The sequence below is a fragment of the Papio anubis genome, chromosome 3, assembly GCF_008728515.1.
Source record: "Papio anubis isolate 15944 chromosome 3, Panubis1.0, whole genome shotgun sequence".
Lineage (NCBI taxonomy): Eukaryota > Metazoa > Chordata > Mammalia > Primates > Cercopithecidae > Papio > Papio anubis.
Window position 1 is genome coordinate 60,115,153 of NC_044978.1, and position 72,089 is coordinate 60,187,241.

Consider the following 72,089-nt stretch of genomic DNA (forward strand, 5'->3'; position numbering starts at 1 on the left):
ATTGTCTACATTTTTCACCTTACTAATCATCCTGGAAAAAAAGAAATTCTGCTTTAAAGATTTTAAGCTATATTTTTCTAGTCAAATGCAACATGAAAATAAATGTCATTAAAGAAATTAAGTATCACTATTCCAAATATACAATAGGCTACATATTTTGGAAGCTTCTCCTACTACAATAAAATTAAATCCTGGGTAAAATAACATGTTTTATGCATTGATGGTTTATGATAAAACAAGGTGAATCTAAAACAAAGAACAAAAAGCTGAATGAGAATGATGATGAGCTAGTAGCAATCTGAAAACTAAGTTGCCCAAGAGTGTAGATTCCTATTACTGACACCAGAAAACAGTTTTGGGGTCCTTGCATAAGAGGAGAACTGAACTTGATATTCCTACATTGAGCCAGTAAACCTAGAAGGGGATTAAAGAAGTCCCAGGAGACTGAGCCAGAGGACCACTGGCATTACAGGCAAGATGAACCTGAACCCCATAGTAAATTAAGAACTTTGAAATGAATTAAAGTAGTCTCTGACAGGGCCAGAACTAGGGTGAGGCAAGAGAGGCAGTTAAGGTGCAAATTTAAGAAGACACACTTGCATGACCTTAGGAGTGAGTGCCTCCTTAAATTCTGCACCTAGACATCCTCTCCTGATTAACTCTTGTCCCAGTCCTGGTCTCACGTTGATTTGACAGCCTGGTTCTGCTAAAAGCAAATACAAACCTTCTAAGGATAAAAGAATTCCCAAATAGACCTTCAGGATTGCCACAGATAAAGTTCAACCAAATATGAGCTCAAAAATATCACTAAACAGGCAAGCAAACAAGCACCAAGACTGGGAATCAGCAGAAACAACAAACGTTTTTATTGGACACATAAGGACTTCAGATATTGTAATAGCAGATAACTAATATAAACTATTTAAAGAATAAAAGGTATAATATTTAAATATATAAGACACAGAATAAAAAATAAGTTATCAAAACAGTGTAGGATTGCCATCGGTATAAACACGCAGATCAGTAGAACAGAAGAGAGAGCCCGTAAAAAAGTCTCATGTGTATGCTGAATTAATTTTCAACAAAGATGTCAAGTGGTTTAAAGGATAATCTCTTCAACAAATGGCACTGGAACAGTTTGATATTCACATGCAAAAAAAATAAATTAATAAGTTTAGACTCTAACCTCACACCACACAAATTAACTCAAAGTGGATTATATAGCTACATGTAAGAGCTAAAATATTAAACTTCTAGAAGTTTCCAGAAGAATTTTTTCCCTTGGGTTAGGCAAAGATTTCTCAGATATGATACCAAAAGCATACATAGACATGAAAAAAACGATAAATTGAGCTTCCTCAGACCTAAAAGTTTTAGTGTTCAAAAGAAACTCTTAAGAAAAAACTTGCCACAGACTATGTGAAAATGTGTGCAAATAATATATATAATAAAAGAAAAACATATCTATAACATAAAACTATAACATACTACTCAATAATAAAAAGAAAACAACTCAACTTCTAAGGTGAAAAAAAGATTTAAACAGACACATCATTAAAGAAGATATATATTAATGATGAATAAACACATGAAAATATGTTTATAATTATTTATTAGGGAAATTCTAATTTAAACCACAATGGGATACCACTGCACAACCACTAGAATAGCTTAAATTAAAAGACTGACAATGCTAAGTGTTGACAAAAATGTAAAAGCATGAAACCCTTATATATTACCATTATATATTGCCAATAGGAAGTTAAATTAATGCAACCACTTTGGAAAATTGTTTGGCAGTTTCTTTAAAAAGTTCAACATAAACTCACCATATAACCCAGCAATATCACACCTAGCTGTGATATTGCCTAAGAGAAACAAAAACATATACCCACACAAAGACATGTACATGAATGTTCATAGGAACATTATTAATAATGATCAAAAACTAGGAACAACTGAAATGTCCACAAACGGTGAATGGATGAGCGAAGTGTAGTGTATGCAAACAATGGACTATTATTCAGCTATAAAAGGTAACAGAAAGTGGAGCAAGATGGTAGAATAAAAGCCTACACCCTTCATCCCCCCACAACAGGAATACTATCTACACATAGAAAAGCACTGTCACAAGAATAAAAAATCAGATGAGCAATCACAATACCTGGTTTTAACTTTGTGTTGCCTCCAAAAGAGGCATTGAGAAGGGCAAGAGACACAGTCCTGAATCACTGACACTACCCCTGTCCTATACCCCTGGCAGCAGCCTTGTGGTGTGAAGAGAGAATCTGTGCATTCTGGGGAGGGAGAGCACAGTGACTGGGGACTTTACATTGAACTCAACACTGCCCTGTCTCAGCAGAGAATAAAGCCATGGTGGGCTCAGCCAGTGCCCCTGCAACGAGGGAGCATTTGCATCAGCTAGAGGGGAATCACCCATCTCAGGGATCAGAACTTGAGTTTCTCCACAAGCCTTTGCTACCACGGGCTGAAGTGCTCTGGAGTCCTAGGTAAGCCTTGCCACCATGGGCTAATGTGCTCTGGAGTCCTAGGTAAACTGGGAAGAGAGTCTAGGAGACAAGGACTGTAATTCCTAGGCAATGCCCAGTGCTAAGCTGGGTTTAGAGCCAGTGAACTAGGGTGGCACATGACCTAGGGAAATGCCAGCTGGTGCATCTAAGGGAATGCTTGCACCACCCCTCCCCTAACCCCAGGCAGTGCAGCTCAACAATGAAAGTGACTCCTTCCTTACACTTAAGGAGAAAAAAGTGAAGAGCAAAGACTCTGTTTGCATCTTGAATAACAGAACAGCCACAACAGAATGGGGCACCAGGCAGAGTCACAAGGCCCCCATTCCAGGTCCTAATTCCTGGATAACATTTCTAGACACACTGTGGGCCACAGTGGAACCTGCTGACTTAAAGGGAAGGACACAGTCCTGGTAGTATTCATCACCTGCTGACTAAAGAGATCTTGGTCCCTTGAATACTCAGCAGTGATACCCTGACAGCATGCTGTTGGTTTTGGGTTCTGAGACCTGCTGGCTTCACGGGTGACCCAGCACATTCCCAGCTGTGGTGGCTACAGTGAAAGACTCCTTCTGTTTGAGAAAAGCAGAGAGAAAGGTAAAAGGGACTTTGTCTTGCACCCTAGGCACCAGCTTGGCCACAGTGGTGTAGAGCAACAAGCAGGCTCATGAGGTCCCTGAGTGCAGGCCTGGGCCCTTGGACAGCATTTCTGTACTTGCCGTGGGCCAGAGGGGTGCCCACTCCCTTGAAAGATGAGTCCTGGTCCTGGCAACACTTACCACAAGCTGAGAGAAGAGCTCTTGGGCACTAAGTGAGCATCAGCAGTGGCCTGGCAGAACCCTTGTAGACCAGTGGTGGTGGTGGCCACAAGGAGAAGCTCCTCTGCCTGTGGAAAGGGGAGAGAAAAGTGGGAAAGATTTTGTATTGTGGTTTGATTGCCAACTTAGCTGCAGTAGAATATAACATCAGATAAATTGTTAAGGTTTTGACTACAATCCCTGGCTCCCAGATAGCATCTCTGGACACACCCAGAAACTGAGGGAACTGAAGGGAAGAGCCTTGGGTAAGGCCTAGTGCTGCACTGGCTTCAGGTCTGACCCAGAGCAGTCCCAGTGGTGGTGACCACAGGGGTGTTTGCATCAACCCACCTCCAATTCCAGGTGGCACAGCACAGAGATAAAGACTGTTTGGAAGAAAATAAGGGAAAAGAACTAGAGTCTCTGCCTGGTGATACAGATAATTCTTCCAGATCCTATTCAAGACCACTGAGGTGGTACCTCTATGAGTCAAAAAACCATACCATTATGGGGTTTGGGGCCCAAGTACCTTTGAATACCTGGAAAGCCTTCCCAAGAAGGACAGACACAAACAAGCCCAGACTGTGAAGGCTACAATACCTAATTCTTCAATGCCCAGACACCAATGAACATTTACAAGTATCAACACCATCCGCGGAAACATGACTTCACTAAATGAACTGAATACATTACCAGGGACCAATCCTGGAGAAAGAGAGATATATGACCTTTCAGACAGTGAATTCAAAGTAGCTGTTTTGAGGAAACTCAAAGACATTGAAGATAACACAGAGAAGGAATTCAGAATTCTATTAGATAAATGTAATAAGGAGATTGAAGTAGTTAAAAGGAATCAAACAGAAATTCTAGAATTTAAAAATGCAATTGAAATGCTGAGGAATACATCAGAGTATCTTAATAGCAGAATTGATCAAGCAGAAAAAAAGAATTTGCAAGCTTAAAGACAGGTTATTTGAAAATACACAACAGACGTGACAAAAGAAAAAAGAATTTTAAAAAATAACACACATCTACAAGATCTGGAAAATAGTCTCAAAAGGGCAAATCTAAGAATTATTGGCCTTAAAGAAGAGATACAGAAAGAGATAGGGTAGCAAGTTTATTCAAAGGGATAATATCAGAGAACTTTCCACACCTACAGAAAGATATCAACATAGTACCATATAACCCAGCCATCCCATTACTGGGTATATACCCAAAGGATTATAAATCATGCTGCTATAAAGACACATGCACACGTATGTTTATTGCAGCACTATTCACAATAGCAAAGACTTGGAATCAACCCAAATGTCCATCAGTGACAGACTGGATTAAGAAAATGTGGCACATATACACCATGGAATACTATGCAGCCATAAAAAAGGATGAGTTTGTGTCCTTTGTAGGGACATGGATGCAGCTGGAAACCATCATTCTCAGCAAACTATCGCAAGAACAGAAAACCAAACACCGCATGTTCTCACTCATAGCTGGGAACTGAACAATGAGATCACTTGGACTTGGGAAGGGGAACATCACACACAGGGGCCTATCATGGGGAGGGGGGAGGAGGGAGGGATTGCACTGGGAGTTATACCTGATGTAAAGAAGAGTTGATGGGTGCCGACGAGTTGATGGGTGCAGCACACCAACATGGCACGAGTATACATATGTAACAAACCTGCACATTATGCACATGTACCCTAGAACTTAAAGTATAATAATAATAATAATAATAATAAACCATTCAAGTACAAGAAGGTTATAGAACACTAAGCAGACTTAACTGAAAAAAGACTACCTCCAGGAACTTAATAATCCAACTCCCAAAGGTCAAGGATAAAGAAAAGTCCTAAAAGCAGCAAAAAAGAAGAAATTAATAATAATATACAATGGAGCTTCAACCTGTCTGGCAGCAGGGTTTTCAGTGGAATCTTTACAGGCTAGGAGAGAATGGTATGACATATTAAAAGTGCTGAAGAAGAAAAAAAAAAAACTTTTACCCTAGAATGTTTTATCCCATGAAAAATATCTATTAAGCATGAAGGAGAACTATAGACTGTCCCAGACAAACAAAACCTGGGCAATTTCATCAACACCAGATCAGATTTCTGTCCTACAAGAAATGCTAAAGAAGAGTTCTTCAATCTGAAAGAAAATAATGTTAATGGACACGAAGAAATTATCGGAAGGTACGAAAATCAGTGGTAATAGCACATAGAAAAACACAGAATACTATAACACTGTAATAGTGGTGTGTAAACCACTCTTTACTTAAGTAGAAAGAATAAATTATAACTACAATAACTTTTTAAGAGATAGTACAATAAGACATAAAGAGAAAGAATAAAAAGTTAAAATGTTGGGGGACAAAGTTAAAGTGTACAGTTCTTATTAATTTTCTTTTTGCATTTTTTTAATGCATTCAGTGTTAAGCTTTCATCAGTTTAAAATGAGTTATAAGATAGTACTTGCAAGCTTCATGGTAATCTCAAATAAAAAAAACAAACAATAAATATACAAAAAATAAAAAGCAAGAAAGTAAAGCATACTACCAGAGAAAATCAACTTTACTAAAAGGAAGACATGAAGGAAGAGAAGACCACAAAATAACCAGAAAACAAATAACAAAATAGCAGGAGTAAGTCCCCACTTATCAATAATAACATTGAATGTAAATGGACTAAGATCTCCAATCAAAAGATATAGAGTGGCTGAATGAATGAAAAAACAAGACTCAGTGATCTGTTGCCTACAAGAAACAAACTTCACCTATAAAGGTACACATAGACTAAAAATAAAGGGATAGAAAAAGATATTCCATGTCAGTGGAAACCCAAAAAGAGCAGGATTAGCTATACTTGTATTAGACAAAATATACTCCAAGACAAAAACTGTAAGAAAAGAAAAAGAAGGTCGTTATATAATATAAAGGGTTCAATTCAACAAGAGGATATAATGATTATAAATATATATGCACCCAACACTGGAGCACCCAGATATATAAAGCAAACATTATGAGAGCTAAAGACAGAGATAGACCCCAATACAATAATAACTGGAAACTTTAAGACCTCACTTTCAGCATTGGACAGATCTCCCAGACAGAAAATAAGCAAAGAAACATCAGATTTAATCTGCACTGGAGAACAAATAAACCTAATAGATATTTACAGAACATTTTATCCATTGGCCATAGAATACAGACTTTTCTCCTCAGCACATGGATGATTCTTATGGACAGACCATATGTAAGGTCACAAAACATGTCTTAACTCTTTAACTATTTAGGGAAAAAAAGTGCAGCTGTCTGCCAGTGCTCATTTAATTTTACATAAGCATGCTCTTTGATGCTGAAGCAAATTTCAATCTGAAAATAAAATATAAAAAAAAAAGTTATTGGAGTTATTTCTGAACAGAACTAACATCAGAATCCTCTGGATCATCAGAATAATCTATTTTGGAAAAAATGGATTCCTCAAATGAATCTTTGGCCAACAATTGTTCAAGAATGATGTTAACATCACACATAGGAATGCTAAGTTTTCTAGAATCTGACATTTTCAGTGATTAATAATTACTATATTTTTTAATGGAAATACCACTACTAAAGACAGAGTGTTATAAATAGAATGATGTATTTTGTTTCCTGAGTCATTATACTATAGTGATACAAAAATAATAATAAAAGTGAGATTTTTTTGGCTAAGTTATCTTGGGGTAAACACTGAGGCTGTAAGTGCCACCAGCATATATTCTTGGGACAAATAGGAAAAGGGCTAAAACATTCAAAAAAAAAAAATTGAAACCATATCAAGCATATTCTCTGACCACAAGGGAAAAAACTCAAAACCAGTAAGAAGAGGAATTTTGGAAACTATACAAACATATGGAAATTAAACAATATGCTGCTGAATGACCAGTGGATCAACAAAGAAATTAAGAAGGAAATTCAAATATTTTTTGAAACAAATAAAAATTTAAACATAACATACCAAAACCTCCAGGATATAGTAAAAGCAAGTACTATGAGAGAAATTTATAGCTATAAGTGCCAACATCAGAAAAGAAGAAAATTTTCAAATAAATAACCTAATGATGTATCTTAACTAGAAAAGCAAGAGCAAAATGAACCCAAAATCGGTAGAAGAAAAGATAATAAAGATCAGAGCAGAAATAAATTAATTTGAAATGAAGAAAATAATACTAAAGATCAATGAAACAAAAAGTTGTTTTCTTGAAAAGATAACCAAAATTGACAAACTTTTAGTCAGACTAAGAAAAAAAAGAGAAAAGACACAAATAAATAAAATCAGAGATAAAAAAGGACACATTACAAAGGATAATGTAGAAATTCAAAGGATCATTAGTGGCTGCTATGAGCAATTATATGCCAATAAATTAGAAAATCTGGAAGAAAAGGATAAATTCCTAGACACAACCTACCAAGAGTGAATCATGAAGACATCCAAAACCTGAATAGATCAATAATAAGTAACGAGATTGAAACCATAATAAAAAGTCTTCCAGTAGAGAAAAGCCTAGGACCCAATGGTTTCACTGTTGAATTCTACCAAACATTTAAAGAACTAATAGCAATCCTACTCACACTGGTCAAAAGTTTATTGAGTAACACCCTGCAAGCAGAAGAATGAAACTTGACTGCTATCTCTTCCTTTATAAAAAATAATCAAATCAAAATATATTAAAGACTGAAATCCAAGACCTCAAACTATGAGATTACTATAGGAAAATATTGAGGAAATTCTCCAATATGTTGGTCTGGGCAAAATTTTCTTGAATAATACCCCACAAACACAGGCAACCAAAGCAAAACTGGACAAATGGGATCACATCAAGTTGAAAAGCTTCTGAACAGCAAAAGAAACAATCAACAAAGTGAAAAGAGCACCCACAGAATGGGAGAACATATTTGCAAACTACCCCTCTGACAAGGGATTAATAACCAGAACACAAAAGGAGCTCAAACAACTCTTTAGGAAAAAATCTAATAATCTCATTTTTTTAAATGGGCAAAATATTTGAATAGACATTTCTCAAAGGAGTCATACATATGGCAGACAGGCATATGAAAAGATGCTCAGCATAATTGATCATTAGAGAACTGCAAATCAAAACCACAGTGAGATATCATCTCACCCCAGTTAAAATGGCTAAAATGGCTTATATCCATAGACACACAATACCAAATGCTGGTGAGGATGTGGAGAAAAGGGAAAACTGTTAGTGAGAATGTCAATTAGTAAAACTACTATGGAGAACAGTTTGGAAGTTCCTCAAGAAACTAAGAATAGTGCTACCATAAAATCCAGAAATCCTACTGCTGAGTAGACACACAAAAGAAAGGAAATCAGTATGTGAAAGAGATATCTGCACTCCAATGTTTGTTACAGCACTGTTCACAATAGCCAAGATTTGGACTCAACCCAAGTGTCCAGCAACAGATGATTGGATAAAGAAAATGTGGTATTATACACAATGGAGTACTATTCAGCCATAAAAAAGAATGAAATTCTGTCATTTGCAACAACATGAATGGAACAGGAGGTCATTATGTTAAGTGAAATAAATCAGGCACAGAAAGACAAACATCACGTGTTCTCACTTGTTTGTGGGAATCTTAAAACCAAAACAATTAAACTCATGGATACAGAAAATAGAAGAATGGTTACCAGAGGCTGGGAAGGGTAATGGGGTAGGGGGGTGGGCATAGTTAATGGGTACAAATATATATATATATCATATATATTATATATGTATCATATATTATGTATATAAAATATATATCATATATAATATATCATATATAATATGTATATCATATAATATATATCATATATGTAAATATATATTATATATGTACAGTTAGAATTGAACAAAACCTAGTATTTTACAGCACAACAGGGGGACTATAAGTCAATAATAATTTAATTGTACATTTTAAAATACCTAAAAGATATAATCAGATTGTTTGTAACACAAAGGACAAATGCTTGAGGGAATGGATAGCCAATTTTCCATGACGTGATTATTATGGATTGCATCCCTGTCCCAAAATATCCCATGTACTCCATAAATATATGTATCTATTATGTACCCCCAAAAATTAAAAATAAAATTTTTAAAGGAAGAAACTCCTGATGCATGCAACAACACAGATGAACCTCACAAACCTTATACTACAATAAAGAAGCCAGATACAAAAATTTGCACGTTATGTGATTCTGTGATATGGTTTGGCTGTGTCCCCACCCAAATCTCACCTTGAATTTTAATGATCCCCATGTGTCAAGGGCAGGACAAGGTAGAGATAATTGAATCGTGGGAGCAGTTGCCTCAAACTGTTCTTATGGTAGTCAATAAGTCTCACAAGATCTGATGATTTTACAAACGGAGTTCTACACAAGCTCTCTTGCCTCACACCACATAAGACATAACTTTGCGCCTCATTCACCTTCCTCCATGATTGTGAGGCCTCCCCAGCCATGTGGAACTGTGAGTAAATTAAACCCCTTTCCTTTATAAATTACCCAGTCTTAGGTATGTCCTTATTAGTAGCATGAGAACAGACTAATACATTCTGCTTTTAAGAAATTTCCAGAAAAGAAAAAACTATAGTGACAAGTTAGAATAGTGGTTGTCACTGTGGGCGCTAGGAGTGAAAGTGGAGATTGACTCTAGGTGAGCATGAGGGAACTTTGAACTGATGGAAATATACCAAAACTGGATTGTGGTGACGGTTGCATAACAGTATCCATTTCCCCAAAATCATCAAACTTCACCCTCTCGTTGCGTTAATTTTATAGTATATAAATTATACATCTATAAAGCCATTTTAAAAAGTGAAAACTCAACAATCACCAAACTGTTTTGAGAAAGTACAGAATAACAAATAAAAATTAATAGTCAAATATAAAAGTTCTACAAATAGAATGTGACTATAGATGTAAATCAAAGTATTATATTTGATCTCTTGAGTTGAATAACTAACTGCCCTTTGGTCATATAAGGATACCCTTGTTCCGAGGAAAGTCACACTGATGTGTTAAGAATTAAAGGGGTATTTTATATGCCACCTTTCTTCACATGGCTCAGAAAAAATGAATCATGTGTGTCTATGTAGTGCATGGTGAGGGAAGGAAGCAAAAATAACAAAGCAAATATTCCCTGTGTTATTATTGCAACATTTTTGAATGTCTTTGTTTATTTCAACACAGAAAGTATTTCAAAAATTGATCATTTGAAAAGACTATTAAATTAGACAAATTTCAATGAGATGATTGATAAAAATAGAAAAACAACATTAGAAATGAAAAGGGGATTTACCACACAGACAACAGTAGAAATTTAAAAGATAATAAGAATACGATAAAAAAAAAAGTGTGTCTCAATAAATTTGAAACTAAGATAAAATGACTAAATTCCAAGAATTGACTATACAGAGTTAACAGTGCAATTTTGGGGCAATGCAATTCTACTAAAAATTCCTACACTGCTTTTTAATGAACTTAACAAACTGATTCTAAAATTCTTATGAAAATACAGAGACCCAAGAATAGTCAAGAAGAATACAGGAAAATTTCACCTGCTATCTATTATAAAAAGTGATAATTAAGACCGTGTGCTTACGGCACAATAACACATAAATGGACCAAAAGAACAGATCAAAAAGAGACCCACAGGTAAATGAACAACAGAGGTGGCACTGTAGTTTATTGTGGAAAAGATAAACTATTTCTTTAAATTTTCCCAAGAAAATTGGCTATTTATTAGAATAAAATAATATTGGATCTCAATCTCATACCATACACACACAAAAATCAATTTCAGATAGCTTGAAGACTCAAATGTCAACAATAAAACTTTAAAATTTTTGAGAGAAATTATGAGACTGTATTCATGACCAAGTCTTGCTCCTTCTAAATGCCTGTCTGCAAACTTCTCTTCATGTGGACACATTCCTTTCCCTAACAGAAAATTGCCCATCATCAAGAGTCCTGTAACAACGCGTGTTGTCAGCTTTCAGGGCTGGTTATTCATGGGATTCTACAGGACCCTAGGGTCCTAAACTAAATCATTATCCATGTAAATGAGGTAATTTATCTGAAAACACTGTACAAACATGAGCGCATGGGCAATTGTAAGGACCTGAACCAAGACAAAGTGAAGTTCGAATCTCAACTTTAACTTGTTTAACTTCTTTGAATAACAGGCTCTTCATCTATAAAATGAAGAAAATAATACCTCCTTAAAGAATATGCCAACCTGTAGTGATAAACTAACCACAGTGTTATAGGTTAAGACACAAGGACCATAAACCTTATTCTTACATAATTCCCCATGTAAATCACCATCATCCTCAACAAATGTTAATTATAGCTACTATATTTCATTTCTTTATTAGAACCAGGGATATTCTAATAACCTTCATAAATAATTGAATTAATCAGTAATAGTGCTTCTCCTATAGCCCATTGGGGAGGTCCTTGAGAAGACAAAAGATCACTTTTACAATCAGCATAAATGCTTTAGAATTATAATAAAGTTCTATAAAAACATGAATGTAGCTGATCATGAGGGATTTTCATAAATACATAGAATCCTTTCCTAGCCTTCACACCAGTCATCTCTGTCAGCAGAAATCCCAAGAAAGCCTCTGAGACCCATCTGATCATACCAGGTATGAAACTCACCCTCCATCAAAACTCTAAGGAAAAGTCTCAGAACTCTACAGGGGCCTTGAAAGAACCTTCCGCCTTCCTCATTCTCCAACAGAGCCTCAAAAATTGCCTCGCCTCCCTTATCTTGAAATCATCGGAACTGACCATTTAATATCCTTTGTGCACGTTAGGTAGCTCTGCATGCCAATCCCTATATGGTCCATTATAGACCTTTTTCTGACCCCATCTTCCTGAGTCCTTAACTCTTACATTGTGTCCTTGAGAATTCAGTCAGCCATTGTCACATTCCTCTATGTGCTTTTCTTTCAAAAATCCCCTGACTTTCTTGATCTAAAGGAAACATGAATCTCCCTTGACAATACTACTTCTTCTACAGCTCTCTCAAGTAGTGGCTGTATTTTTCTCCTTCATAGTGCTGGACATGGCATAAATGTCTTTCATGATCCTCATTCTGTTCTCAGACCATTCATCTTCTTCACTTTAGAAATTGCCAGCTATGGATTCCATAAGCAGAATACACCTGAATCTCCAGTCACTTTCCTCCTTACCTGGAGATATTTGTTCCTGGCTGGTTGTCACATGCAACTACATTAAGCCTGTAATTCTCATGATTTTAACATCTGTGTAAATGATGGTTTCAATGCCTCAGCCTCTCACTTCCTTAGTTCTGTCCTCTACCTGATCCAAATACTCACTTCCGTGGTCATATCCTATACCTGTGGTCATTAGTAATAATTACAATCCCTCGCAGATCTCAACTGCAAGCCTCCCACTCTCCAACAACTACCTCTTCCCTTTCCAGCTCGCTGTGATCCTTATACAACAGTCCTTATACAAAGCCTACACCTACCATCAATTCCATCCCTTTTCCATGGTTCCTTCCTTCTCTTGTGTCCTTTCTTCCCTCTTTAACCAGTTTAAATTTTCTTCGTCCATCATTACAACTCCTTTGTATCACCCTCAACTTTCTTGCTTCTCTTTCATTTCAATGTATTCATGCTAGTAAACCATAACCTTGGTTAAATCTAAATCTCTACCTTTGCCACTCAGCACCACTGCAGCAGAACCGGCTGCAGAAACACAAACTTTGCTTGCTGGTCTCACTTTATATGCTCTACCTTTGACCTGAAATGAGCTCTAATGCTTCCCAGCAATCATACTGCCTTTTCCTGTTATATTCACACCCCCTCTCCACTAAATAGCTATTCACCCTTCCTGCACATACTCACTAATGATCTTGCTTTCTGTTTCATGAAAAACAAAATTAAAAATAAAACAGGCTGGGTGCAGTGGCTCACGCCTGTAATCCCAGCACTTTGGGAGGCCGAGGTGGGTGGATCACGAGGTCAGGAGTTCAAGACCAGCACGGCCAAGATGGTGAAACCTCGTCTCTACTAAAAATACAAAAATTAGCCAGGCGCGGTGGCAGGCGCCTGTAGTTCCAGCTACTTGGAAGACTGAAGCAAGAGAATCGCTTGAACTTGGGAGGCGAAGTTCCAGTGAGCTGAGATAGGGCCACTGCACTCTAGCCTGGGCAACACAGCAAGACTCTTTCTCAAAAAGAATAAAACGACCTCAGACAAGACTTTTCTCAAGTTGTCATCACCAAAATAACCACCCCCAAACTGTCCACCTCCAGAGTATGGCTGCCTTTGTTGCTTCATTAGTACACGAGGCACATTGCAGCCTCAAGGACTTCAAATACTGCTGTTTTACTCACTAGAATGCTCTTTCTCTGCTAGCCACATGCCTACTAATTACCTCCTTCAAACATTTGCTTAAATAGTATCTTCTTAAGGAGAAATGGCCACCCTATTTAAATCCAGCACTTACTTCATATCCTTCCACGCTCCATATAATTATTTCCGGTTCCTTTTAGTACTTGTCACCATTTATCTTAACATACTTTTATTTATTTAATTTGTTTATTGTTTTTCTCTCTCACTGTAATATAAGCTCTATGAAGGCAGAAATTTTTTTTTTTTTTTTTTTTGAGACAGGTGTTTCACTCTGTTGCCCAGACTGGAGTGTAGTGTTATGATCTCAGCTCACTGCAGCCTCTGCCTCTCATGCTCAAGTGGGAGCACCCTGAATAGCTGGGCTTATAGGCGTGTGCCACCACACCTGGCTAAATTTTGTGGGGTTTTTTTTGTAGAGACTGGCCTTCAACACGTTGCCCAGGCTGGTCTTGCTCAAGTGATACTTGATCCTTGCTTGAATGAGGCCTTCCTTGGCCTCCCACGGTGCTGGGATTACAGGCATGAGCCACTGTGCCCAGCCAGAAATTCTTATTTGTTTTGTTCATTGCTATTAATATAGCCTCAGAACCCGAATAGTACCTAATATACAGAAGAGATCAATAAAGATTTATTGGGAAAATGAATGAATGTACATATCTCAAATTGTTTAATAAATACAAGAAATTATAGTAAGATTGTAGACACTTATGACATTATTTCAAAAATAAAATTCTTAATTATATTTAATTATATGTACATAATATCACAATTGCAGAAGTGAAAAGTGTTTACTTTAAACCTCTAGTGAGAAGTATATTCTACTGAGTAGGGTATAAGATGAATTGGAATCCCTTGTGAGAAAGAAACTATAGTCCTGAGATATATGTACTATAGTTCACCACCAGCATCCTTCTTGTCCAGCAGTAGCAAGTTCCAAAACAGTGGGTATTTAATTTTCTTAAAACCACACACATGTGCAAGAAAAAATTAGCATAATTATTTAACAGTAATCATAAAGTGATTTTGAAAATGCTAAACATGTGAAATTGCAACAAGCTTCTAAGTCTCTATTAGCTTAACTTTTCTTCTAATGATTTAGGCAAAAGTTATTAGGAATAGATAACTTAGTTAATGGCTCTGATTTTTTAAATAAAGTTTTAAGTTGAGGATAAAGCATACATATTCACTGCAGAAATTTTAGAGAAATATAGAAAACAGGGGAAAAGTCACCCATAATCTTATTACCAACTTTGGTCTTTTTTAAAACATATCTTGGTTTTATTTTTAATAAATGTCAAAATTTAGATGACAATGAATGATTTTCTTCTAAGTAGTTGTCTTGGAGTACAATGTACAATTGCATCACTCCTGATGCAATTTCAGAAAAATGTAAAACATGGAACTCTCTTTTTCAGAATCATTTTCCAAGTATACATTACATTTTAAAAATAATTTCGTTCTTTGTGCTGGACATCTCTGAAAGAAAGGCAGCAGCCCCAGTAAAGGGCTTATAGATAAAACTCCCAACTCCCTGAGACAAAGCACCTATGGGAAGGGGCGGCTGTGGGCGCAGCTTCAGCAGACTTAAACCTTCCTGCCTGCCAGCTCTAAAGAGCGGCAGATCTCCCAGCACAGTGCTCAAGCTCTGCTAAGGGGCAGACTGCCTCCTCAAGTGAGTCCCTGACCCTGGTGCCTCCTGACTGGGAGGCCCCAGCAGCAGTCCACAGAAACCTCATACAGGAGAGATCCTGCTAGCATCTGGTAGGTGCCCCTCTGGGACAAAGCTCCCAGAGGAAGGAACAGGCAGCAATCTTTGTTGTTCTGCAGCCTCAGCTGGTGATGCACAGGCAAACAGGGTCTGGAGTGGACCTCCAGCAAACTCCAGCAGACCTGTAGCAGAGGGACCTGACTGTTAGAAGGAAAACTAACAAACAGAAAGGAATAGTATCAACATCAGCAAAAAGTACATCCACACCAAAACCCCATCTGAAGGTCCCCAACATCAAAGACCAAAGGTAGGTAAATCCATGAAGATGGAGAGAAGAAACCAGCGCAAAAAGGCTGAAAATTCCCAAAACCAGAATGCCTCTTATCCTCAAAAGGATCACGACTCCTTGCCAGCAAGTGAACAAAACTGGATGGAGAATGAGTTTGATAAATTTACAGAAGTAGGCTTCAGAAAGTGGGTAATAACAAACTCCTCTGAGCTGAAGGAGCATGTTCTAACCCAATGCAAGGAAGCTAAGAACCTTGAAAAAAGGTTAGACAAATTGCTAAGTAGAATAACCAGTTTAGAGAAGAACAAAACTAACCTGATGGAGCTGAAAAACACAGCACGAGAACTTCGTAAAGTATACACAAGAATCAATAGCCAAATTGATCAAGCAGAAGGAAGGATATCAGAGATTGAAGATCAACTTCATGAAATAAAGTGTGAAGACAAGATTAGAGAAAAAATAATGAAAAGAAATGAAAAAACGCCCTAAGAAATATGGGACTATGTGAAAAGGCCAAACCTACATTTGATTGTTGTACCTGAGAGTGATGGGTAGAATGGAACCAAGTAGGAAAACATTTCAGGATATTATCCAGGAGAACTTTCCCAACCTAGCAACATTCAAATTCAGGAAATACAGAGAACACTACAAAGACACTCCTCAAGAAGAACAGTCCCAAACACATAATCATCAGGTTCACCAAGGTTGAAATGAAGGAAAAAATGTTAAGGGCAACCAGAGAGAAAGGTAAGGTTACCCACAAAGGAAAGCCTACCAGACTAACAGCAAATCTCTTGGCAGAAACCCTAGAAGTCAGAAGAGAGTGGGGGCCAATATTCAAAATTCTTAAAGAGAAGAATCTTCAATCCAGAATATCGTATTCAGCCAAACTAAGCTTCATAAGTGAAGGAGAAATAAAATCCTTTACAGATAAGCAAATGCTGAGAGATTCTGTCACCACCCTGCCTGCCTTACAAGATTTCCTGAAGGAAGCACTAAACATGGAAAGGAACAACCGATACTAGCTACTGCAAAAACATACCAAATTGTAAAGACCATCGACACTATGAAGAAACTGTATCACCTAACAGGCAAAATAACCAGCTAGCATCATTATGACCAGATCAAATTCACACATAACAATATTAACCTTAAATATAAAGGGGCCAAATGGCCCAATTAAAAGACACAGGCTGGCAAATTGGATAAACAGTCAAGACCCATCGGTGTGCTGTATTCAGGAGACCCATCTCATGTCCAAAGACACACATAGGCTAAAAATAAAGGGATGAAGGAATAGTTACCAGGCAAATGGAAAGCAAAAAAAGCAGTGGCTGCAATACTAGTCTCTGATGAAACAGACTTTAAACCAACAAAGATCAAAAGAGACAAAGAAGGGCATTATGGAATGGTAAAGGGATCAATGCGATAAGAAGAACTAACTATCCTAAATATATACGCACCCGATGCAGGACCATCCAGATTCATAAAGCAAGTTCTTAGACACCTACAAGAGGTTTAGACTCCTACACAATAATAGTGAGAGACTTTAACACCCCACTGCCAATATTAGACAGATCAGTGAGATAGAAAATTAACAAGGATATTCAGGACTTAAACTCAGCTCTGAACCAAGTGGACCTAATAGACATCTACAGAACTCTCCACCCCAAATCAACAGAATATATGTCCTTCTTAGCACCACATTGCACCTATTCTAAAATTAACCACATAATTGGAAGTAAAACACTCCTCAGCAAATGCAAAAGAACAGGAATCATAACAAACAGTTCTCAGACCACAGTGCCATCAAATTAGAACTCAGGATTGAGAAACTCACTCAAAACTACACAACTACATGGAAACTGAACAACCTGCTCCTGAATGACTACTGGGTATATAACGAAATGAAAGCAGAAATAAAGATGTTCTTTGAAACCAATGAGAATGATGACACAACATACCAGGATCTCCGGGACACATTTAAAGCAGTGTTTAGAGGGAAATTTATAGCACTAAATGCCCACAAGAGAAAGCAGAAAAAAATCTAAAATCAACACCCAAACATCACAATTAAAAGAACTAGAGAAGCAAGAACAAACAAATTCAAAGGCTAGCAGAAGATGAGAAATAACTCAGATCAGAGCAGAAGTGAAGAAGATTGAGACACAAAAAACCTTTCAAAAAAATCAATAAATCCAGGAGTTGGTTTTTTGAAAAGATCAACAAAATAGATAGACCACTAGTCACACTAATAAAGAAGAAAAGAGAAGAATCAAATAGATGAAATAAAAAATGATAAAGGGGATATCACCACTGATCCAACAGAAATAAAACTGCCATCAGAGAATACTATAAACACCTCTACACAAATAAACTAATAAATCTAGAAAAATGGATAAATTCCTGGACATGTACACCCTCCCAAGTCTAAACTAGGAAGAAGTTGAATCCCTGAACAGACCAAAACAAGTTCTGAAATTGAGGCAGTAATTAATAGCCTACCAACCAAAAAAAGTCCAGTACCAGATAGATATGCAGCCAAATTCTACCAGAGGTACAAAGAGAAGCTGGTACCATTCCTTCTGAAAGTATTCTAAACAATAGAAAAAGAGGAAATTCTCCCTAACTCATTTTATGAGGCCAGCATCATCCAAAATCTGGCAGAGACACCACAAAAAACAAAATTTCAGGCCAATGTTCCTGATGAACATCGATGCGAATATCCTCAATAAAATACTGCAAACCGAATCCAGTGGCACATCAAAAAGCTCATCCACCATGATCAAGTCGGCTTCATCCCTGGGATGCAAGGCTGGTTCAACATATGCAAATCAATAAATGTAATCCATCACATAAACAGAACCAATGACAAAAATCACATGATTATCTCAATTGATGCAGAAAAAGCCTTCAACAAAATTCAACAGCCTTTCATGCTAAAAATTGTCAATAAATTAGGTATTGATGGAATATATCTCAAAATATTGAGAACTATTTATGACAAACCCACAGACAATATCATACTGAATGGGGAAACACTGGAAGCATTCCCTTTGAAAACCAGCACAAGACAAGGATGCCCTCTCTCACTACTCCTATTCAACATAATATTAGAAGTTCTGGCCAGGGTAATCAGGCAAGAGAAAGAAATAAAGGGTATCCAATTAGTAAAAGAGGAAGTCAAATTGTCTCTGTTTGCAGATGACATGATTGTATGTTTAGAAAACCCCATCATAACACCCCAAAATCTCCGTAAGCTAATAAGCAACTTCAGCAAAGTCTCAGGATACAAAATCAATGTGCAAATATCACAAGCATTCCTACACACCAATAATAGAGAGCTAAATCATGAGTGAACTCCCATTCACAATTGCTACAAAGAGAATAAATTACTTAGGCATACAACTTACGAGGGATGTGAAGGACGTCTTCAAGGAGAACTGCAAATGACTGCTCAAGGAAATAAGAGAGGACACAAACAAATGGAAAGACATTCCATGCTAAAAGATAGAATCAATATCATGAAAATAGCCATACTGCCCCAAGTAATTTATAGATTCAATGCTATCCGCATCAAGCTACCACTGACTTTCTTCACAGAATTAAAAAAAAAAAAAAACTACTTTAAATTTCATATGGAATGAAAAAAGAGCCCACATAGCCAAGACAATCCTAAGCAAAAAAAGAACAAAGCTGGAGACATCATGCTACCTGACTTCAAGCTATACCACAAGGCCACAGTAACCAAAACAGCATGGTACTGGTACCAAAACAGAGATATAGATCAATGGAACAGAACAGAGGCCTCAGAAATAACACCACACATCTACATGCATCTGATCTTTGACAAACCTGACAAAAACAAGCAATGGGGAAAGGATTCCCTATTTAATAAATGATGTTGGGAAAACTGGTTAGCCATATGCAGAAAACTAAAACTGGACTCTTCCTTACAACTTATACAAAAATTACCTCAAGATGGATTAAAGACATAATGGATGGATTAAGACCTAAAATCATAAAAACCCTAGAAGAAAACCCAGGCAATACCATTCAGGACACAGGCATGGGCAAAGACTTCATGACTAAAACACCAAAAGCAATGGCAACGAAAGCCAAAATGGGATCTAATTAAACTAAAGAGCTTCTGCACAGCCAAAGAAACTATCATCAAAGTGAACAGGCAACCTACAGAATGGGAGAAAATTTTTGCAATCTATCCCTCTGACAAAGGGCTAATATCCAGAATCTACAAAGAACTTAAACAAATTTACAAGAAAAAAAACCAACCCCATCAAAAGGTAGGGGAAGGATATGAACAGACACTTCTCAAAAGAAGATATCTTTGCATCCAACAAACATATGAAAAAATGCTCATCATGACTGACCATTAGAGAAATGCAAATCAAAACCACAATGAGATACCATCTCACACCTGTTAGAATGGCAATCATTAAAAAGTCAGGAAACAGATGCTGGAGAGGATATGGAGAAATAGGAATGCTGTTACACTGTTAGTGGGAGTGTAAATTAGTTCAACCATTGTGGAAGATAGTGTGGCAATTTCTCAGGGATTTAGAACCAGAAATACCATTTGACCCAGCAATCCCATTTCTTGGTATATACCCAAAGGATTATAAATCATTCTATTATAAAGACACATGTGGCCAAGTGCGGTGGCTCATGCCTGTAATCCGAGCACTTTGGGAGGCTGAGATGGGTAGATCACGGGGTCAGGAGATCGAGACCATCCTAGCTAACATGGTGAAACCCTGTCTCTACTAAAAATACATCTACATGCATCTAAAAAAAAAAATTAGCCAGGCCTGGTGGCAGGCACCTGTAGTCCCAACTACTTGGGAAGCTGAGGCAGGAGAATGGTGTGAAGCCAGGAGGCAGAGCTTGCAGTGAGCCGAGATCGCCCCACTGCACTCCAGCCTGGGCAACAGAGCAAGACTCTGTCTCAAAAAAAAAAAAAAAAAAAAAAAAAAAGACACATGCACATGTTTGTTTATTGTGGCACTGTTCACAATACCAAAGACTTGAAACCAACCCAAATGCCCATCAATGATAGACTGGATAAAGAAAATATGGCACATATATACCATGGAATACTATGCAGCCATAAAAAAGGATGAGTTCATGTCCTTTGCAGGGACATGGATGAAGCTGGAAACCATCATTCTCAGCAAACTAACACAAGAGCAGAAAAACAAACACCACATGTTCTCACTCATAAGTGAGAGCTGAACAATGAGAACACATGGACACAGGGAAGGGAACATCACACACCAGGGCCTGTTGGAGGGTGGTGTGCTGGGGGAGGGATAGCATTAGAAGAAATACCTAAGATAGGTGACGAGTTGATGGGTGCAGCAAACCACCATGACACGTGTATACCTATGTAACAAACATGCACATTCTGCACATGTATCCCAGAACTTAAAGTATAACAAAAAAAATATTCTAATAAAATAAAATCATTTCATTGTTTCAAACTTCTTTTTATGAGGAAGAATTTGATATTTAGAAAAGCCAAATACCATTTGTAGGTACGATGAAGATATCCAAGTTAAGTCAGGCTTGAAGCTTTTCCTCAATTAGCTTAAAATCTAGCATAAAAATATGACATGTATATTGTATAAATATAAGTATAGCTAACAACAGTATTATTTTTATCTGTTACTTTTAACCTGTATTATCTCATTTAGTTTTCCTTATGACAATTCTAAGAATAAAATAAAATTATAAGATCCATTTTTTTGTATATAAAGGAATAAAGATCTGAAATGCTAAAGATTTACTTGCATGATTTCAAACAAGAAAACAGACAAGATTAATCCCATTCTCTCTGTATCTTGTCCTATTTCTACCATATGATGTGACCCCCCCCCCCCAACAATGTCAAGAAATAAATCTCAACAGAGAAACTAAGAATAATCATAGATTAGAAACAAAGGAATTACAATCAGGTGAAAGGAGCGGTGGACTCACGGAACAGATTGCTTTAAGCTTGGTCTTGAAGATAGGGTAAGATTATGTTTAAATCTTAAACACAATAGAGAATGGAGGATTCTAGGTATTAAAGAAAAAGGTATTGAGATTTTGAAGAAGGATATGTAAATTTAAACCTGTATTTAAGCAAAATTGATATGGCAGCACTATGTAAGATATGAGAGAAGGCATTTGAGGTCAATAGACAAGCTAGGAGACTATTACAATAAGTAGGCAAGGAATAAAAAAAGTATGAATTCAGTTGATGGCAATGAAGATGAATATCTTCATCTAGAACACACCATGGAGCAATGAAGATGGGAAATATCTGAGAGGCATTTTAGAGCTAGAATTGCTCATATTTGGGGATTTATGGTAGGTGCAGTGGAAACAAGGGAAAGGCTAAAGTTTCAAGGTTGTATGAGTAGAGGATTAGGCACATAACAAAAATAGGGGTACAACAGGTGAGTAGGCTTGAGTGGGGAAATTATTTTTCCAGCCTATCACTTCCCAGTTCCTCACAGCTAAACCTACACTTTAGCCAGTCCCAACCCAATCTCCAACCACATTTTTCTTAAAGCAAGATGAAATTACCCAACTTCATCCCCCAACACTTCACCCCTAATCTCATAGGGTTCAGATTATGTTATTATCCCCTTTTAGGATTATATTTCCAGCTACCACCTGCCTATCTGTCTCCTTGGACTTTTAAGTGTGGCTACTTTACCTATGACTCCGTTCTGCCTTCTTTTCAGAGGACTCGATGTTTCCATTTAGTTTACCTGAATATTTCCTTACTCTTTGGACAGATAACCTAACCACCCTGCTGAATCCAGTTTTGTCCTTCTGCCTCCAGAGCCAATGCAGGACGTTTCTACCCTGCCAATTTTGACCCACCAATTTGTCACCAAGATGTGTTATGAATGCCAACATTTTTACCAAAATTGTACAGTAAGTTTCAAATAGAAAACATTATCTGGAACAAAGTTTACTTTACCACATCTGATTATAAAACCAGTTTTCTGTATAGCATGCCATAGCATTTCAAATTCTTAGTTTTTATTTATCTGTAACTGAAATATTAAAATTAAATTAAATTATTCAAAATTTTTATCAATATGATCAGTTATTTAAATTCTATAATAAAAATGGACTTTATCGATCATCTTGTTTTTACATGCCTAATTTGACCAACTGTGACATAACCATCATAATTTTCTTGTATTTTTTTGTGGTGCAATTTTTCTCAGTCAAAATTGATAGGTCTACATTATATCAAGTATACCTGATTCACTCATTATTTAATTGTCAAAAACAAATGTTAATGTGTACATTTTCAGCAATAGTCCATTGAAGTTTTATATATTCACGTATTAAGTAAAACATGTTTATTGATTACCTTTTATGTACCAGGCATTATTTTAGATGCTGATAATTTAAAGGTGTGATTTGTTAACTATTACAGTTCTCTCAGAAAATCCCATTTTCCATTTTTCGCCTATTAAGATCCTGATCTAATTGTTATCATTTTAATCATTTAATTAACTGGGTACTAACTGGCATTGAAGAGATAAAGAAAAGATAAGTTTACTGGGTCAAAACATTGAGGTCAAAATAACAATGTAAAAGTGTCCTGGCTCATATATCCCTTGTCCTTACTAGGCAGGTCCAGTTCCAGGTTCAGGCAGTAATTATTTCCCTCATGTTGTGTTACAAGCATAGTCCCATTCTTTATCAAACAACCAAGACAATGAACTCAGTCCTCACATCTTGAGTTAAAGGTGCCACAATGGCCCTCAGGTAAAGGTCACTGGAACTTAGGAGAGTACCCAAAACTACAGATAAAAATTCACAAGACATATGAATAGAAGGGAAAGTTGAAATGATAAGTCTAGATGAAATTTCCAAAGGAGAGATCATGATAAAAGAAAATTAGAGGAAGATCAAGAACCAGTTTTGTGGTCAGACAAGGAAAGAAACAAGGAAGGACTTTTTAAAACTAAAGGTTTTTGAATAATTAGAGAAGATACAATTTTAAAAACAGAGGGAGATAAGACTTGAAGAACTTAAAACGTTAACATTAAAATTATTTGGTTTATAATAAAATAATTGGGGGGATATAGTATGTAAAAAATATTTTGTAAATAAGTGACAGCCCAGGCACAGACTAGAACACACCACGGAGCAATTTGCAACAATTAAAATTATGCCAAACAAACCACACACGAATTTCTTCATTGTATCAACTGAAACTAGAACGACAGATTCTCTTTATATTTCTGCTAATTCATCCCCACTGTGGATAGCTGAGAAGGCTAACTTCAAAGGAAGTCTGTATCAGTGCCCAACTGTGTCCATTGCTCTGGTACTGCAAAGAAATGAAATTGGCTTATGATTATTTTTTAAAGACAAGGTATAAAAAGGGAGAGGGGAGAATGATAGAGAAAAAAACACGAAGATTTGCATTTGGTAATCGTGTGGTGAAGCACATTATTCTGTCTTATTCTAGCGCTATCCCCTAGTACTTCCTCATGAAACTGGAGAAGCTAGAACCTATTCCCACGAGATGGTAAAGATGTGCAGCAAGGTAAAAAGGTGTGGATTTTTGTGGAGTCAGAGTAATCTACTGGAGTTGGATGGAAGTATCAATCAACTGACCAGCCTCCACCCCAAAACATTATCCAGGAGCTGGAGACTTCAAATAGCATGTATCTGGAGCGAACAATTTCCTGTGGTGAGAGGAGGGAAAGTAACCACTGTGATGCTTCTGAAGCCTCATAGGGGTGCAGACAGGCACCCTTAGATACTGTCATGTGCTCCAGGATTTCAGCAGTTCATCAGTGTCAAAAGAGTCACAGCAGCTGCACAGAGTCAACGAAAGGACAGGAGCCATTCCATCTGGAGATCAGTGGAGACCTCCCCTTGCCTACTGCCCTTGGGCTGTGGTTGCACCCCTCATCCGCAGTGCCAGGAACCAAATCAGGCAAAGACACTAGCAACAAGTATCAGCAAAAAGGGAACCTGTCGGTGAGATCCTACCCACCATCCATTTAACTTCACTTTCACAGATCACTTACACTTTCCTGACAGGTAAGCACAAACCCATGAACTACAGGAGAAAGAAGAAAGGAGGGAAAAAATCTTCAGAGGGAAAAAATGTGGAGAGCAAACTTTGAGCAGTATCTAAGACTATAGTGCTTGAATTTGACTGCAAAAAAAAGAGTCTGAGTTTCAAATTGGAAGAGATGATAATAACTTAAACACTCCTTGTTTTTTTACTGCTGATACAAAAAAAAAAAAAAAATCAAAAACCAAAGAATACTTACATGGCTATTTTTACTTGTGAAATGTATTTTCAATTTTTGCACAGATCTGATTTATAACTGTTTAAGTTATATCCATTACAAATATTTGATATCATGGAAATGGTATATAACATTGCTAAATGAGAAAAGTAGTTTTAAAACAGTCTGTATAGCATGTTACCTTTTTAAAAATGATACATAAGCTTTGAAAGAAAATACTGAGCTGAATACTATGTTATTAAGAATGGCTCTCTCTCTTTGAATGGCAACATTATGGGTGACTTTCCTTTCTTATTTTTCTTAGCTGTATTTCCTATTGTTTTTAAGTAGCAGGGTGTTTTTTCTTTTAACTAAGATAAATGTTTGTTTTAAAAAGGAAAAATGGCCAATAGTATTGACAGCCTCAAAGAGAATGATTTCAATGAGGATAAGAACTGTAAAAAATAAAAGGCAATTAGATTTGGGTGGTGGAATACTCATCACCAACCCATAGAAGAATAATTGTATGAAACTGACAGGGATGGAGAGTCATTTGTAAAATTCTAATATTCATTTTAAAAATAGTCTTGGTACTATATAGTTACATCTCTATATATACACAGAATAGATGATATGATTCATTTCCCCATTGTACCCTCACTGAGAAAAGAGCAGAATCTTAGATATCTGTCTTGGTTCTGATGGAAGCTGCTAACCTGAATAGAAGCAATGTGTTCACAACACCACACTTTGTAGGTCAACACAAAGATAAATGTAAGTAAAATTACCCCCTCACTTTTCCATGATGTTGCCCTACCTCCAGGCAGTCCTTCCAGGTCAGATGCAGAATTAGGGGCTAATTTAAGACTTCTAGATCACAGTTCACATAGTTTGCTTTCATTTTTTAAATTTCTGTGAGACTGTCATTATATATGACAGGTTAATGATGATATATTTACTCCTGGATATTTTTAGATATATTCCAGATTGTAGAATAAAGTTTTATAGACATGTGCACAACACAGTGGGTGGTTGATATCCAAATTAGTTACAGCTGCCACATTTAAATAACAGGAGAAGAAATATAGAATAAGATAATCGTACCTATATTGATAAATATAGTATATCAAGTGATGATAAAAAGAATATAAACCTCATCATGACCTCTCATGTCATTGGATGTTACTATTATTCCAGTTTCAGTTTCTATTTCTAACCTTAAAAGGATTGGATGTTACTGATATTCCAGTTTCTGTTTCTGTTTCTAATCATAAAGGATAAATGCAGAGTCCTTGAGGAAAAACAATGGCCTTAATATGAAGAGTTCCTAATGCATAATACAATGTCAGGAAAACAGTGGGTTCTCAATAAGTGTTAGTTGATGCTGACAGTACAGTCAAATTTAGATTATGAAATTTTATGAATTTCAATACATGTGTATTTCTCTAAAAATACTAAGGATGCAACTGGTCCAAGAAAAAAAAAAAAGAGAGACAAATCCTTGTGAGTTTCACATTAAATATTTAGAGTCTTCTGACCCAAGGACACCTGCTAAGCCATGATAAGAATAATGCACTCCAGGCTGTTCAAAATTGTTTGACCCTATGAAACATTAAAGCTGTTTTACTCTCAAAGGGCTCTCTTATAAAAGAGTAAAAGTGACCTCATTCTTCTTGCAGAGTAACCAAAAGGAAAGTCTCTTAGATCAGCTTTCTAAACTTAACAGTCTAGTTAGTCTGAAGTGGCAAAATACAATGGTGCCTACGGGACACCCACTATCTTCCTTGAGTGTAAGATGAACAGCTCCTATCTCTGTGCGAGTAAGAGGTCACTTGGACAGTGTGAATTACGAGTTTCCTAAAGGTCCTCCTGTCCAGAAACCTCTTTTCCGGCCTACTGTATAGTACGAGTTCATGGGGTCCTAGGGTTAGAAGAAACTTCAAAGAGCATCCTGCCAAATGACCTCATTTTATAATTGAGAAGAGATAAAGGGACTCACCTTAAATCACTTTAACAAAAGTGAAATGACAGCACAGGGACTAAAACCCAGACCTGTAATTGCCAGGAACCTGCTCTTCACATCATTTTGGTTGTCCTTCTTTCCTTCCGGCATGATGTTCCCACCTTTAAAATTGCTATGGGGTAAAAAATAAATTCAACGACACAATATCTGCCCCCAAATCATTTCAGAAGCACATTTACATGAATATAATTATATTATTAGCTGTAGCCATTGTGCATCCAAGAGGAAAGCACTCCCGGCTTATTAGCTCTGCTTATGTGTCCTTCCCCATCTCTGCAAAGCCACTCCCCTTCCTCCCTTCTAATAGAAATCTTGCCCAAGTTTTAGTCCCCAACTCAATGCTTACATTTTCTAATAGCTCCATGACAGAACATATTCTCCTACCTCTGGATTCCTATAACATCCACATATAAATGTTCACATATTCACTATCCTACTCAACAATATAGAACTTTACTTTGTTATTTGACTGTTTCGTGTTTCTGTATCTTGTCTCCAATTAATTTGTGCATTCCCTGATGGATGGCTGGTCCATGTATCTTCTTTTCTTTTCTTTTTTTTTTTTTTTTTTTTTTTTTTGAGACAGTCTCACTCTGTCGCCCAGGCTGGAGTGCACTGGCGCGATCTCTGGTTACTGCAAGCTCCGCCTCCCGGGTTCACACCATTCTCCTGCCTCAGCTTCCGAAGTAGCTGGGACTACTACACGCGCCCGCCTCCACGCCCGGCTAATTTTTTTGTATTTTTAGTAGAGTCGGGGTCTTCACCATGTTAGCCAGGATGGGTTTGGTGTCCTGACCTCGTGATCCGCCCGCCTCGGCCTCCCAAAGTGCTGGGATTACAGGCATGAGCCACTGCGCCCGGCCATGTATCTTATTTCGCCAGTGTCCCCCATAGAATCTCATGTCTACTTTTATTTTGTTAATTATTTCTTCAGTCATTACCTATTTTTAATAAATTTTATTTTGTATATTTACAGTATACAATATGATGTTATGAAACACATGTAGATACATAAGTAAAATGTTCAGGTATGTCTACTCTTAAAATAAATTGATACATTTAACAATGTCTCTCTCCAAACAGAATTTAAAGCAGTAATAATATCTGTTGAGTTTAGCCAAATGTGAATTCAGAAGAATGCATTTCTGAGGAGGAAGAAAAATATCAAGAGCAGCAGATAAGGCAGACGTACCTGACAAGGTGCACCACATCGGCCCCAGGCCTTCACCTACTGCACAGCTGAGCTAAGCCTGCTGTCACATCCCACAACAGGCAAGTTGTCCCTGAAACCCTTTCATGTTTTATTTCACATTAGATGACACCACACAATCTCCCATCATGACATTTCAGAAACCAGTTGTTCCAAGGTATTAAAAGCCGACTCATCACAACTCATTTGAACTGTTTGGATATACAAGGTGATGCAGGTTCCAAGGGCAAGCTCTCTATATTTGCATCTTAGAAAAAACAAATCGCCCTGATCTGTGATTTGGTACTTAAAACTCTAATCATGCCTTGGGCTTATTTGCATCACATTGTTTCAGATACATATAGTGTCACTGAGGTATAGTAAACAGGATATATTGAAGAAATTCCCAAATTCCCATTTTTATTGTTAATTGCTATGAAATTATGATACACCTGTATTATTTACTTAATAAACCTGTGTTCCTATTTAAAAAGAGAGTCTTATTCCCATGAAGGCAAACGAAATAAGCATTTATAAAGATACTTATTTTCTTACAAAAAAATTACAATTAACTGAAATCACTGAAATATTAAAGTATTTGGTTGTCTGCTTATTTACTGTCACTTTTTTCCTTATACACATTAAATTTTTCTTCAAACTTTGAATTCTACCTGGTTAATTAGCTCATAATTCTGAATGACATTTGCTGACTTTTAATTAGAATCTGTTATGATATTAGTGTTATTTTTCCCAGAATTTATAAATATTCCATATATATCCATCAAAATGCACAAAATGTTGAAATTTAAAAATAGTATGGCTTGTAATACAATGTTAATTAAAATCACAGACTATTCTGTGATCAAAGAAACTCTTTTATCCATATTATAGCTCTTTTAACAGCTTGTAAATTTCTGAAATTATAATACTATTTCCCTAGATCATGTCAACATGAAGATATAATTAAGTCCCAATGACAATAACAGAATGGCCACTACTTGAATTTCTGCCCCACTCAAATTCATGAAGGTTTGCCAGGATAAACATTCCTTGTCGTAATGGTATCCCACATTAATCCAATCCAAAGTACACTCTGCCTGGAAGCAAGCCACAGCATGGAATCTTATCCAAATAAATAAGAGTCTGGCAACTTAAAAACAATTAAAGCAATTTAGATCTTCATTGCAGCCTCTCAGAAATATTCATGAAATACAGAAAACAAAATATGCTTTCTCCATCTCTTCCTCACCTTTCCCAAACATGACAGCTGCCCTACTGTATCTCTCATGGCTCTTTCCACACCAGCTTGCCTCTCCTTTCTCCCCAGCTCTGCCCAGCAAGGCCCTTCATGGTTAGATCAAGTTAGACTCCCAGGCACTCATCTCATCAATATGTTCTCAAGTTCTGTTCAACAAAGGAAGGCTAGAGATCTGACCTAGTTCTGTAATCTTCCTGACAGACAATAGAAACCAATCATTCTCTCTTCCCCTGCCCATGTACATGTGGCTCCCTGATCCAAATACTAATTTGAAACTGAATTGGTGATGCTCCTAATTCAATTCATGGACCCACACCTGCTTCGCAGCTCCATGCTTCAACAGTTACTTCACATCACCAATGGAATGAGGCTATAAAGCAGAATCCTTTTTGCTCCCATGATTCTACAAATATTTGAAATGCTAATGTTCATCATCTCACTGCCTTCTTTCCAAAGAGTGCCAGCACAAGAGTAAAGGAATTAGGGGAAACAGTTAAAAAAAAAAATCTAGGTCAGAAGATGATATTGAGCAGCCCACAACCTTCTGTTCTCATATTGACCCTTCAATCCTGGACCAATTATTTTCTACAAAGCTTCTAAACAAATAGCCAGAAACATGTATTACAGGACTTTAAATGTATTTAATTTCTGACCTACTAATTAAACATACTGACTGTGGTTTATACACAAAGATTTTTATAACATCTTTATTTTTTATAGTAAAAAGTTGAAACAGCCAAAATATCATACAATAGGAAAATGTTTCATTATGGCACATACATTCAATGAAATATTATATAGTAATATTCAAAGAGATTGACCAAATGATTAGATAGGGAAATGCTCATCTCTCAACCAAGTTGGATATATATGATATAAAACAGAAATCCTCTTCTTCAAGTGAATCCATATTTGATTAGTAAATAAAAATAATTGTTAGGGGAAGATTAATAAAAATTAGTGTACATACATATAATATATAATAATACATATAACATATAATTATCATCTAAAATAAAAATTATATTCTTTCACCAAACTTTGAATGTAGAACAAGTCCATTGACAAGAGTTCTGCATTTCTGCAAAAATCATACCCACAATGCTGAAGAATGTTAAGCAGGGTCCTGTTAACATTTTTAAAAGATCTCTCTTATTGCTTTATGGAGAATTCATGGCAGCAAGGCAAGAGTGAAAGCAGAGAAACAAGATAGGAGAAGATTCTGATAAGTCAAGAAAGACAAGAAGGAGGCTTGGACAGGGGTTTTAGCAGTGTGGGTAGAGAGAAATAGCTGAATTGAAATAGATTTTTAGAGTAAGTAGATGTCAACAAGACTTTTAAGTCAGTAAATATGGGGGAGGAGAAGTGACTCTGAGGCCTCAGAAACTGGGGAAGTATAGAAACACTAACTGAAAAGAAACAAACTAGGGAAAAGCAGGAAGGCTAGCAAAGAGTCAAGCTGTTTTGGACATACCACACTTGAGATACCTATGAGACATTAAAGTAAAATCAAATGGACAGTTGACTATACAACTCTGAAACTCAAGGGAGAAACTGAAGCTGGTGTTATAAATTTATGAGTCATCAGCCTATACATTTAATTTAATGACTAGAGATTGAATGAAATTATCCAGAGGGAATGTGTAGAAAAACAGAAAGACGAATGAATTAGAAAATGGAAAAGTCAGTAAAGATGGTAACCAATGAGACAAAGAAACTTGGCTTTTCCAGGGTTCCAGAAGCAGATGAGGAGTCATGCTGAGAGGCTGAATGAGATGAAGACAAATAGCTGACACTAATTTTGACAAGCTGGAGGATAGGAGTGGGCATGATGAGAGCAGTTTCAGTGGAGGGGTGGGGAGGGGTGGGTCACACAGTTAGTAAGTGACAGAGCTGGTATTTAAATTTTTGAAAAAAACAATGTAAGGAGAAGAAATGGACACAGCAAATATGGCAACATTTTCAAGGAATTTTACCATGAAGGGTAGCAGAGCAATGGAGTGGTAGGAAGGGGCAAAATAAAGTCAAAGAAGGGTTTTTCCTAAAATGATGAAAATCTATTACACCGAGGGAGCGATCGGTAGAGAAGAATTTTTCCTTCTCTACCGATCGCTCCCTCGGTGTAATAGACTTTCATCATTTTCATTATTCATCTACCGATTGGTAGAGAATGATGAAGCCGATGAGTGATGGGATATTGCAGTGGCAGAGAATCCAAGTGAATAAGTGGGAATGGAAGACCCAGTGCATAGTGAACTGTTGGCCATGGGGAGAAGCTAGGACAGTTCATCTTCAGAAACCAGAGGGAAAGCAGAGTACAGGAATAAAGATGTAGACAGATTTGGTGATGGGAAGTGGAAACAGTTTCTATCTGAGTCAGTTCCTCTGACATCGGCTGGAAATAAGGCTGAGATACAAAGTATTGGAAGTTTTTAAAAGAGAAATCATAAAATGGTTGCCTCAGAGAGAGGGAAAATAAATTTACTAGAGAAATATATTTGGACTGCTTAGCAGAGCTGAGTGCTCACTTGAGATTTTTGGTAATAAATTTAATCAGACCTGTAAATATAGTTGGATATTTCTTTTCAGCCACATTCAGCTATTTGATTCTAGCCATAAGACAAAGCAGAGTTATATTTAACTAGAATAGTTTTGTCAGGTAAGAGAAAAGCTGGGGAGTTAAGGATGTATCCTAGGCAGTGACTAAAATCTACTGACTCCAAGCTAGAAAAGGAGAGCAGTGAGGACACAGGTGGGTGATGGTGGGAAGAAATGAATAGTGAAAAGGTGGTGAGGAGAGGGGCAATGGATTGAAGGTCCTGGTATCATCAAGAACAGTTGAAGTGGGAGTACTAGGGAAAGTGAGCTAGAAAGACAGGAAGTGGTGGTTTCACACTAATGCTTGAAACTGATATTTTGATGGTGAGATCACTATTACCAGAGACAGGTTTTTAGGGTTCTTCAGAGAAACATAACCATTAGAGACATGATGATGATGATGATGATAGATGGATAGATGGATAGATGGATGGATAGATAGATAGATAGATAGATAGATAGATAGATAGATAGATAGATAGATAAAGACAGAGAGCTAGATAGAGATTTATCCTGCGAATTAGCTCATGTGATTATGGAGGCTGAGAAGTTTCATTGTCTGGAGAATGAGGAAAAGAGGTGGTGTAATTCAGTCCAAGAACCAGGGGGAAAGGCCACTGGTGTAAGTCCCAGGGTCCAAAAGCTGGAGAACGAGGAACTCCAATGTCTGAGGACAAGAGAAAAATTAATGACCTAGCTCAAGAAAGAGAGAATTTGTCCTTATTCTGCCTTTTGTTCTAATTGAGCCCTCTAATAGCTCAATTGCCCTGGTAAAGGCAATTTTCTTTACTCCGTCCACCAATTCAAATACCAATCTCTTCCTGAAACACCCTTCCAGACACACTTACACATATGTTCACCAGCTCTCTGGGCATCCCTAGGCCCATCAAGTACGACCCTGCAAGTGGGTGATAAGGAAGACAAGATCATTGGAAATGAGAGTCAAGGCACTGACTGGCTGGGATATGAGTGGATTGTCCAAATACTTATCATTAAATTGATGCAGAAATTACACTATAGATTAGTATAGCCAGGTACTAAGCCCTCAGTAAATGAGACACTTTTCATGTTGTATTGAAGTAACTAGTTTACATGATAAACTCTACAACTGAACTATGAGCTTGTCAAGAATAGGATCCATACACTTTTATATTTCCTAGGAGAATGTCCAGTACATAATAACCATTTAATAAATGTTTTCTAAAGCCCCCTTGTCCCAAGATAAATGCATGAAGGAGGACTAACATGAGAAGGGGAAAAGTAAACCACAGCTTGGGGATAAAAAGCCAAGACCCATGGATGCCTCAGAAAGGCTTAAAAGTTTGGTGTGGTTTTCAACAAAAAGTATTTGAATACTTAACCACATTTTGAGGAGAGGATATTGCAGCCACCATGATTCTCCTCTGCTTTCTTTTGAAAACATGGTCAGCTTCTACTGTTTCTAGTAATTCAGCAATGGTTCCAAATTTCCTTATCCCACACACACAAAATTAAGTTCTTATGTTAAACAAACCCTCTTTTCTTATAGGATAATTTAGCTTGATTTTCTAATATGCCTTTTACAATCTCATATCCTAAACAGCTTGTGAAAATATTCCTTCCAACCCAATAGAGCACACGCCCTTATATGTATAGTGATGTTTCAGAATCTCCCATAGATCTTAATTCAAATCTGTCCCCTTGTTTGGGACCGAGAGAACCAGAGCAGGATTAAGGGGAAGGTTATGCCAATAGCTACATGAGAGGCAGGTGTACAAAAGTGCTAACATATAACTTGAATAAATGGTTTTAAATTCATCCTCTATTGCAGACATGCAGCACCCTCAGGTAAACAACCCTCTCTGCTGCAGACCTAGCTTCTATTGAGTATTCTTAATGAACATTTGCAATGAAGGCAGATGAAAGTCAGTTGCAATCAGCTGAATTTCCAAAAATTGAGTGATGCAGGATGATTGGAGTGCAATTTATTTTACTGCCTAAATTTTGAATTCATTGCCTCCTAACAAGTTGTCTGACTTGGCATACACAGAAGAAAGCTAAAGAAAAAGCAGCAGTTTATTAATAATATCTAACTTGAAGTTAAATGACTTGCCGTAGGTCACACAGTTAGTAAGTGACAGAGCTGGTATTTAAACCTAGGCAATCTGGCTCAGAGCCTGTATTCTTACTCATTACATTATTTTTGTCTCTTTAAAAAAACAAATTGACCCTGGCTTGGCATGCAAAAGTAAAACACTGAGTAACTCTCTTTGCACAATTTGTTCCAATAGATGTTCAGTTTCTCTCCACCTCCACTAAATAAATGCCAAACAAGTATTTAAAGAACGTTGGGGGTTTTTTGTGTGTTTTGTTTGTTTGTTTGTTTGTTTTTATTTGAGATGGAGTCTCGCTCTGTTGCCCAGGCTGGAGTACAGTGGCACAATCTCAGCTCGCTGCAAACTCCGCCTCCCAGGTGCAAGCGATTCTCCTGCCTCAGTCTCCTGAGTAGCTGGGATTACAGGCGCACACCACCACACCCAGTGAATTTTTGTATTTTTAGTAGAGACGGGCTTCACCATGTTGGTCAGGCTGGTCTCAAACTCCTGACCTCATGATCTGCCCACCTCAGCCTTCCAAAGTGCTGGGATTACAGGCGTGAGACACCGCACCTGGCCAAGAACATTGGTTTTAATAGGTGGCAAATCATTAGCCTCCCTCAATTAGACACACGTTCTCGATCTAGTCCTAGGTAGTAGACTGCATTGTTGTTCTCTATGTTACACTTTTCCTGGAATCTACCTTTTGCTGTATGACTTTGCAGTTCCTCCTGCAAGGCAAAAGGTTTACTTCCCAATGTTTCGCTTGGGGCTAGGTCTTGTGGCTTTTGAGCCAATGGAATATTACCAAGCAAAGCTTGAGATGCAGTTATGTAACTGGGTTTGTTCTCTTATGCTCTGCTATGAACATGCAAAGAACATCCCCTGAGTAACTCACTATTCCCAGAATGAGAGACACCTGGAGCAAACCTAAACCTCACCTCCAGCAATTTGCTAAGCTCAGCCTCAATCAGCTTGGCTCCAGTCAAATCTCAGATACAGGAGAAAAAGGGAATTGTTTATTGTTGCTTGTCATTGAATTTCACAGTAGTTTCTAATCAGCATCAATTCTGCCAAAGTTAGCTGATACAGTCTGCTTAGGACCTATAAAGTCTTGGTCCCATTCTTCTACTCTGAGACTCCAGCTCAAGCCTGATAAAGTGCCTAGGAAAGACTAACCACAAACATTCTAAAAAGAAAAATCTTTTCATTGTCCTTTGAGAGTAAAAAGGATTCTCTTTTTTACAATTTATACGAAACTCTACTTTCTTCTTGTGAACAATCAGAAAAGAAAATACAAAGAGGAAAATATAAGAAGGAAGTTGAGGGGGCTTTTATGCATTGTTTTCTCCTGTTTTAAGTATTTGGTATACTTTCTTCTTGGTAGCACAAAGGAGGAAAAAATGAAAGGGAAAAACCCTTGAGAAATGAAATTGTTCCCCTTATTTCAGGAGTGGTAGTTTAAAAATATGTGAAACTACGTACAAGGCCAGAGAAGCAGGAAACCAATTCATAGAACCAGAAGAAGACAAGAAAGGGAGGAGAGTAAGCCATGCATCACTTAAACGAGCTTCCAGGCAGACACACCTACTTGAACCAGAGAAGTTTCTATTCACAAGTGAGGGAAATTGTTAAAGAGCTCTTACTCTAGTGTACTAGTGTGTCTAAGTTTATAGCTGGTATCATTCTGAAGTGGAACTCTGAAAGCATTTTCTTGTAGGAATAATTGTCTCACATTGTGATTAATTTTATAGTGTGTTACATTTAGTCTTTCATTCCATAATTTTTTCTTAGTACTTACTCTGTAACCAGGCATTTTGTTGTGGTAAGTGATAAAGGTAATGACCTGAAGACTGCCAAAGGAACCTCAACAACAAATATAGCATTGTTTAAGGGAAATTTCAAACAACTGGCTTACAAATCACCTTTCGGAATATGATCTCTCTATAAATTGGGAAGAGTGTTGTTCTGTACTTTCGTCCACTAAGCGCATCAGAGAGGCTCAAGAAACTTGAGGATTAAAACTAGATGTGCTGGCTAATTTTTAAAAGGAAACTGCAGTAAGATTGCTACATGGAATTAGTAGGTCAAAATGTAGTCTATATGATTAAGTCGGTCAGGAATGGCTTCATTTCAACTGGCTGGTATTACAACAAATACAGCCAGTAGCTTTAATAGGTACTTAGCTGAAAAGAAGACAGTTTACTGCCTGGTGTTCTAGACACCTTATGACAATTCAGGAAAATGCACTTAAACTACAGCTCCATCTTCAATTAAACACCATCTATATTAAAAACAATTTTCAGAAATACATCAAGTACCTTTTAGATTTTTTTAAAAGGACAATTTATACTACAGAAGTGTGGAAAGCTAGGCTGAAAAGCCATATAGAGAAAAAGATTTCCAAATGCCTAACAGCTTATTGAACTGGAAGGATTCTACTGGGATAGAGTGAGAGACTTTACTGTCATGCCCATAAATCCTGTCCAAGGATGGAGCCTATCTTATTAGATCAAAGTGTGAATTAATTGACTCTTTCCACATAACAGGATCTATTTCAGAGCTTGAACACCAGTTTATGTGAAAATGAGAGAGAATAGCAGAGTAAGGTGTAAAGGATCTAAAAGCAGTAATAGTATTCATACCAACTGAGTTACAGCAAATTAAACACAAGGTGGTGCGTCTCAGTTTTGAAACCGACAATGCTGAAGATGTCATAAAGAAGGGGTCTGAAACACAGTAAGTGCGGTTTTGAGAGAGAAGGTGATTATGGCATTTTTGAGATTTAAAAGCAAAGAGCAATAGAAGTGGATTAATGAACACTCATGTTACTTAGCACCAAGATTTTAAGAATCAGGCATGACTGGGAAGGGTAGGGAGAAGGAAAGAATAGAGAGAGGTTAGTCAACGAGCACAAAATTATAGCTAGATAGGAGGAATGAATTCTAATGTTCTATAGCACTGTACGGTGACTACAGTAAACAATAATTTATTGTATATTTTCAAATAGCTAGAAGAGAAGATTTTTAATGTTCCCAGCACAAAGAAATGATGAATATTTGAGGTGATGGATATGCTACTTACCTTGATTTGATCATTATACATTGTATAGATGGATCAAAATATCATACTGTAACCCCATAAATAGGTACAATTATTATGTCAATTAAAATAATTTATAAAAATAACTAGGCATAATACAGAGTTTGAAAAACATTATGTTCCATTAAAATACTATTGACATCAATACACCTTTAACTATCCATCTCTATTACTGCATGTATAAATGTCCTCATGAAGACACTAAGACAAAGATGGATGATTCCACCCTGTTACTTGTATCCGTTCAGCTAGGTTTTATTTAAATAACAAATGATGTAACTATGATGGATATATAGGATTCCCATGCAAATAGACCACTAAAATAAATCTTTCCATTCTTTATTAAAAAATGTTTGTTAATGACAAAAGAGGCCTATCTAAATCCCAAATGTCATTGGTCTCCTACTGGTGACTTTGCCATATCAGCGTTAGATTATAATTACTTAACAGGAAAAAAAAAATGCCTTTATAAACTTTTTTGAACAAACATAAACTTCTGATTAAAAATTAGCTTTCTTTTTTTTTTTTTTTTTTTTTTTTTTTGAGACGGAGTCTCGCTCTGTCGCCCAGGCTGGAGTGCAGTGGCGGGATCTCAGCTCACTGCAAGCTCCGCCGCCTGGGTTCACGCCATTCTCCTGCCTCAGCCTCCCAAGTAGCTGGGACTACAGGCGCCCACCACCTCGCCCGGCTAATTTTTTGTATTTTTTAGTAGAGACGGGGTTTCACCGTGTTAGCCAGCATGGTCTTGATCTCCTGACCTCGTGATCTGCCCATCTCGGCCTCCCAAAGTGCTGGGATTACAGGCTTGAGCCACCGCGCCCGGCCAAAATTAGCTTTCTTATATTCTTTATTTGAGAGACATGTAAAAAGGATGATGCAAACCTACACAACATTTTAGGTATCAAAAAACTAGCTGGGATTTGCATAACTTTTAATCTTTCCGTTTGCAAACAGACACCCCCAAATGTGTAAAAGATATTATTGCCAACTCAAACAGGACTGGTTTCTATACTTATAAATGGATATGTGTAGCCAAATGGACATTTGAGAAATTATTTACTTGAACCATAGAGAAGACTATGATTGACTCTTTTGTCTCCATGCAGAAGAGGTTAAATTTATACATTTCATGCAGACAAAAGTTAGTATAATTTGTGCAGGAAAATAAATAGGTTGAGATTTATAATACTAAATAAAACAAGTGCACATAAGTTATGATTTAATTCAGCATTATTTATTCATTGAATTCTACAAATATTGGATAAAACCTCACCATGTGCCCAACACTGTACTGCAGATTTAGAGTCAGTGAATTTTGAAATTGTTTCTTGGGTTAAGAATGGTCATCCCCAATAGCAAAGACTTGGAATCAATCCAAATGTCCATCAGTGACAGACTGGATTAAGAAAATGTGGCACATATACACCATGGAATACTATGCAGCCATAAAAAAGGATGAGTTTGTGTCCTTTGTAGGGACATGGATGCAGCTGGAAACCATCGTTCTCAGCAAACTATCGCAAGAACAGAAAACCAAACACCGCATGTTCTCACTCATAGGTGGGAACTGAACAATGAGATCACTTGGACTCGGGAAGGGGAACATCACACACAGGGGCCTATCATGGGGAGGGGGGAGGGGGGAGGGGGGAGGGATTGCATTGGGAGTTATACCTGATGTAAATGACGAGTTGATGGGTGCTGACAAGTTGATGGGTGCAGCACAGCAACATGGCACAAGTATACATATGTAACAAACCTGCACGTTATGGACATGTACCCTAGAACCTAAAGTATAATAATAATAATTTAAAAATAAATAAATAAATAAATAAATAATGGTCATCCCAACGGTTTGTGATTACATATGATTTTAGGTTGTCTGAATTCTAATTGCCACTCTTTCCATTACCTATCATGTGACCTGAAACAAATAAATAACTTTACCACAGTGGTGAAAAACGTCAGTTTAGAGCACATGATCTCAAAGGTCTTTTTCAGAACAATATCATATGCATCAATGAATCAAGGATGAATACATTAAAAATCAAGTTACAAGAATAATTACAGTGCTAAAGTTCATTTTTGTATATAAAATATACAAAATAAAAATTTAATAATATGGTAACAAAGTTGATATGTGGTAGAAAATCAAGCCCAACACATACTACATCTGAAGACTACATCCCTTCGTATATGAAGTAAAATATCCTTTATTTACAAAAGAAAACACATTTGAGAAGATGGTAAGAAACAGCCACCATTGAGCCAGAGACTCCCAAAAGTAGACCTCCGGAGAAACATTCCAGAGGCAGCTCTTCTCTCCACAACAGCAGCCACAACAGGATGTTCTTCAAAACCCTAGAAAAATAAGACCGATGGTGCATGTATGTGTGTGCATGTGTGTGTTCTTTTCTCCATGAAGCTGGTTCAATTTCAGAATTTCCTTAGAATTCAGGTGAGATTCTGAACTTAACTCATTTTCAAGGGCACCAAGCTGTGTCTGAAACAACTCTAGAATTCTGAAGGCAAAAGTTGTCTTCCATGTCAACTGCAAAGAATCACCTCGCTTCCAATTAGAGCTCTGTTCCTTAGTGCTGTGCCAATCAATTAAATGCTTTGCTCTCCTTTTTATAATAAATAAAAATTTAATAAAATATTCTCCCAAAGAGTCTACTGTATCTCCTATTGTGGAGGTCACAAAAATTCCCCAGAAACATTTAAAAAGTATCTCAACTTTATGTCACCGTAAGACTTACAACAATATTCCCATCAAAGCCAAAATATGTTATGAAATAAAGCGTTTTAAATGAAATCTCTTTAAAGTCTTGAGTTGCCTGTATTTGTCATTCTAAGAGTAGCTGTAGGAATAGTGACATTAATTATTGAACTGAAAGTAGATGAATACATTCTGCGTGGTGTTCAAAAGCACTCTGGGAGCAGAGTCACAATCCGGAATCCCTTCTGAGCACTTGCACCTGCTTTCCAAGGCGCTTTTACTGTCCTTGAAGCACCACCTGACACCAACAAAGTTCCTCTTTTTAAACCAGAGACTTGACTTAAACGAGAAATGAAAAATCCACATGCTACCTAACTTTATTTACCAGGGCAGTTATTAAGTCAATAACTTATCCTCACATAACTACTTTTGTGTTTCCAGGTGTCATATGCAGAGAAATCCCAGTTCTTTCTCAAATGCATTACTGAAAAGTCTCTTTTGTTCTCTTTCCGGCAAATAGGCACTTCTGTATAGTTTTCTCTTGTTTTGTGTGGGAGTCTCTGAAAACACTGCAGTCAGAAATGAAGACAATAATGCTGCCATTTTCTCTGTGGTAGAACTCGAACTTAAAAACACGTTTTAAGTCTCTCTAAGAAAGAGAAGGGCTTAAAGAAATTAGATGAAGGATGACAAAATTTCAGTAAGTGAAAATAGACTGGTATAAACTGGCTTAAATTTTAATTGAAGTGATTTGGATTGGGGATTCGAATTTCATGATATAATAGTTATGAAAACTGGGAAAACTTATCAACAAAGTAATTTAATTGTTTTATTTTAGAGAGCTTCTGAGTTGGAATAAAGATGGAACAGAATATTTCAAGGCCTCTCGAGTGTTATGATTTTGTGCTTTTTCTTCATTGTTTGAATCTCCAATTAGATTTAATTTGTGTTGCAAAATAAACTATCCTAAACCTCTTTGCAAATGAATTTCATTTCTGAATCACTATAAATGACAAAGAGATTCTTAGTATTTACATATGGTGCTTATCAGTTATAAGTAGCAGATTACTACTTGTAATGCTAAAATCAGGTAGCAGATTATCACTTGATACATTACAAAGTTGGCCTTCCGCACCCTCATAGCTTCCTGTTCTGTTTATTTTTCCTCCTTTAGGGATACTCCTTCCAACTTTTTAAATATCCCAAATCTTCATGTTTTCTTTTGCTTCATCTTGATTACAGAATCAATGTAAATTATTGATAGCACCTTAAGACAGCATTGTCCAATATACGCCGAAGAGAACATTAGGTCCTTGGTATATTAATGGGACTTACTTGAAAAAAAGTCAAATATATTTCAAGAAATGTGGTAACTGTTATTTTTGGCACTTGGAGCTTTAATGTGCTAATGTGTATTATGACTCACCAGGAGAGAGCTATAGTAGATAATATTTCCAAAATTATCTGGACATAGAATCTTTTTGTTTTTTTCTTCATGGAACAACTCAGGTGGACTTCAAGTTCTATGAAAGGCATTCTGAGAAACCCCAGGGAAAAGAAGGATATTAGGTTTCTGAGGAGTCTTCCACCCAAGGGTTTTGCCAGTTCCTGTGACTGTTAAGCCTCACACTGTGGCCATGCATGCAGAAGTTCTTAACTCTAGCTCCTAAATTCATTCTCCATACACATGTTACATTGACCTGTAAGGCTGATGGAATAGAAAAAATAGATATTTGCATTCAAAACACAACTGTTCTGAATAAGATATGGTCTAGAATAAATAGACTAGCTGGATTTTAATTTTATATGCATTGCTTGCATGGAGCTCTAAACACACTTTACTGCTATCTTTCTATATTAAAAATTAATTTTATTCAATATAATTTAATGAATTCAAGAATTATTTGTTTAATGCTTACTATAAGCCAATAATTATTCAAGAAAGTCAATAAATATTTGATAATATTATTAAGTATAATATTCAATGATAGAAACTATTTTACAGGCACAATACAAACATTTTACTAAAAACTAACCAAAGAGGACCTTGTTAAATCAACATCTAAAACAAATCGACTATGGACTATCTTTTTTAAAGAATTGAAATGAGATTTTTATTTTGCTTTTGGCTTAATTCCATGAAAGATGACAACTTTTTGTTAGGTACTAATTTTTTCATGTGTATTTGCATTCTTTAATGTTTATTCATATATCTTTTTTCTTATCAAATGACCAACATATTCATCAATACAGTACTTATAAAGCCTGACTCTCCTAGAGCACAATATCTCCAAGAATAATTCATACTTTAAAAAGTACTCAAGTTCTTTCAGACCAAAAAAATCTACCGCATCCTGAAAGCAATATATAGAATATGAACAAAATGGTTCTAGAATGTTTTACACTAAGCCTATTCAACAGTGGACAAAGCCCAGTATCATTAGCAAATTACAGCTTCACTATATTAATTAGCCTAAGGAAATTGATATAGCCTCCAGCTGTGCCTAATTTATAATCAGAAAGATGCTAATAACTTCCCTGTTTGCATACATGATGCTTTGCTAAACATTAAAAAAAAAAAAAAAAAAAAAAGAGCTTTAATTTTCAGAGTCTAAAGAAATGCAATCTTCTCTGGTACTTGTGATATAAAGCATTGAATCAATGCAGAAAACCCAGCAGTTATAAATTAAAAGAGCGCAGGTAAGGCACAGGAAGGGTGTGTCAAGTTGAAGACTTCGGGCGGTTATTATCATATAGATTGGTCTTAAAGTCAAGTAAAAAAATTGCCAAGGAAGGATGCAATTTCCACCAGGAGGACAGGGTGATATAAGAGGACTAAATTATCTAGAAGATTCAGTTATATTACTATAGTTCTGTTGCTAAATCTACCAAACAGAATTTGAGGTCTTTTATGCCAGGACTGTGATGCAGTACCTGCTAAATTAAACGTTATTAAATTTCAAATGCATCATTTTCATCCAACTGCATTTGTAAGATTTTAATAAGTTATGCATATGTTAGATACATAAAACTGTGTGGGTAGCATTCACACTGGAAGCACTGCTCTGGTAAACACATTTGATTCTACTTTTATAACTGAAAAGACTCCACTGGATCACTAATGTTTTGAACCAAAGAAGCATATTTCATCTACAGAACTCTGTATTTTTTAAACATTATCATTAATCCTCAGAACAAACCTGTCACTGCAGGGCGGTCTGGGACTAGGTGTTCTTCTCCTAACGAGGAGGAAATCTTTAGACACAGCGTCTAGAATCAGAGACTTAAATCTCAGAAAATCCTAAAATACCAGCAGCAGCTCTAAAGTTTTAACACACTCAAGACTTTCAAGTCAAAGAAATCCCAGAGTACACCTGAACTTCGAGTGGAAAGAAACTGTGCACCTGAGAGGGGTGTAATATAAATTCTCACACATGAGATTTTACCCTTCTATTATGTCAAGACAAGAAATACGGGTTACAATAGTCCCAAGAGATGTCAGAAAGCACGAATTGTGAAGGGACTTTAGATCTGTACACTCGTATGTTCTTTTAAGTTGGACTTTTTCTTTCACACTAGTGATTTATTTTTAAAATAACCTAATCCCCATTAAGTGTGGGAATATTTGTAGCAAGTCAAGTGTTCCAGCTGAGAGCTCTTTGATTAACTCTCCTTTTCAGTTTATCCAGTCTGTGAAAGGACCACAATATTTGAATGACAGTCACAGGTGAGAAGGAAGAAAATACACTGCTCAGAAATGTGGGTCAATATATTTCCTTATTGCTTAGAAGCTACTGGTGTGAAGGCATTTTTGGAGAGAATGTTTCTAAGGCTGTGCTGTGATAATAGTCATATTTCTTCTTTACTTACAGCTAAAGGAGAAAATTCTAGATATGATTGTGTGCCAGGAGCTGGAAGACGGTGGTGGAAAGAGCAAAAGCTTTCTCTGTCCACAAAAATCTCATAGTTAGAGCATGCTGATTTCATATTTTATAGCTTTGACTCAGTGATTTAAGTATTTCTTGCTTTGATTTTATTTTCCAATTGTTAACATACTCATTTTTGTGATAAAAAATGTAATCTTGACTATTGGAGATGTTAAGATTGGAGAATCACTTTTGATTAGTCTTTGATTAGTTCATTTATTTATTCATGCATTTGTTCATTCAGCAGATGTGTTTTGAGTAGTTCTATGTGCTGGTCAATGTGTTAGATGTTAGCAATACAGTTAACAAAACAGAGTCCTCATCCTCAGAGATTCCAAGAGGTGGCAATAGTCATTTATATACTCAAGAAAGTATTTACTAAGGTCCTAATATGTGTCAGGCATTATGTCTAATTTGGGGATATAGTGGTGAACATGACAAATGAAATCCCTGCTATGATCTGAATGTTTATGCATCCCCAAAATTCATATATTAAAATCCTAACCTCCAAGTTGGTGGTGGGGACTTTAGGAGATGACAGGTTGTCATGCGTGCCATTAGCACCCTTATAAAATGGGCTTGAAGAAGATATTTTTGCCCCTTCTACCATGTGAAGACACAGTGAAAAGGCACCGTTCTATAAACCAGGAAGTGGAACCTCAGCAGACACTGAATCTGCTGGTGCCTTGATCATAAACTTCCAGCCTTCAAAGCTGTGAAAAGTAAGTTTCCGTTGTTTATAAGCCACTCAGTCGGTGGCATTTTGTTATAGAAACCCCAGTGGACTAAGACAATTCCAGATCTGATGAAGTTCACATTAGAGTGCAGAGATAAGTAAATGAGTAATTGAGATGACAAGGTAGAGAGTAACTCAGGATGTGGAGTGGGCAAAGATGTTTTCTGAGCTAAGACTGAATGATTAAAATGAGTTGAATCTGCCACACAAAAAGGAAGAGAAAACTATATTCCAGACATAGAGCAGGGCAAGATCAAAGGCCCTGGTGCAATGTTCAAAAGGCAGTGTGGCTTGAGTCCTGAACAAGAAGGAATGCGGCATGAAGCGTGGGTGAGAGTTGGGCAGGGACTACATAATGCAAAGCCTGCTGGACCACAGGAAAGAGTTTGGGTGCTATTCAAAGTGAAAATTGAAGCCAGTGATAATTTTAAACAGAGGACTAAAGTGATTCAATGTGTTTTTAAAAGGTTACTATAAGAAGAAAAGAAAAAAGTACACAGTGATGTGGGCAACCTGTTATTGCTGAAGTCCAGACAAAAGATGTCAGGACTGAGAAGAGGACAACAATAGAGTGATTCTCTGGGAATAGAAGAGAAACTTGAGCAGCCACAATATTCTAAAGATAATAAGAGTAACAATGACAATAACCACAATAATAGTTAAACTATTTTTTGTACCTGTCAATGTGGTTTGTGGATATTAGACACTAGCTCCTCAGATGAGGTATCAGTATATCTATTTTACATACAATGAAACTGAGTTTTAAAGAGGTTAACCAACTTGCAAAATCACATAGATACTAAGTGGCAAAGATGGAATTTGAACTAAAGTTTCTGACTCTAGATCAGGGCTTTTAACTCTTAAAAAGCTCTTAACTCTTAAAGGAACAATTACACTGGCAAGAATTTTTAACACATACAGTATGTTAGTCTGAATCAACAGTATTGTTGATTATGCAGTTATATAATTATATAGTAGTTGTATAATTATATGTAATAATAGATTATAAAACTGTGATAATTAAGTATAATATGCTATGTATTTATAATTTGCTAACGTAAGTTGTGTAATATAACTGGAGTTATTATTCAATTGGCAAAACTGTTCACTCCAATTGTCTTTGCTGGCTTCTTTTCCTCACAGCATTGGAGTTCTACAATGTTCTGTTCTAGGTCCACTTAGCTTCCTTTCCAGTTTGGTCTCCCTAGCTCACCTCTTTCATTCTCAGGGATTCAAAATTCATTTTTGCCAATGACCTTAAATCAATAAAGCAGACTAGAATCCATAGATCCAAATGTCTACTACATATCTCTACTCGATATCTCACCAAGTATGCCAAAAACAATCTGTACAAAAGTTAACCCAATCTTTCCCATAAAACTACTTGACTTACTGTCATCACATCTCAGTAAATGATCCTTCTGTTTATCCAGTTTTTCATGCCATTGGTTTGGGAGCTGTCCTTAATTACTTCCTCTTCTTCATCCTCAGCACCTAATTCATCACTAAAACTTGTTCATTCTATCTAAAAATATGTTTCAGATCCATCCACTTGTCCTTTGTCTCCATATTCTCTGTTATTACCTTAGTTGAAGGCACCATTATCTCTTAGTTGGATTATTGCAATATTCTTACAATTAATCTCCTTTCATCTATTCTTGCCACCTCTAACCCAATCTCCATTTTCAGCAGCAAATATCTTTATAAAACATAAATTGCCTTTTGTCATCCTTTTACCTTAAACCCATCAATGTCTTCCAGCAGATGATAAAATAGGTTCAAACTCCTTACCACCACATGCAAGGCTCTGCATGACCTGGCCTTTGCCTGCTTCTCCAGCCGCCTCTACTACCACTGTTGCTCTAGCACACGCATTACAGCTACATTAGTCCACACAATCCCGCAACCAAGAGAAAGTTGCCTTTTGTTCTCCCTGGAATGCTCTGTCCTCTATTCTTCCTCTCTATATGCTAGTTCATATATATCATTAAGATCTCATCTTAGATTGTATTTTTTCAGAGTCCTTTCCTCATCCCTTGATCTAAATGTGGTCTCCCTATTATGCTCCTCCTACAACACTTAACATATTTTATAATTATATTTTTATGTTGTACTTATATAATTTTTAATCTTCCCTAATAGAACAGCCAGTGGTAAAGCTTACTGAAAGATTAAAGCAGCTCAATGTAGGTAGGACCACTAATGGCTCATATTTTCAAAAGTACAGGTTTGAGTCACCCTCTGAGCTTAAGACCCCCAAAGAGCTAAAGTGCTTAGTCAATAGGTTCCAACATATTAATACTACTCTTTGATCAGGATCAGCCATGCATTCAACACAATGACAACCTTATTTGCTTGTTAGCTGATTGGCATGAGCATCCCGAAGTGGCTAGAGCAATCTCAAATTCCAGGTCAATGGAATCAATGTTGGATTCCCTTTTGGAAACATTTCTCCTTTGAGAACTAAGACCACTCAAGTACCAGAGCCCAAATACGTGGAGACAGGAAAACAAATTGTGTATGTGAGTTACAAGGAGTAATAGTAAAATGGAGCCAGTCTAACTTCCACACCTTGATTCTCACATCCATGTGTTCTGGCTATGAAGAAAATGGCACCATATCTTAATCACTGGTTCAACATATATGCTCCACTTCCATGCATGATAATATCAAAAATGCTGCACACAAAAAAAGACAAAGTTTCAGTTAGAATAAATCACTGATTCTTCAATGACAAAAGAAGTCCAATGTAAACAACCTGCCACAGTGTGGCTAGCTGATTTTCATGGGGAATGGTGGCACATCTGGGGCTTAACCCTGGTTTCTGCTGCTGGCATATTGTGCATTTAGCAGTGCAAGTAACCAGATTAGTCTCAGTGGGGAAAAAAATACCCTTCTGAGCATACATAGTCTCCTTCTATACGTCCACCTTGTTACATTCACCTTGTTCATGATCCTATAGAGCAAGCACAAGAACTGGTAGGAAAAGAAGCTTGCTATTCCACAAAACAGATCATCTTGCCCTCCTGATTACTGAACACTTCTGCAGTGAGTGTGCTTTGGAGCTTTCACATGAGGCACAAATATTCTCACACTCTGGGTCTACAATCACATATTTCTTCTCCACAACTCCTTGTTATTGATTTTCCTGTTCTGTGGTTTCCAGGTCTTTGACCATTTGGCTAAACTGTTAACTGCTTCTCTTTAATCTGCATAGATCTTTTTTTCTGTCTGTGTCTTTTGCCAGACAACTAGGATAACTAGATATACTGCTTGATGTTCCGCCACTGGCAGGACTTTTCCTCCCCACTGTCCTTCCAAGCTGCTCTTAAGTTAAACTATAATGCTGCAGCATTGAATTCTGGCAGGTGCCTGGATACCATGCAGATTCATTGGTAAGCCAGACCTGAATGTTCTTCTTCCTAAATTAGATCATCATAGGGTACTCCCTATGAAGCACAGGTGTAGGTTGGGGAAGAGATGTCAAGGCAGCGGGAGTAAGTGCCATGAGTAGTGTAAGTACCTACTCATGCAACTCATATGTTTTTAGGGCCTTCTCGAGACTGATATCATATAAATAAATTCTCATTTGGTTATAGAATGTTGTTGCATATTTCAATGTTATTGCTTGGTGGTTCAAGTAACAACCAGTTCATGACAGCAGCTTAGGTCACAGGTCACTTGTTCTATGGTCAGGGTGCAATATCCAACCAAGATTTTTCTCAAAAAGAGAATAATTATTTGTGAGAAGGGCATAGCTTGTTTCAGACCCTTAAGAATTTGAGATGAAATTCTGATGGGATTGCAGATGACGCCATAGAACATACATAACTGCTGCAGACATTTTAACTGATTGAATCCCATAGGTCACCAGGCTAACATGGTAGAACAGTTGACATCATATCCCGAAGTATCTCTTAAAACTTCTTTTGCTATTGGCCCCACTCAAAACTGATATCCTTATGAGTAATTCAAAAATTGGCTACTCAGATATGGTATGGATTGTCTCCCTAATCCAAATGAGAGTCTATTTTTTCTTAGTAGTGACGGATACAAGACAAAGCAATTTACCCTTCACTTTGAACAGGACATTACAGCATTCTCAGACTACTAAAACTTTAGAATTTTGAACCATATGCAGGCCCCTTGAAATTTTATCAGGGTATCTAAGGCATTTAAGTTTTCCTGCTTCCTGTTTCCCAGGTCTAATAAGCATGATGTCATCAATGTAGCATACCAGCCAGATGTTCTGTGGGATGAGAGGACCAAGGCATCTTTGGATCAGATTACTAAGGAAATCTATTTGGGATACCCTGCAATTCCACACAAATTTTAGAATCAGCCTTTCCATTTCTGAAAAACGACAACAAAAAAAAGGCCATTGAAATTTTGATAAGGACTGAACTGAATCTGTAGACCACTTTGGGGAGTATTGCAATTTTAACCGTAGTAAGTCTTCCAACCCTTCCATCCAAACGATGCCTTTCCATTTATTAAAGCCTTCTTTATTTCAGTAATTACTTTTTTTAGTTTTTGGTGTATAAATCTTGCATCTCCTTGCTTAAATGTAGTCTAAAGTGTTTTATTCTTCTCGACGTTATTGAAAATGGAATTTTTCTAAGTTCCTTTTTGTATTGTTTATTGCTAATATACAGAAATGCAACTTACTGTTTGTGTGGTGCCCTGCAACTTTGCTGACATTACTTATTAGCTCTAGTGTCTAGTTTTTTGTGAGATATTTATTTCTACATATATATAACCATGTTATCCATTAATGGAAATATATTTGCATATTTTCTTTACAGTTTGGTTGCCTTTTCTTTCTCCTGCTAATTGCTCTGCAGTTAATGCTCACAACCCAGTACAACAGGCAATGTCTGGTACAATATTGAATAGCAGTGGTAAACTGGGCATCCCTGTCTTATAGTTCTCAGTGTACAAGTCTTGCACATATTTTGTTAAAGTTATCCCTAGATATTTCATATTTTGATGTCATTATAGATGATATTTTAAATCCCCATTTCTAATTTTTTGTTACTTATAAAAGTACAACTGATTTGTATATTGGCTTCATATTCTCAGACCTTATTCATTCTAGCAGCTTTCCAAAAGACATCTTTAAAATTTCTAATTCACTATTATGTCATCTGTGAACACACACACAAAAAAAACTCACTTCTTTCTAATCCGCATGGTTGTGATTACTTTTCCTAACCTTAGAACTAAGTTCTAGATCCTCTATTACAATGTTAAAGTGATGGTAAGAGCGAACATCCTTAACATGTTCCTGGTGGTAATGCATTCAGTCTTTTAGTATTAAACATGGTGCTAGTTGTTTTCATAGGTTTCTTTCAATCCATTGAGAAAGTCTCCTTTAGTTCCTGTGTTACTGGGAGCTTAATTAGATATGGTAGTTCAAGTATTTTTCTGCATCTGTCAAGATGATCATATGAGTTTTCTCCTTTTCTCTATTAATAAGATAAATTGCATTGATTTTTTAAAATTGTGAATCAATCTTGCATTACTGGGATAAACTCCACTTCATCATAATTTATTATGATTTCTCTAAATTTCTGGGTTTGATTTGCATTATTTTGTTGGAAATTTTTTATCTATGTTCATGGGGATAATTATTTTTTATTTGATTTTCCTATAATGTATTTTCTAGTTTTTGTATCAGAGTAAGACTAGCATTATCATAAAGTGAGCTAGGAGATGTTTCCTCTTCTAATTTCTGAAAAAGTTAATGTAAGATTGATTTTATTTCCTTGCCAAATATTTAATAGAACTTCCCTTAAAGCAATCTATCTTGAGTTTTCTTTTTTTTTTTTTTAATGTATTTATTATTATCATACTTTAAGTTGTAGGGTACATGTGCATAACGTGCAGGTTTCTTACATATGTATACTTGTGCCATGTTGGTCTGCTGCACCCATCAACTCGTCATTTACATCAGGTATAACTCCCAATGCAATCCCTCCCCCCTCCCCCCTCCCCATGATAGGCCCCGGTATGTGATGTTCCCCTTCCTGAGTCCAAGTGATCTCATTGTTCAGTTCCCACCTATGAGTGAGAACATGCGGTGTTTGGTTTTCTGTTCTTGTGATAGTTTGCTAAGAATGATGGTTTCCAGCTGCATCCATGTCCCTACAAAGGACGCAAACTCATCCTTTTTTATGGCTGCATAGTATTCCATGGTGTATATGTGCCACATTTTCTTAATCCAATCTGTCACTAATGGACATTTGGGTTGATTCCAAGTCTTTGCTATTGTGAATAGTGCTGCAATAAACATACGTGTGCATGTGTCTTTATAGCAGCATAATTTATAATCCTTTGGGTATATCCCCAGTAATGGGATGGCTGGGTCATATGGTACATCTAGTTCTAGATCCTTGAGGAATCGCCATACTGTTTTCCATAATGGTTGAACTAGTTTACAATCCCACCAACAGTGTAAAAGTGTTCCTATTTCTCCACATCCTCTCCAGCACCTGTTGTTTCCTGACTTTTTAATGATCGCCATTCTAACTGGTGTGAGATGGTATCTCATTGTGGTTTTGATTTGCATTTCTCTGATGGCCAGTGATGATGAGCATTTTTTCATGTGTCTGTTGGCTGTATGAATGTCTTCTTTTGAGAAATGTCTGTTCATATCCTTTGCCCACTTTTTGATGGGGTTGTTTGTTTTTTTCTTGTAAATTTGTTTGAGTTCTTTGTAGGTTCTGGATATTAGCCCTTTGTCAGATGAGTAGATTGCAAAAATTTTCTCCCATTCTGTAGGTTGCCTGTTCACTCTGATGGTAGTTTCTTTTGCTGTGCAGAAGCTCTTTAGTTTAATTAGATCCCATTTGTCAATTTTAGCTTTTGCTGCCGTTGCTTTTGGTGTTTTAGACATGAAGTCTTTGCCCATGCCTATGTCCTGAATGGTACTACCTAGGTTTTCCTCTAGGATTTTTATGGTATTAGGTCTAACATTTAAGTCTCTAATCCATCTTGAATTAATTTTCGTATAAGGAGTAAGGAAAGGATCCAGTTTCAGCTTTCTACTTATGGCTAGCCAATTTTCCCAGCACCATTTATTAAATAGGGAATCCTTTCCCCATTTCTTGTTTTTCTCAGGTTTGTCAAAGATCAGATGGCTGTAGATGTGTGGTATTATTTCTGAGGACTCTGTTCTGTTCCATTGGTCTATATCTCTGTTTTGGTACCAGTACCATGCTGTTTTGGTTACTGTAGCCTTGTAGTATAGTTTGAAGTCAGGTAGCGTGATGCCTCCAGCTTTGTTCTTTTGACTTAGGATTGTCTTGGAGATGCGGGCTCTTTTTTGGTTCCATATGAACTTTAAAGCAGTTTTTTCCAATTCTGTGAAGAAACTCATTGGTAGCTTGATGGGGATGGCATTGAATCTATAAATTACCTTGGGCAGTATGGCCATTTTCACGATATTGATTCTTCCTATCCATGAGCATGGTATGTTCTTCCATTTGTTTGTGTCCTCTTTTATTTCACTGAGCAGTGGTTTGTAGTTCTCCTTGAAGAGGTCCTTTACATCCCTTGTAAGTTGGATTCCTAGGTATTTTATTCTCTTTGAAGCAATTGTGAATGGAAGTTCATTCATGATTTGGCTCTCTGTTTGTCTGTTACTGGTGTATAAGAATGCTTGTGATTTTTGCACATTAATTTTGTATCCTGAGACTTTGCTGAAGTTGCTTATCAGCTTAAGGAGATTTTGGGCTGAGACAATGGGGTTTTCTAAATATACAATCATGTCATCTGCAAACAGGGACAATTTCACTTCTTCTTTTCCTAACTGAATACCCCTGATTTCTTTCTCTTGCCTAATTGCCCTAGCCAGAACTTCCAACACTATGTTGAATAGGAGTGGTGAGAGAGGGCATCCCTGTCTTGTGCCAGTTTTCAAAGGGAATGCTTCCAGTTTTTCCCCATTCAGTATGATATTGGCTGTGGGTTTGTCATAAATAGCTCTTATTATTTTGAGGTACGTTCCATCCATACCGAACTTGTTTGCCTGGGTGTCAGCAGCAGAGGCTGCAGAAGATAGAATATTGCTGAACAGCGAGTGTACCTGTCTGATTCTTGCTTTGGAGGCTTCCTCTCAGGGGTGTACTCCACCCTGTGAGGTGTGGGGTGTCAGACTGCCCCTAGTGGGGGATGTCTCCCAGTTAGGCTACTCAGGGGTCAGGGACCCACTTGAGCAGGCAGTCTGTCCCTTCTCAGATCTCAACCTCAGTGTTGGGAGATCCACTGCTCTCTTCAAAGCTGTCAGACAGAGTCGTTTGCGTCTGCAGAGGTTTCCGCTGCTTTTGGCTTTTGTTGTTGTTTACTGTGCCCTGTCCCCAGAGGTGGAGTCTACAGAGACAGGCAGCTTTCCTTGAGCTGCTGTGAGCTCCACCCAGTTGGAGCTTCCCAGCAGCTTTGTTTACCTACTTAAGCCTCAGCAATGGCGGGCGCCCCTCCCCCAGCCTCGCTGCTGCCTTGCCGGTAGATCACAGACTGCTGTGCTAGCAATGAGGGAGGCTCCGTGGGCGTGGGACCCTCCCGGCCAGGTATGGGATATGATCTCCTGGTGTGCCTGTTGGCTTAAAGCGCAATATTGGGGTGGGAGTTACCCGATTTTCCAGGTGTTGTGTGTCTCAGTTCCCCTGGCTAGGAAAAGGGATTCCCTTCCCCCTTGCGCTTCCCAGGTGAGGCGATGCCTCGCCCTGCTTCAGCTCTCGCTGGTCGGGCTGCAGCAGCTGACCAGCACCGATTGTCCGGCACTCCCCAGTGAGATGAACCCAGTACCTCAGTTGAAAATGCAGAAATCACCGGTCTTCTGTGTTGCTCGCGCTGGGAGTTGGAGACTGGAGCTGTTCCTATTCGGCCATCTTGCTCCGCCCCTATCTTGAGTTTTCTTTGGGGAAAAAAAATTTTCACTATGAATTCCATTTGTTTTGTTGTTGTTACATTGTAATTCTTTTTAAATTTCAGCGTATATTTTATATTCAGGAGGTACATATGCAAGTTTGTTACCTGGGTATATTGTGTGATGCCAAGGTTTGGGGTATAATTGATCTTGTCACCCCAGTAGTGAGCATAGTACCCAACTGGTAGTTTATCAATCCTTTCACCCCTCCTTTCCCCTCTAGTAGTCCCCACTGTCTATTATTCCCATTTTCATGTCCACATGTATTCAATGTTTAGCTCCCACATATGAGGGAAAACATGCACTATGAGGTTTTCTGTTTCTATGTTAATGAATATAATTTTTAATAGGTCTAGGACAATTTGGATTTTCCATTTCTTCTACTTCTTAGACAGTTTAGTACTTGTGTTTTGTTCACAGAATTTGTTAGGTTATTTAATTTTTGGCATAAAGATGTTCATAACATTCTTTATTGGACTTTATATTCTGTGGGATCTGTAGTAGTATCTACTCATGCAATTTCATTTCTTTTATCAATAATTTGTATTTTCTTTTTTCTTGGTCAGTCTAACTAAAGGTTTATTGATTTTATTAATCTTTTCAAAATAAAACAGTGTTTGGCTTTATTGATTTTGTCTACCTTTTGTCTCCTTTTATTTTTGCTGTATTATTACTGTATTTTTTTGTCCTTCTACATATTAGTACTTGGGGTAAAAATGCTAGATGACTGATTTTAACATTTCTTCTTCTTTAATAGCATTTTAAGCTATGAATTTCCACCTCTGATTCAATGCAGTGATTTAGCTGTATTTCACCAATTTTAACATGTTTTCATTTCATTCAGTTCAAAATATATTCTAATTTTTCTCATGATTTCTATTTTGACCCACGGCTTATTCAGAAATGTACTGCTTAATTTCCAAATATTTTGGAACATTAAAGGTAACTTTCTGTTTTTGGCCACAAATCTGTTCTATTTTGACCAAGTATTATTCTCTATATAGTTCTGACCCTTTAATATTTATTGACACTTATTTTACTTCCCATGATATTACTATATTACTACACATACTATATTACTACATATACTATATACTACTATATTACTACATATACTATATACCACTATATTACTACATATACTATATTACTGAATGTTCCATTTGTGTCTGAAAAGGATGTGTAGTCTGCCATTGTGGGTAATAATTTTCAAAAAATATCACTTAGGTAAAATTAGTTGGCACTGTTTTTTAACTTTTCTGTATTCATACTAATTTATTGGTCTATCTATTACTGACAAGAAAAACTAAAATCACCAATTATAATTTATATGTATCAATTTTTCTTTTCAGTTGTCAGTTTTTGCTTCATGTGTTTTGAAGCTCTGTAACTGATAAAAACACATAAAGAATTATGCATCTCGTTGATGCATAATTATGAAATATTTTACTTCATCTCTCTGTATATTCCTAGTCCTAAAGTCCTAAAGTCTATTTTTCCTGATATTAATATATGCACTTCTGCTTTCTAATATTAGTGTTTGCATCACACATCTCTTTCCATTCATTTACTTTTAAGCTACTTGCGTCTTGCTTTTTCCCCCCTTTCTGAAAATCTCTGCTTTTTCACTGCATGTTTAAACTAATTTATATGAGATATATCTTATTTTATTTGGGTATGAATCTACCACTTTTCTATGTGCTTTCTATGTATCCCATATGATTTTTGAGCTTTTATTTCACTACTATTTTTCTTCATTCTTTTGGATTAATTGATTAGTTTTTTAATTTTTCAGTTTATCTCCTCGATTGCCAAATAGTCACATCTCCTTTTTACAGTAGTTACTGTAGATTTTATAATACTGATCTTTAATACATTACAGTCTACCTTCCAATAAGATTACACCACTTCATGCATAATATAAGGTCCCTTCCCTCCCTACCTCATTATTTTTTGGCTATTTTGGTTATTTCTAAATACCTTATAAATGCCTTATTGTTTTTATATATTGTCCTTGGGAGTCATTATCTTTTAGAAAAATATTGAAAATAATTTAAAAATTTCATATATTTTACAAAAAAATTTCATTAACTTTTCTTGTTATTGCTGATCTATTAGAACAAAGTTTTTCAACTTGCCTCGCTGAAAATGATTTGAATTGTTTCCATCCTGAAGAATAATTTGTCATAGAAAATCCTACATTTACACTTGTTTTCTTTTACTTTCAACAATTTTAAAATGTCATTTCATAGTTTTCCAGCAAATGTTGCTTCTGATGAGAAATGGCAGATCTTTTCTTTGTTTTCCTGCATGTAATAAGTTCTTTATTCTCTAAGTACTTAAAGATTTTCTTGTTTTTTGTGTTTTTTTCCCTTTGTTTTTTTGTTTTGTTTTGTTTTGTTTTGTTTTGAGACAGAGTCTTGCTCTGTCACCTAGGCTGGAGCGCAGTGGCGCAATCTTGGTTCCGCAGCCTCCACCTCCTGGGCTCAAGTGATTCTCCTGCCTCAGCCTCCCAAGTAGCTGGGATTACAGGCACCCACCACCATGCCAACTAATGTTTGTATTTTTAGTATAGACAGGGTTTTACCATGTTGGCCAGGCTGGTCTCGAACTCCTGACCCCAAGTGATCTGCCCACCTCGGCCTCCCAAAGTGCTGGGATTACAGGCATCAGCCACCACGACCAGCCTAAGACTTTCTTTTATCACTGGTCTCCAGAAATTTAATTATAATGTACTTTAGGATAGTGTTTGTTTTCTTTCTTTCTGGCCCTGCCTTATGTTCACTGAGTTTCTTGGCTATGTGAACATATAGTTTCACCAAATATAAAACACTTCTGGCTATAATTTCTTTAAATATGCTTTCTGATCCCTTTCTGCAATCCGATTCAATATTTCATACTGCTTTATGTTGTCTCAAAGGCCATTAGGGTTTTATTCACTTTTTTCAACTGTATTTCCTATGCCTCTGCCTGAATTGTAATCTCTTCAAATTTACTTGTCTTTTCTTCAGCAGTGTCTACTCTCCTTTTAGGCCCACCAGGAATTATTTTATTTTACTTTTATATTGTATTTTAGCCCTATAAATTTTATTTATTTTTTATAGCTTCCATTTATTTTTGAATAAAGTTTGTTTTCCTTTAAATCTTTTCACATATTTATAATAGTTGTTTTAAAATTCCTGTTTGCTCAACAGATACTGGCAAGGCTGTGGAGAAATAGGAACACTTTTACAATGTTGGTGGGAGTGAAAATTAGTTCAACCATTGTGGAAAACAATGTGATGATTCCTCAAGGATCTAGAACCAAAAATACCATTTGACCCAGCAATCCCATTACCAGGTATATACCCAAAGGACTATAAATCATTTTACTATAAAGACACATGCACATGTATGTTTATTGCAGCACTACTTACAATAGCAAGGACTTGGAACCAACCCAAATGCCCATCAGTGATAGACTGGATAAAGAAAATATGGCACATATAAACCATGGAATACTATGCAGCCATAAAAAAATGAGTTAGTGTCCTTTGCAGGGACATGGATGAAGCTGGAAGCCATCATTCTCAGCAAACTAACAGGAACAGAAAACCAAACACCACATGTTCTCACTCATAAGTGGGAGTTGAACAATGAGAACACATGGACACAGGCAGGGGAACACCACACACCAGTGCCTATAGTGGAGTGGGGGGCAAGGGGAAGGAGAGTATTAGGATAAATACCTAATGCATGTGGGGCTTAAAAACTAGATGACGGGTTGATAGGTGCAGCCAACCACCACGGCACACGTATACCTATGCAACAAACCTGCACATTCTGTACATGTATCCCAGAACTTAGAGTAAAATAAATAAATATATAACTAACTAACTAAATAAATAAAATAAAAATTCCTGCTTGGTAATGTCATCATCTCTATTATTTCAGGGTCTGTTTCTAATGACTTGTTTTTCTCTGGTTCCTTGATTTTTCACATATTTAATGGTTTATACTGGATACCAATATCATGATAATTATATAGTTCAGAGTCTAGATTGTATAGATTCCCTTTAAAAAATAGGGAGTTTTATTTTGACAGGAAACTGAATTATTATCATATCAGCTTGATCCTTCAAACCACATTTTTAAACAAAACCCTCTATGTATTCAACAAAGTCTCTCCACTCTCATTTCTCAAAACATAAACTCTTCCAGGCACTATACGCACTCTGGGGATTATTTAGCTTAGAGCTGCCTACTAGTTTTTCATTGTCCAGCATCACAGAGTCTCACTTTATAAACAAAAAACTTAATATTCAGGCAAAGACTGCAGGAAATCACCATACAAAATTCTGGAGCTTTTTCTGTATATATTTTCCTTCTCTCCAGAACACTGCCTCACATGTTTCAGCTCCCTGTGCCTACTGAACTCCAATCTCTGGCTCCTCAACTCAGTGAAACTGTTATACTCTATTTGAGTTTCCCCTTCCCTGCAATGTGGCCAAAAATTTTTCTCCAAGCAGAAAATCAGAGCAATCAAAGATCATATTGTTTGTTTTTCTTCTCTCAATGATCTCAGAGATTACAATTCTAGCTTGTGGTTTGTTCCCTGAAGTCTCTTCTGGTACCAAATGTTTTCTGTCTTAATCAGTGTTCAGCCAGGAACACAGATACAATCTAGTTATTTCAGATTGGAATATATTTTACACAGGGAAATAGATAACTACTAAACCACTGGAAATGCTGAAAGAATAAATATCAGGAATGGCCACCCACTCATAGATCTAGGCTTTGCTCTTAGCTCTGAGAAAGCTAGAAAGTAGTAGAAACTGTAGGGAAATACAAACAATAAGGTGATGCACCTCCACCAAAAAGATAGGTGACCTGTAGGAAAAATCCTGAAAGTCACTGCAAAATTTCATGTCTGCTAAAGCCCATGCATCTTCCTGCCATTCCAGAGGAACAAATATAATATGATATCTTTTTCTCATCTACCTTCTATATATTATAGAAATGCTCCTCATTGAAGATAGAAGAGAGAGCATAGAAAGGGGTGATATTGAGTTTCTAACAGATAATTGAGGAAAAAGAAAAAAATTTGATTCAGAGCCAAAAGTGTCTGTTCAAATCCTGGATCTGCCACAATTATCTGCATGATCAAAGCAAATTACATAATCTCTGCTGTCAAGGATCCCCAAGACCATCCTCAGTTTCAGTAATTTACTATTAACAGAAGGATTTGCAACAAGAATTTGCTAATATAACAGAAAAACTGTTATACTCACAATATGACTGCATTAGTCTGTTCTTACACTGCTATAAAGAACTACCTGAGACTAGGTAATTTATAAAATTAAATAAAAGAGGCTTGACTCACAGTTCCACAGGTTGTACAGAAAGCATAGCTGGGAGGTCTCGGAAAACTTACAATCATGATGGAAGACAAAAGGGAAGACAGAACATCTTACCACAATGATGCAGGAGAGAAAAAGAGTGAAGAGGGAAGTGCCACACAATTTTGAACCATCAGATCTTCTGATAACTCACTATCATGAGAACAGCAAGGGGGAAATTCGCCTCCATGATCCAATCACCTCCCACAAGGTCCCTCCCCCAACATTGGGCGTTAAAATTCAACATGAGATTTTGGTGGGGACACAGGGCCAAACCACATCATTTTGACCTTGGCCCCTCTCAAATCTCATTTCCTTCTCACATTTTGAAACCAACCCTGCATCTCCAACAATCCCCCAAAGTTTTAACTCATTCTAGTATTAACTCAAAAGTCCAAGTCCAAAGTCTCATCTGAGACAAGGTGATTCCCTTCCACCTATGAGCCTGTCAAATTGTAAACAAGTTAGTTACTTCCAAGATATAGTGAAGGTACAGACATTGGGTAAATGCTGCCATTCCAAATGAAAGAAACTGGCCAAAACAAAGAAGCTACAGGGTCCATGCAAGTCCGAAACCCAGTAGGGTGGTCATTAAATCTTAAAGCTTCAAAATAATTGCCTTTGACTCCATGTCTCACATAAAGGGCAAGCTGATGCAAGAAGTGGGCTCCCAAGGCCTTGGCAGCTGCACCCCTGTGGCTCTGCAGGGTATAGTTCTTGTGGCTGGTTTCATGGCTGGCATGGAGTTCTTGCAGCTTTTCCAGGTTCACAGTGTGAGCTGTCAATGAATTTACCATTCTGGGGTCTGAAGGATGGTGGCCCTCTTCTCACAGCTCCACTAGGCAGTACCCCAGTGGGGAGTTACTCTGTGTGGAGACTCTAACCCCACATATCTGCCCTACACTGCCCTAGTGAAGGTTCTCCATGAGGGCTCTGCCCCTGTAGCAGACTTCTTCCTGGACATCCAGGTGTTTCCATACATCCTCTGAAATCTAGGCCTCTGCCCAAACCTCAATTCTTGCCTTCTGTGTACCTGCAGACCCAACACCACATGGAAGCTGCCAAGGCTTGGGGTTTGCACCCTCTGAAGCCACAGTCCAAGCTATCCCTTTGCCCCTTTTAGCCATTGGAACAGCTGAGATGCAGGGTGCCATGTTTCAAGGCTGCACAAAGTATCAGAGTCCTGGACCTGACCCACAAAACCATTTTTCCCTCCTAGACCTAGCCTGTGATGGTAGGGGCTGCTGCGAAGATCTCTGAAATGCCCTGGAGGCATTTTCCCCATTGTCTTGTCTGTTAACTTTTGGCTCCTCTTTATTTATGCAAATGTCTGCAGCTGACTTGAGTTCCTCCTAAGAAAATGGGTTTTTCTTTTCTACCACATGGTCAGGCTGCAAATTTTTCCAACTTTTATGCTCTGCTTTCCTTTTAAATATGTTTCTATTTCAGATCATCTCTTTGTTTATGCAGATGAGCATAGGCTTTTAGAAGCAGTCAATCTACATCTTGAATTCTTTGCTGCTTAGAGATTTCTTCTGCTGGATACCTTAAATGACCTCTCTTAAGTTCAAGGTTCCACAGATCCGTAGAGCAGGGGCACAATGCCACCAGTCTCTTTGTTAAAGCATAGCAAGAATGACCTTTACTCCAGTTCCCAATAATTTCCTCATCCCCATCTGAAACCTGCTCAGCCTAGACTTCACTGTCCATATCACCATCAGCATCAGAATGATCACAACCATTCAACAAGTCTCTAGGAAGTTCCAAACTTTCCCTCATCTTCCTGTCTTCTTCTGAGTCCTCCAAACTATTCCAACCTCTGCCCATTACCCATTTCCAAAGTCACTTCAACATTTTCAGTATCTTTATAGCAATGTCCCACTTCTCTGATACCAATTTTCTGTATATTCCATTTTCACACTGCTATAAAAAACTGAGGCTGGATAATTTATGAAGAAGAGAGGTTTAATTGACTCCCAGTTCTGCAGGCTGTACAGGAAGCATGGCTAGGAGGCCTCAGGACACTTAGAATTATCTGAAAGTGAAAGGGAACCAGGCAAATTTTATCATGGTGGAGCAGGAGAGAAATCAAAGGGGGAAGTGTCACACACTGTTAAATCATCAGATCTCATGATAACTCACTCACTATCATGAGAACAGCAAGGGAGAAATCCACCCCCATGATCCAGTCACCTCCCATCAGGTCCTTCCCCCAACATTGGAAATTACAATTCAACATGAGATTTGGGTGGGAACACAGAGTCAAACCAAATCAATGACATATCACAGTGAAAGACTACAAATTAAAATCAGCAAAGGGAAAAATACATAGGGAGGAACCTGAAAGAAACTAGACACAAGTTTCCCTTTGCCCTCTCCCCAATAGAGTTACAAGAACAGTGCTTAATTCTCTCTGCAGTGATCTGTGACAACATATGCGAAGTGTTATAAGAAGGGAAACTCCCCCAAGCCTTGGCATCTAGGGATTTTATTGGGAGTCAGTTACATAAGGATATAATACAGCCTCCCAGGGGTAAAATGGATACAGAGTGTCCCACATTTTCAGGCATGCAAAAAGAGCTATTCACCAGAAATCACACTGTTGGCATTAACTATCTGGTGACCCGAGGCAGTCATTCAAACACTCTCTTATCAGGGAGGATAGTCCCAGGACTGAGAGGTCATCTCCCTAGAGGCCTGAAAAAGCTAGTCTTTGGTAGCCCTTCCCTTCTGATAACACTTGAATAGAAGGATTTGAGGAGCCCAGGCCTGCTAGTTAGCCCGGCACACCTCCCTCAACTCAGGCTCCATCATCTATTTACAACAAGCTTAAGTTTGTTGTAAATAATAAATGGAATTGTGTATATGGAAAGTGTCTGTATAACTGATAAGAGTTAATATTTATTCATTTATTTGGTATAGTTCAAAAAAAAGGAAAAAGATCCTGTACACCTTTTCCAAAATCAAAATATCTATATGGTTTTTACATAGCAAATAAATAGATAATTAACTGATCATCATCACATAATATTGTCTGTTCGAGGTGGTTATCCAGATGTGTCACCCACTAGAAACTCTTCTAAAGGTATGCCATTTGTTCTCTTTAAGCAGAATCTTATCAGTGAGGGTAGATTCATATTTGTGTGTGGTTTGTGCCCTGAACAAGGGTACCTCACTGAGGGGGAAAGTCAGGAACTCAAAGGCACTACAAGTTTTGCTTGCCACCCCGCGTGACACCAGCTCTGTCTAACTAGGGGTATTTTCTTATTATTATTATTATTTCATACATAGGCCTGTAATAGCTGGTGGTAGTCCCATCACTATTGTTATCTCCATGTTATAGTGACAAAACTAGTAATTTAGTTAATAGTGGCTTAAAACATTGTATGTCAAGATTACAGTCATGGATTCATTTGAGGAGCTATGGTCATTCTAAATGTTTACCATACTAACCCTAATTGCCATGTTACTGAACACGAGATGAAACTCACCTAATAAAATAATGTGTTTTATGATATATTGAAACACTGGTTTGGAATAAGAATCAGCTGTTGATATTCTTTAAAAACACACACACACACACAAAAATATTCTGCACACATAAGACCATTTCCAAAAGCTACAAAGCAGAGGTGTTGCTCACATCCTCTGCTGTTTATTTTAGCATTAAAGCCATTAGCTCTGGTTATTAGATCCTCACAGGAGATGAGAAGGATTACTGTTAATCAGAGGGAGTATAAATTACCATGTATGCTGATGACATTTTAATGTTCATGACAAATCCAGACAAATCTTGGTAGGCATTGTTGGATTTACTGGATTAATTTATGTAACTGTCAGAATATAAAATTAACTGTGAAAATCTAGTCTGACGTCAATGAATGACTTTCATCTAAAGCAACTGATCACTTACCTGCCTTTCCCTTAGAAACTACTTGGGGATATACTACCTTAATGTTAAGGACTCTGTAATCTTAGCAAAATCATAAACATAGAAAATAAAACCAGGCAAAGGTTTACTAACATCAATTCTTTGGCAGATCATATTTGCCAGCATTTCATGTTTGTTATCTGTATATTCTCCTTTCTTTTCTTTCTCATACAAGAGATGTTAGTCTAGGCTTTTCTTACCTGAACACTATCTATCTTCTGAAAATATTTGTCTTCATAGGGCAGGTCATGAGCAATGGAGTGGCAATTTTTATAAGCTTCCCCATATCAAGGATAAGGTTAGACTGCATAAAAGTGAAAGACTGATGAAAATAAGCAAGGAGTCATATTTCAGTCACCAGAGGACTTTACTCTCTGCTTCCTTGACTTTTAAGCTAACTGACCTGAGAACTAAAAATATCAATCTGTTCCAGTTTTCCAGCTCTCTGCAACTCTCCCCAACCCAGCCCCACTCTCCAGGAATATTCAGCCCAGCAGAGTCAATTCTGCAACATAGAAAAGCAACTGCCAGCAAGCATTCAACCATCTTATTTTAAAATCATTTTTAAACAGTATGACTTTAATCAACTCTAAATCTCATTATCCATTCTTCATTTGATGCAGAATCAGCCTCTGACTTGGTACAGTATTTCCCCAGACTCCACTGCAGCTAGGAGCATCTAAGTGGTTAACAAGGTATGAAATGAGAATTCTGGAAAGAGATGATTTCTTCATGCAGACACTGATCTTTGCTTCTCCCTTCCTCTTTTCCTGCCTGGAACCCAGACAGGATCCTAGAGGTGCAGCAACCAACTTCCAACAAAGTTTCTGTAACTATACTAAGAATGACAAAGTATGTTCAAACACAGTATTAGTGTTTTCTATTATTTGTAGTTAAAACCCTTCTTAACTGATGGAAGCAGAATCTGTTTATAAATTTTGCACCAAAAAAGATATTCCACTCAGAGTCTTTAATATGGCAGTGAGACAGTCCTTTCCATGACAGCACTATGTCTCCATAATTGCCAGACAAATTAAAATGTGGTTAATTGTTACATAATGTTCCCAATATAATGCCATTTGATGTTTATGGTAAAAACAAAGCCATCAAGATGATTGAGTGTGGGCACAAAAAAAACACCCCTAGAAGAGATAAAATCATTCTCATTAAGCCATCCCCCATCAGAGAAAGGATGTTGCTGGTTCAGTCGTAGTTTATGGTTAACATTGCAATGGCAGGGCAAGAGGAGAAGGATGGCAGATTAATAACCGGACTAATTGGTTTTAAATCCACTTCAATAAATCTCCAGATACCGTTTTTATTGATACCCAGTGCAAGCTCCGTGCTGTCACGAAGCAGGCACTGCTGTGGTGTACCAGTGTAGAATCACAGAGCACACAAGAAATTTTGACAAGCAGCAGAAAACATTCTGTGGTAGAAAAGAAAATATTTGTCTAGCTTCTCACACAGTGGAGCAACATTTCCATACCTTATTTACTTCTTCTCAAGAGGGTAGACAATTTTTACACTGAGTGAGAAAAGGAAATACTAAAAATGGGAATTATGACACTCATCTGCTTCTCACAAATCAATATTTGTTCAAAACCTCCCCACAATCGCACTGCATGTGAATTAGGCAATGCCAAAATTGCTGCAATCTGGCAAAATGTTAGTGTGTGGCGATTGTGATCCAAGCTCCGATGTTTGTGTTGGTCCCCTCCACAAGGGAACAGCCATTGCACACAGGCCAAGGTGGAGCTGGTGTCTGCAAACTCTATCGGCATAAATGGTTGTGTCGTGAACACTTGCTGCGCACCCATCTGTCTTATGCAAGACAAAATGTTTCAATTACGACGACATTATAAAAGGAAGCGTTGATATACTGAAAGAGACTGCTTACCGAGGGTATCCATCCGCACCAAAATAAACATCATATTGTTAATTGTGGCTGACATGCAATTTGCAAAAACGCTTTAAGTTATTTGTATTACTAACAGCCATCTGAGGTCTTATTTTATCTCCTTAAATCTGCTGCAGTTTTCTGAATGAATTTTTATGGTTACATTTAAGGAAACAATTAGAAGTGCAAATAAAGAATTCCCGGTAGTCCCACTTATCTTGTTTGATCTGAACACTCATAAACAAGCCCTTTGAAAAGCTCAGGCGCTTTTCCCCATCTCCTCCTCACCGTGATGATAAACCAATCTAGTAAAGAAAACGTGCAACTGACATCTGAATTATCCCCTTCGAGAGACATCCTGTAACATTAAAAATTAATCTTTTCTCCTTTTGATGTTTCCCCAAACTTTCTTTCTTGTTTAGTCAGTAAGGTTTCCCTTTTAAGCTAGAAATCACAATTTTCCTTTTTTTTTTTTTTTTTTTTTTCTTTTCAGGAAGACACTATGATCCTTTCTCTCTACAAATCAAACTGTGTTTTTGTATTCCATTCTTCATAGCTTGGGTCCTCCTTACACCATTATTATAGATACTTGCATACATTATATGTACACATGACATTTATGTATTGTTTAAAAACTATTGTTGGTGTTGTCAGAAAGCTGGGCCCTGTTTACAAATATGCTCTATAAAAATGGAAAAATAAGAGCTGAATATACAAGAGCTAGTCCCAACCCTGACAGAGAATCAGTTACCCACTCTGCCCTCAAGGGAGAAGAGACAGGTCTATAAATAACAATAATATAAACAGAAATTGATGTGTCATAAAAGAACTAAAAATGAAGCAATAAAGGAGTGCAGAGGGAGACTCCCCCTGGCTGGGGGATCAGAAAAGGCTTTCTAGGGCGGGTCTACTTGACAGGTCCACCCACAGAGCTTTAAACAACCTGAGAGACAGAGCTTGGCAGAGAGCACAGAGGGAATGACAAGAAAAAGGTGGAGAAACAAGCAGAGTAAACAAAGCACACTAAAGACCACAGCTTGTCCTGAAGACTGGGGGCATGAAGTGGTATTAGTAAAAGGCAAGTTCCAACTAAATCGATGAATCACATGAAAGCCCCTTCCCTGGATCTGGGAATTCTATGCACCTGAGGCAAAATGAAAATCCAACTATCAAAGGGGTTAAATTGAAATAAGGCTGGTCTCAGAGGTACTTGAAAGCCAGTCTAAGAAATTGAAGCCTTATTTGGTAGACAATCATGACAAAATTTATGACACCATAATAGTACCCAAAAAAAGGCTATCTGGAAGCAGTTTCTAATGTCAACGCGCAGTGAGTGATTCTGACAGGTTGTCAGACGTCTCCCATGCACAGTGCTATGCACAGACTGCTCATCTATCTGAGGTTGTCTTCTCAACCAATCCTGCCAGAGCCCTAATATCTATCCTCCTCCAGAAAAGAAATATGCAAATGTATTAAGCAACATAACTCCAAGTCAAGGGGCTCACTGAGACTACCTCCAATTCACAGCAATTTAGAGATTAGAATTAAGACTTTTCCATACTCTGTGAATCATCAGAGTTCCTGACTTCTTTAAACATCTGTACCCACATATAACAACTTTCCCAAATCTCCTCATGGTTTTCCAGCCAATAGCAAAGATAATGAATAAGAGATTTTCACACAAAAAAGGAAACTCACATATATCATTATAATTAGAATACAGAGTTTTAAAGAATATACATATGTATATGCATATATGTATGTGTGTGTGTATATATATATTCATTAAACACAATGCCAATTCAATTTCCCTGAACACTTGTCAAGACCTATTTTCTGTGAGATTTCTTGCTAACAGGCCCTCAGTCACATTAAGTGTTCACAAAGTGCATAGAAGTTGTATTTTATCGCACAGCCCTAATTGAGCTGTCGAGGTTAAAGAAGCCGAGTGTTACAGAAATGTTTATTATACAAGCACACTTAATCTGAAGCTAGAAAGGAACATTTCTGTAGCTTCGGGTGTAATTTATCCCTGCAAAAGGCAAGAAAAAGGGCCTTTTTATCACCCTCTCATTTCAGTGAATTATGTTTATAGAGTCCTTCTACTGCTATGAATCTGGCTTCACTCCAACGTGAAGAGGAGTTAAGTCCCAAATCCCCCTCAGTTGAATCTCATTATGTTCCTTGTCCCTTGTTTCCCATCAAGACACATGTCTTTACCATACATACAGTGAGTCACAGTCATTTACACCTGCTCTAACTTACAGCAGCCACTTATTTATAGCAAGGAAAATAGAATGTAAATCCAGGTATCCAGAGACATTTATTATTTCAAATATTTTTGTTTCAGTCAACTTGCCATTGGGAACTGGGGTGGGGGCACATTCTTTTTATTTTCTCTCTCTTTTTTTTTTTTTCTTTTTTGGTTCTCTATTTTTTTCAATTGGTAGGACAAGTAAAGGAGAATCCCCATTTTGCTAAATTGATAGTTTTCTCATCTTTGAGTCCTTTGAATCTTAGCATCAGGGTGGCAACAGCAGCCAATAAGATTATCCAGATTAAGTATAGAAAGGAGAATTTAAAATTGTTTATTTTATTTTTTTGTTGTTCTTTTTAATTTTTTTAATTTTATTTAAATTTTTTTTTATTTTGTTCTACACTAAAACATAAAAAGTAAGCTCATCAAAATGGACAGTATTGCTTAAACCAAGATATTCATCTGCCTCTTCTTAACAAAGAAGATACTCTGTATGTATAGATTAAAGTGCTGCTTTTAAATTCTAAATTTATTTTAAAATTTAATAAACAAAAGGTTACAAAATTTAATTTGAAATACTTAGACTTCATATAACTATTTTACCATCTAGAAAATAAATTTCCAATGAACATTTAAATCCAATGAACAAAAATAATAAAATATGGTGAATAAATCATTCTTCCCAAAATAAAAAATATAGTTCTCAAATAGGCATGTAATAGTGCTGAGTAATTCATTCATTCATACAACAAGCATTTATTGAGAGCCAACAATGCTCCAAGCTTTCTTCATTGAACTTATATTCCAACCAGTTGTAAGAAATAAGGAAGAATTATATAACCACTTGAACATGATTAATTTTTTAAAATTTGTGTAAATTTTAATAGGATATAATCAAACACTCCAAATGAAATTTGTCTATGGCACCAAAGTAATAACTGTTCAACCAGTAGCATCATAGACTTTTCTCAGAGTCATCTCTGCCTGACAATCCTGGAAGAGAGATCATTGTTTCATTAGAGACCTAGAATAATAGGTCAAGATTCTGTGGAATACAGCAACATTAAAACATGAGCAAAAGTTCATTTCATTTAACAACAACAACAAAAAAAATTGTTGAGGTATAATAAAAGAAATTGATATTCAAAAGTTGATGAAAAGTCAGAATGCAAAGCCATAGGTAACTCTTTCCAAAGCTCTTCCCATAGCATCTCGCTGTGGCAGAAAGTAGTAGACTAAGAAAATTGCGATGGAAGTTCAAATACAGCTACCGATACACCAGTTTCTCAAAACACATCAAAATTAATTAACCATTAATGAAAGTGATCCAACAACAAATAATTGATTTTTCCTATCATGTTCAAATTCAACAAGCAATAATAAAAAAACTATGAAAGTGAGAATAACTAAGAAGGGTGCGGTGGCTCACACCTGTAATTTCAGCACTTTGAGAGGCTGAGGTGGGTGGATCACCTGAGGTCGGGAGTTCGAGACCAGCCTGACCAACATGGAGAAACCCTGTCTCTACTAAAAATACAAAATTAGCTGGGCGTAGTGGCCCATGCCTGTAATCCCAGCTACTCAGGAGACTGAGGCAGAAGAATTGCTCGAACCAGGTAGCAGAGGTTGTGGTGAGCTGCGATCATGCCATTGCATTCCAGCCTGGCCAACAAGAGCAAAACTCGGTCTCAAAAAACAAAACACCATTAGAAAATGAGAATAACGAAAAACTTCAAAATGACACAAAATGGTTTATTGTACACTATTTTTAGATGCTATATAGCCAGGGCCAATGGGTGTGGAGAGGATTATTGTTGGAGAATAGATTCCCAGGAAGATTTATTTTCCTTGTGGTTGCAGGAACATTTTCAGTAGCAATTAGGCTAAATGCTTCTTTGTTCTCATCCAATTGGAGAAAGAGTTACTTGTTCTTCCCAAAAGCCCCAAGCCACTTTACCCATCTTATTTGTCCAAATTATCATGGGCTTATCCATCTTGGAACCGATCCCTGACAAAGGGCATGAAATCACCACAATCGGACAAATCATCTGAGGTAGATACTGGGGAATTAGGCACAGTGTCCACCACATCATCTCCCAAAGTCCAATTCGGTTAACACTTTTTGCAAAGCTTTCTTCCTCCTTTATCCTTCCTGTCTCCATCCCTAGGCTGGAAGTAAGCTTTCACTACTCAGACCTCTGATAATGTTTACTCTGTACTTCTTTTATGATACTTATCAATTCCACACTTCACTATGAATATTGAATAATACTATGAACTATATTGCATTATAATCCAAATGTGTCCCAGCATCCTTGGGAAGCCTTGACTTGTATTCCACATTCACCTGAGGCTGGACTCAGTGAACCTAGACTTCTACCTACCCTTCCAGCTCTCCCACAAACACCCAACTCCAAAAGCACTGGTAATGAGTGTCAGTTTCATTTAAAGATTCACAAACAGAAGGCCGGGCACGGTGGCTCACGCCTGTAATTCCAGCACTTTGGGAGGCCGAAGCGGGCGATCATGAGGTCAGGAGATCGAGACCATCCTGGCTAACACGGTGAAACCCCGTCTCTACTAAAAATACAAAAAATTAGCCGGGCATGGTAGCGGCTGCCTGTAGTCCCAGCTACTGGGGAGGCTGAGGCAGGAGAATGGCTTGAACCTGGGAGGCGGAGCTTGCAGTGAGCCGAGATTGCACCATTGCACTCGTGCCTGGGTGATAGAGCGAGACTGGGTCTCAAAAAAGAAAAAACAAAAAAAAAAAAAACAGAGATTCACAGACAGAAAAAGATGAGTTCACCTCATGCATTTGACACCACAGAGCAGGCCCTGCCATATTTCTCCAAAGGCCTGCTGCCTCTGGCCTCCATGGCTCTCTGACAGCCAGCTAGTTAGCACTGTCTCCACAATCGCATGCTCCTGGTGCTATGTGACTGATATTCGATCCAGTCTTCTCAAGCAGGAGACAGACTCAGCAAGGAGGCTGCTTGGATAAGATTACCCTCAGCACCACCGTTGGTTGCTTTCCCCCTATATGTTATCCACCGGAGAAATTACATGGACTATTTCTTCACTTTGAATGTCATAACTATATCACTTCCTTGCTTGTCTATGCCTGGCCCTCCTGTTTCAGTCCTAAATAAAAATAAATATAATGAAAAGAGTAATTGTAATACTGGCTCCAACATCCTTTGTCTATAACTTAACAAAATACTCCATTAGATTTCTGTATTCCTGGCAGAAGTCTTCTATTCATGTCCACCACTTGAACTCTAGCCATACTGGTGGGTGGAGGGCAGAAGTAATATATTTTTTATACAGTTGTACATATCTTCTCTTCCTACAACGGTATAAGATCCTTGAGGGCAGACTCAATTTCTCACAGACCTGCATATCATATCCCATTCTCTCAATTAATGCTGAATAAAAGAGAAGGAAATTATAGACATGTAGCAGATACTAAAGGAATCTTAAGGTTAATTGTATTTTCTTCTCATTTGCTCTGCAATACTCAAATCTTGTATTTGCCAGGTAGAACCCCTATCTACGTCCAGAATCAAATGAGCTCAAATATAAGTGCTTTTTATTAACTTGAAAAGCCAGAAGCCCCTTATATAATATTCCTACCTTATATGTTCTTTGCCAACATCATTCCAGTTGTAGGGACTAGATGTAATGTAATAACTTAGAAAGGTTTTCTGAGAAGATATTGATAAGAGCACTGTTTACCTCACCTCAGAAAACCTTTACTTCTAAAGGCCAAAATGTCACCATAAAAAATGTTCAATAAAGTGTCAGTGACAAAACCTCATTCCTAAAAGTCATTGTGTATGGTTTCTTGCTTGCCTCTGCATGGCCCTCCAGCTTCAATCATAAATGACAATTAAAATAACAATGACAATAATAATATCTACCATTTATTGAATACATGCATCAATCACTGTCCTAAGTATTTTGCATGTATTACCAAATTTAATCACAATGATACCAAATTTAATTTCGTATGAGATAGGGATGGTTATACCCATTACCATGTGTGAAAATTAAAACAAGAGAAAATTAGAACAAGAGAAAATACTCATCCAAGACACTAAATAGAGCAAGACTGAAAACCAGCTCTGAAGAGCTTGGTTCTTGCTGTTCTACCTGCAAACTTCATTCTGCACAGACTTGTAACCAGTAAGCTCTAGTCGAGAATCTTCAGCTCCACCAAGTGAATGTCTGGATGAAGGCTGCTGCCCCATTCCTGGTGAGAAGTCAGCCTAGAAGGAATCTAACCCCCCTGCCCCCAGCTGCAGTACTCTGTTCCAAGCTCATTCTGTGTGGAGTTTAAACAGCTCTGCCTGACTTGACTTCTGCCTTGGCTTCCAGCCAGTTCTCCTCTGGGATCAATAATGGAATGAGTAACTCAGCAACTATAACCCTCTTCCCCCTACCAGGCCTGGCTTCCCAGCTCCCCGAGACTAGGCTCTGTTTCCCATATCACCTCAGTCACAGGCTGGCCTCTGGGATTAACTGAATCCCTGTGGGGATTCCAACCACAGGGATCTGAAAACCCCAGTGGTTGCAAAATTCATGTATGAGGTGGGGGTGGGAGGGGCCAGGATTCTAAAACAGTAAGTGCAAGAAACAGAGGGAAAGGCCTCCATGAGCTGTGAAAGATGTTCTACCTTTTCATGGTCTGTCTGAAAACTTCAGCCTTAAAGGAAATCAGGATGAGGGAACTGAAATTATGAGGAAACCCATTAAAATAAAACAACCTTACATTCACTAAAAACAAAAAACCCAGTACACAAATAAGATGGCAATTGTATTTTACACATCTAAAATAAACAGTAATAGGCAGTATACAATTACTATCCATTTACAATACCTTATTCAAGAGCAGTGATTTTTAAGTTTTCCTTCCTCTGCAGTTTTTATGTCATGTGTATGATTCATTTTGGATGAACTATTTTACTAGAAGAAAAGACACACATTATGCATGTTATACAAAAACAAATTAGCTCAGTCAA